This window comes from Colossoma macropomum, unplaced genomic scaffold (genome assembly GCF_904425465.1).
Source record: "Colossoma macropomum unplaced genomic scaffold, Colossoma_macropomum, whole genome shotgun sequence".
Taxonomy (NCBI): Eukaryota; Metazoa; Chordata; class Actinopteri; order Characiformes; family Serrasalmidae; genus Colossoma; species Colossoma macropomum.
The window spans coordinates 128,464-200,552 of record NW_023495275.1 but is presented as its reverse complement, the minus strand read 5'-3'; the positions used below and the strand labels follow the sequence as shown (position 1 = coordinate 200,552).

The following is a 72,089-nucleotide window of genomic DNA, read 5'->3' as shown; positions in this document are numbered from 1 at the left end:
GCGGTGCGGATCAAAAACAGACGCTGGGGGCTCGCTCTCTCGCCCGCCGCACTCACACACACGATCGCACCGTTGCCACAAACACATGCACTCATGATTGCGCTCGACCACGCAAACAAAAACATTCTGTTTAGTGTCCGTACTCGTACCCTATAGTGGTGTCAATACAATTCTATACAGCATGAAACGCTCCAATACGACTCGACACAGTTTGACACTCCGTGATACAGTTCAAAGCAATTCGATATGCTGTGATACAAAACAATGTTCTGTGATATAATTCGTTAAGTTACGATATGCTATCAATACAATACGATGCTCTGCAATACAACTTGATACAATTCGACAGCTGTGACAATTTGATGTCACCATGTGATACAATTCAACACAATTACACACGATACAACACAATCCTATTTAATAGAGTCTGATATGATATGTTGTAATATGATACATTGTGATATGTTGTGATACAATATGTTGATACAATTTAATAAACTGTGATACAGTTCGATACAATATAGTACGTTGCGATACAATACGTTATGATACGATATGTTGTGATACAATTAGATACAATATAATACGTTTGAATACCGTATGTTGTGTTATGATTCGATACAGTACGATACGTTGTGATACAATTCGATACATGATAATACGCTAGAATACACTGTTATGATACAATATGTTGCAATACGATACGTTGCGATTCAATACAATGATATACTGTGATAATTTAATTCTTTGCATTACGATATGCTGTAATACAATGTAATTAATCATACTCTTACATCCCCAACACACAACCTGCCAGTCTCACCATCATAAAACTCTCCCTGCAGTTTGTCACCTTAAACTCACACACACACACACACACACACACACACACACACACACACACACACACACTCCAGTGGGCCTCTCCGTCCTGCCCCTCTACTGGCCCAGACAAGAATGCTGCTTGTTGTGCCTCAGGCACACACACACACACGCATGCATCTCATGACACATGCATCCCATAATTCATGGCTACGTCAGCACCATGGCAACTCTCCACCAAAGTGGATCTCCATGGCAACATTGTTCCCTGCCGCCCGGATAGAGGGAGAGTTGGCGCGACCGCTCCGATGAAAAATGTCCACTAATAACCCAGAGAGAGCGAGAGAGAGAGAGAGCGCGAGAGAGAGAGAGAGAGAGAGAGAGAGAGAGAGAGAGAGCGCGAGAGAGAGAGGTGTCTGTTTTTGGAATGGTCTCCCAGTATAGGAAAATCGGGAGCACAGTCTAGAACACTATTACAGGGAACGGAATTCATGACTGGCCATTTTGGGGACACGGAGCAACACCGTCATTGGGGGGCTCCACATCCCACCCAAGAGCAGAACAGAAAAAGATGTAATACTTAATTGATTTTGATGAGAAAAAAAATGTAAGAAAGTCAGAAAAGATGCAAGGGGTCATCTGGTGGCTCCAGGGGGCCCAAAGCTATGGCTTATAGCGAGAGAGAGAGAGAGAGAGAGAGAGAGAGAGAGAGTATACACTATGTTTTCGATGAACAGAATTCTTTTGTGCCCGATACGGCTTGCACCACAAACACACACAACCCTCCGGGGCGCCCAGAAACTCTGCCAACATGCTCAGCTCGCTAAACACCCACCAACCTCACACATCCCAACACACACACACACACGTGCGTGCGGACAGACAGGAAACACCCCGGCCTCTGGGAAAGCCTGGAGGGAGACGGAGGTCACGAACACGAGTTATGTAAATCTGGAAATTTAAATGGTTCCATTAGCACACGAGGACAGCGGGAAAACAGGGGGACGGAGAAAAGACGACAAAAACAGCACAGAAAGAGAGAGAGAGAGAGAGAAAGAAAGATAGAGAGAGAGAGAGAGAGAGAGAGAGAGAGAGAAAGAGAGAGAAAGAGAGGGGAGGGGGGGCAGGATGAGAGACGTGCATGTGTGTGGCGGTGGAGGAAGTGCTGTATCCGCTGTGTTGGTTGGAGCTGCTGTGTGGAGCCGCAGAGAGCGGGACAGTCCCTACAGCAGGGGGGAGAGAGAGAGAGAGAGAGAGAGAGAGAGAGAGAGAGAGAGAGAGAGGAGAGACACGAGACAGAAAAAAAGAAAGGTGAGTGGAGGGAAAAAAAGAAATCAAAAGAAAAGACCAAAAGAGAGAAAGAGAAAAAAAAGATGAGAGAGTGAGAGAAAAGAGAAAGAAAGGTCAGTGGAGAAAAAAAGACAGAAGAGAAAAGCAGAAAGGGGGGAGAGAGAGAGAGAGAGAGACACGAGACAGAAAAAAAGAAAAAGAAATAAAAAAAAAAGTGAGTGGAGGGAAAAAAAAAGCAAAAAAAAGACCAAAAGAGAGAAAGAGGAAAAAAGACAGAAAAGAGAGTGAGAAAAAAAAAAACAGAGGAAAGAGAGGGTGAAAAGAGTGAGAAATCGAGTGAATGAGTAAGAGAGAGAGAAAGATGAAAGAGGCAAATGATGAGCCAGAGCGGCTGTGAATGATACGTGATGGAGAAGGAGCAACGACAAGAGAGAGAGAGTGTGAGGAGAAGTGGTGTGAGCGAGCGAGCTTGCACGCTTGAACAAGAGAGAGAGAGAGAGAGAGAGAGAGAGAGAGAGAGAGAGAGAGAGAGAGAGAGAGAGAGAGAGAGAACGCGTGGAGGACGGCAAGTCCGTACGTGTGTGTGTGTGTGTGGTGTCTCACCGCTGTGTGTGTCAGTCTGCTGCTCCGTCAGTGCTGTAGGAGTTTTAGAGCCGAGCTGGCTCTGCTCCCACTCCACTTCTCCGCGCTGGCTCTCCGCCAAACCCCTCTCTCGCTCCTTCTCCCTCTCTTTCTCCCTCTCTCTCGCTGGGCCGGGGCTCGGCACACACCCCTCCTTCTCCTTCAGCTCCAGCTCTGAGAAACGCATCATCGCACGCTGCACACACCCACACAAACACACACACACACACACACACCATGAAATGAGAGATTCTCCGCGATCGAGAGCGCTAGTCACCAACCGACCTCAGCACAACGTAAACATGACGTCCAAATAATAACAGTTCAGTTACTGCAAAACTGCATTTATGCGTAGAAAGCAATGTGGTTAAAAGCGCCATTTGGTGAAAAATCAAATTTACACAGTTTTACCCCAGATTTATGTAGCTGCTTAACCAAGACGCTACTGTTTTTAGCTATACTACGTACATTTTTGGGTCATACCGTATCAGAAACTAATCTATTTAAGATTACTTCCAGACATGTTTTGGCAAAAAATCTAATTTGCAGTTTTCCGCTTCAGCTGAGACGATTTTAGTGTCCAAATTTTGCTTCTTCATTTTAGAGTTGGAGCTATGAGGCTAATTCTGCCAACACTAGTCAATAGTCACCCAAACATTTTGCAAAAATACAGCCACAAAACTTCACTTGTGATGAAGAACACAGTATGACTTAACATGAACTGGTAAAACCACCAAACTTCACTGCACAGCTACACATAGCAGGTAACTGCTTTAGACTACGCAGATTGAAAAATGTTTTTTGGATGTAGTTACATAAGGTTTGGGTGACTATTGACTACTAGTGTGTGTTAGCAGCATTAGCCTTGTAGCTTCAGCGCTGAAATAAAAGAAGCTAAACTTGGACACCAAAACGGATCTAATCAGCTACATCTAGGACAAGTGGAAAACTGTAACTCGGTTTGAGGTATGTGACGAGTATGTGATGACTGATGCTGCGTTCACAAGTTTGCGGCAGATGGACGATGGCGAACCGGATATTCCATTAATTTCAATGAAGCCACAATGGAAAATGGTGCTAAAGCAAGCAACAACGGTATGCAGACTGCAATGGTAAGTGGAGCAATCTGTCCAATTTTCCCAAATTTGCCATTGAACCACAGATGCCAAGCGTCTCGTTGTTGAATCCCAGACGAACCCAGTATTGTCCAACACAAACAAGAGTACAGAGCGCCCCCTGCTTTTCTCTACCGTAAATCAACAATTGAGCTACACTGTTAAAGCTCTCTGCTGATAATCTTCCATTTTTGCCAACATTGCGACCACCATGTCAACGTCTGCGTAGCTTCATGCCCATCGGCCGCGTTTCCACTACGAGGTGTGGAATGCCAGTTTGTCCAATGCAAATATGTGAACGCAGCATTAGGCATGCAGTTTACATGAGGCTAATTGCTAATTAAAAGTTCCATTTCTTGTTAGCTATATTAGAATTGCAGTGCGAAAACCAAAGGACCAAATTCCCAACACCAAACGCATCTAGGCCAACAGTCAGCGTTTTTGCGCTGAAGGGGGAACTGTGAAGATCTGATTTTTCGCTGAATCATTTTTTTAAGAAAGACAAGTCATGCCGTGTGATTCTTTTTCCTTAAATGAGAGAGTGTGTGTGGCGACACATTGAGGAACAAACGTTCTGAGTCAATAGATGACCTTGTGCGGAGGGGGGGAAACACCAAGCGTTACTCATTTCAACTTTGATTAGTAATAAAAAAATAAAGAACTAACCTCACAGTTAGCGGCTGGTTGACTTAAATTACTGTCCTCTGGTGATACGACTTCCATCTAAGCAATTAGAACGTGTGCTCAATATCTTTATCTTTCCAGTCATTACATTCATTTAAAACACAGTCAACATGATCTCAACCCCCCTTTCAGACAATGACAACACATCGATTACTAAAATTGAAGAAAACAACAAAAATACAGCTCTTGATAAAATCAGCTTGACGGACTGTGGGTGCGCTGTAGCTAAGAAAGCAACATGAGCAACAAAAGCGTGCCATTTTACAGTTTATTAGCCTTTTTAAACAGGGTCACAATTCACTTTCTGGTCAAAAGTGCAAAACTAAGTGTTCTACCCAACATTAAAGAAGGAAGTGCTGGATATAAAAACAAAAAATAGCCCAGGAAAGAAGCTGAAACAGGGCTGCAGACCATGCTTTGGTGCTGGACTGAGGACTATTAAAAGAAAAGCAGCGGGGCTGGCCCGAAGAGCACTTTACAGGCTTCGAATAATTGCTGGTATTTCCGGATGGGTACCTGAACACTCACTCTCAAAATTGGCTTCAAGACCAATTTTACTTACGCTTGATAATTATCTATAATTAACAGTCATCTTAAGCATATTCTTTGTATTCAATGGGTGAAAATGACGTATTAATAGTGCTGATGATCAGAGATGATCGGAGATGATTCACCAAACTTGTCATAGCTCCATGATAAGTTTTGCAAGAAGCATTTCTTCTTATTGTCTGAAAATTTGCAGCGTTTCCATGTAATATATTTTCGGGCATCTCTGATCTTTTAGCTTCAGTGGCTACATGGAAACCGGTGCGGTTTGTCACACTCTGTGGGAGGGTGACCTGGATGCTTAGCATCCAGGCCAATGACCGTTTTATCCAAAGGCCTTTGCTCATAAAATCTATTGGAGTAAAAGGTTCAATTTTTGTGGCAAAGTTAAGAAATAATAACTAATAATACCAACGTAACAAATGGGTGCTCTGGTTTTCAAATTTTTGGGCCAGGCCTAGCAAGCTGCTGTGAGCAGCTAAACCTGCTATAAATTACTATTATATTCAAAACTATCCATGTATTAATGATAATCGCTCTATCTAAAGGCTTTTGCTGATAAAACATGTTGCATTAAAAGCTATAAACGTAAAGAACAAGTTGTCAAGTATTCAAATTATTTGGGCCAGATCTAGTAATTTGTTCATAAATATATGTTTGGGCCAGCCCTAAGAACACAATTAATAGTGTAATTTAGGCCAGGACCCTGCTGCACTGAGGAAAAGGTTTCCTTTAAAAGTCCTCAGCTCATCAGACAGTTACTGCAAATGCGGTAGAATACGAGGTCTGCCGAAACCCCCCTTTTGCTCTATCTCTCTGCACTCAGCGTGTGCGTATGTGTGTACACTAATGACTCTGCCAGGCAGAGCACTCGTCTCGCTGCTGCTGCTGAAGACCTCTAATCTTCCCCATCAGAAATGAATGGGCCGGATTTCACTTAAGCTGGGAGGGCTGCCACTGTGCGCCGAACGATCGGGGGCTTGGGGATGTGTGTGTGTGTGTGTGTGTTTGGGGAGGGAGGTAGAATAGAAGCTCTGTAGAAGTGGGTGTGTGGCTCTGGGCACGGTATTGCTCTCGCTCTCTGACACACACACACACAGACCCTGCCAGTCTCCAGGGCTCGCCTGCAGGTTAGCGGTTGCCTGAAGCATTATGTGCTAGCGAGGCCGTGGCGGGCGCAGACACACAGAGCAGCTGAGCTTCCGCTCGACTGGGCAAGCACAGCCACAGACGGCATGTTGTGTTAACTCTTTCTCCCGCTAACCCAGCCGCACGCCCTTACACGCAGACACACACACACACTCCGTGTTGTGTTAATTCCCTCTCTCACGGCTGCCGCCAGAGCCTGCCCGCTGTTCGACAGCCTCACAGCAGGGAGTGAAAAAACGAAGGGGGGGTGGCGGGGGGAGTAGTGCAAGGGTAACAGCCAACCATAATTACCGAGGCGCTCAATATGACTGAGTGTGGTGGTCTGACGCAAGAGCTGCCTCAGAGCGGAACTACGGCCGTTAGAGCCGGGTTTATAGAGAGGCTTTACCCTTCACAGGCCAGCCAGAGCCCTTCTAACGAAGAATGACAGTGATTGGCCTTTGATTTTCTCACTGACTAAGAACTGAACTGAGCACTTATACTGAAACAAAAATGTGTCAAGTGTCCCCAGAACCACTCATACCTAAACCTTAACCTGAAGTACGTTGAATCTGAATTTGAATAGTTTATGACTCTAGTGTGTGATTGCGAAACAAGTTTGAAAGCAAGCATAAAGTTAAACATGAACTAGCTCAGCCTCCGCATGCCTTGCTTACCTGCAGGGCGCGCTGTTCCCGACTTAGTTTGCTGGAGTCTGCGTAAAGCTCAGTGGTGACGCACTTGAAGCGGTCACCCACGTAGCCAGATGAGTTGGCTATCCTTTTGGCCAGGCTAGACCGCTTGTTTTTAGAGCAACCTTGTCCATCTTCCTCGCCCTCATGAGATTCTGCGTTTTCTGGTCTCTCCTTGCCCAGATCCATGTACTGCCGGATGGCATGGTGCCGATCAGGCTTGAAATTAGCGGCATCAGGTCGAACCCTGTCACCAGAGGTCCTGGCACAGCGCAGAGTCTGCTCCTCCAGAAGAGGAGGCAAAGGACTACGCTCGCTGGAGCTCTCCTCGCCCTGGCTTTGCCCAGGAGACTCGGGACGCTCCTGTGCCTCGGCGGGGCTACAGGGCTCTGGCTGCCGCTCAGCCTCAGCTGGCTTGGATTCCGCTGGCTGGCTGGAGCGCAGGATCTGCATGAGTTCTGGCTCCTTCCCTTCGGAATTACCAGCACTCCCAGTCCTCTCCCCTGTCCCGCTGCCGGCTGGCTTGGTAGGCTCTCTCTGCTTGGCAGGGCTGGCGCTGTACTTGTCTGGCTCAGGACTGCCATCTGTGTCGTCTTGGACTAGGTCGATGCAGACAATCTCCTCTTTGCTTGCTGCGTGGAGCTTACTCTGAAGCTTGGAGCCCAGAACTTCTGGCCCTTCTGACTCCCTCTCAGATTTGTAGCGCATGTCCATGTCAGAGGCACTCTGCTGCTTGTAAGAAGTCTCCTCATGTTGCCAAGTCTTTTCCTGAGGTCTAGACCTCAGCTCAACTCGCTCATTGACTTTGGGGTCAAGAGGCAAGTGGGGAGACATCAGGGGATGGACCATCTCTTGTGAGTCATGGTAGGTTAGATACTCTCCATGAGTGGGCGGTATTCCATAAGGAAGGCCAGGCTTATGAGGCAAACGTGCGGCATACAGACTGCTGCTGCTCAGCAGGACTGGGTGCGGGTACACTGGTCCTTTGCTCGGCAACTGCAAGTGTGAGAGAGACATACTCTCTGGAACGGAATATGGGAGGTATCTGTTAGCGTATGCTAAGCTAGTGGGCAAGTAGGTTTCACCCTGGCCCATGTAGAGGTGACTAGGTGGATGTCCATTTTCTATGTGGGGCTGCTGGGGTTTGAAGCTAATTTCAGGGGTCTCTGATTTTTTAGGGGTCTTTGTGGGCTTTGAGGCTGAGGGGTGGCTGCCTCCCCGGTTAGCCGTTGGTACCTTCTCTGGTGGAGTAGGGGCAGACTTGGGCCAATCACCATTAACCTTGGGAGAAGGGGAGGCAGATGATGGTCGACATGCTGATGTCACAACAGGAGCAGGGTTAGAGACGACACTATTGTTGGGTTCACCTATCCTTGGGCAAGAAGAGCTCCTTGGCTGCTGGGTTACATGCTCTAGATTCTTGCATTTGATTACTGTGGAAACTTTGCTGTGTTTGGATTCAGAGCTGAGTGTCTGGGCTGTGCTTGGCACCACCCAGGAAGAGTGTAAAGTGCTAATAATCTCAGGCCTTTCTGGAGTTTTAGATGAAGTGCTGACGGCAGAGGACGATGGGGACAGAGTCTCTTTTAGAAGCTCTCTGCTTGGGGGAAGTCCATAACGAGAGGTGGGAGAGTAGCCCAGTTTTGCCAAAGCCTCTAGCTTTGGAGGGAATCCATTAGGAGGTCCTTCAAAATCCATGATTTTGCCAGACAAGTCCAAAGGCTTGTCTGCTGGGTCTTTGGTAGGGGGACCCTCCTGTGCAGGTTTCTCAGTGGAGGTTTTCACAGGGGAACTACAACCTTTCCTCTCACTTCCTCCACTTCTGTGCTGCTCTGAACTCCCTTCTTTAGACTTGGACTTCTGATTGGCAGGCCTTACAGGAGAGCGATTCTCTTGTGACATGTAGAAGGGGTGGGAGACTGCCGGAGTGGACGAGGAGGACAACGAGGACGAAGGACTCCGAAATATGGGCTTCTGGAAGTCTAAAGTGCTGTCCACAAGTGGTGGGGGAGCACCAGGGGGCTGAGAGGATCGTGGAGCAGGACGGGGTGCTTGCATCACCAGCGAAGGGCTTGAGTCTACTGGGATGCTTGTAGTAGAGCTGCTTGTTATGCTAGCACTACTACCACTACTACTACTGATACTGGTGCTGCTACAGCTAATGGTAGTACTGCTGCTGCTTGAGGTCTTGCTCAAAGGGGTTCTTATGGGCTTGCTGCTGCTAATATTTCCAGTGTTGGAGTGTTGCCTCTCACTTTGTGCCTGGTGGTGTGACTGGGCCTGCTGCTGATGCAAGGACTGCTGCCCAAATGCAGAAGGCTCATGGTGAATCCTTGGCCCGATACTCTGTAAGGTTTTGTCTTGGTGGTGCACCAGTGGCGACAGTGCCGTGGGGGCTACAGTACCTGTAGGAATCCTTAAAGGAGGTGGAAGGGGTGATGAAATGGGGGCTGGGGTGTAAGGGGGCATGTAGAACAACCGCTCAGCACCGGCTGCACTCCCTCCTGCCCCAGCGCAAAGTGACTGGTAGGCCAGGTGTTGGGGCAGGTATGGTGAAGGCTGTGACATGAATGATGCTTTGTACATATTCAGAGCAGCGTACTTGCTGGAGTCCAGGAAGGGATATATTCCGGCTTCATGGTAAGGACTCACCCATGGGAGACGCAGGTAGCCACTTGCGCTACCACCACTTAAGGCCAACTCTGAGGGCTTATCCACAGGTCCAACATGCCTATCCAAGCCCAAAGTGTCCGCCCCAGTCCCTGGCACAACCAGTGGTTTCTGAATCCCAGGTGGGGGGCTTTTATAAAGTCCAACGTAACCATTTGTGGCTTTTCTACTGTCCAGTGACACATCAGGTTTATAGAGTAATTCTGGGATCCGGTCTCCAACGTAGCCCTTTTCTGTTGGCAGGGTTCGGATTCCTGGCGGATAAACTATTCCCCCGTGAACATGGAGGCTTTCCCGCATCAGGCTGCTCCGATCAATGCCAAGTGCTGTGAGAGGGTTCATTCTGCAGGCTGCACTTGCATCCACCTGGGAGGAAGACAGAAAAAAAAGAAATAAGGCTCAAGCTTCAGAGACACTTCTGAGAGCAAACAAAATGATTAAGCACACTCAGGTTAATTCAAAACTATCTGAAAAGTAAAAGTTTCTGTAAGAAACCTTAATGTGGGAGGAAGATAATGCAATAAGTGTATTTGGTGAAAGTTTGATTCTGCCAATAAACCTAAATTTCTAAGTTTCTTTTTTAACAATCTTCAAACTGTGCAATCAGTATAAAAGGGCCTTTTCATAACCGAACACAAATAATGTCACATAAATTTGGATTTAAATGCAGAGTTATGAACAGTGAATTTCTTTTGTTTCTCGCATAGAGAGCAAAAGCTAAAGGAAGCGGTGCGGAAGTCACAATGTATCGCGTCAGTCAAGGTCACAGAAGGGAGACGGCAAGATCGTTCTTAAATGTCAGCCTCGCCAAGGTTTCCGCAGGGGGAGACAGGGCTTTGATGTATGCTTTAGGAGACGCCCGGCAGACAGCTCAGATCCGTCTTCCCATCGGGCCCAGGAGAGACCGAGGCGCGTATCTACGCCAAGGAGATGGCGGGGATCTAAATTACACTGATCCTACTGGCATGTTCCCACTGCCTACACACGTAAACAAAGGAGAAAACGACTAGGAGGAAACAATTGTCAGATGAAGGACTGATGCACATCAGGAAGGGTAAGCAGGTGAACAGGTTTATTATGGCAAAATAATGCAAAAAAACAGTGGGACATGTGAGTGAAGAACAAATATCAGCTGCAAATCTATTGCTTTATGACACCATTTGATAAGCAGTACAGAGATAAGGCCTTACCATGCTTTGAATGATGCTTTAGAGTTTTCAAATCAATTCTTGCTGGATTCTCTGGTCGTCACCATCCCTTGTGAACAACTTCCTATGAACGGAAAGCAGGATTTAAGTTGATATCAAACTTGGACATCTTTATGACAATATCTGTACTATCACAGAGTGCATTCACGAAATCTTTCTACTTCTATTTCGGAGAAAACGAGCAAAAGATTTGCACACAAAATGGCTATTTTGTAGTCGTAAGTAATTAGACAAAATGTGTGCCCTGTATACCTTTCCATCAAACCGGCAAAACGGGAGCACCGGCTCAGCACAAAGGCTAGAAAAAAAACAAGCAAACAGTCTCTCCGGTCAGGCCACAGTCTGTCCTAAAACACGCCTGCTTTTGCATGGCCGGCATCCAGGCTGCGGAGCACGTGACTTTGTTATCAAGGAGCGAGGGCTCCGATAAGAAATGCCTCCGCGTGCTCGGCACCCCTCCCCCATCCTCTGCTCTCCTCCGCTCTCCTACCCCGAAAAAAGAGACCGGAGGGGGGGCGGATTCATCACAGCGCTGCGGAGGGAAAGATGCAAAAGATGCAATCGGCCTGCCGTGCAGCCACCCAGCCCGTGTTACTGACGCCCCGGATTTCAATAAGGCAGGCCAGGGGCTCTTATCTGCACCCTGCTGCCACTGATGGGAGGGGGTGGAGGGAGGGCTAGACTGCCCTGTCTCATCAATCACACGGAGGCCCACTCTAACCACCAACCCCCCCGTCTCGTTTTCGTCACTTCCATGGCAACCAGTATAGCAACAGGGGCTAATGTCTAAACAAGGAGAAGGAGGAGGGAGGAAAGTAGGGGAGTGGGTTGGTGGTGGGGGGGTGGTTTCATAGCTTGGAAATTACAGCCCACTGCGCGTGATCACAATAGAAAATAAGCAATTACAAGAAGCAAAACTAATTAAAGGATTTTCTTTTTTTTTTTACATGCAACTAGCATTTTAATTCGACAAGGTCGTTTCACAGCCAGGCTGCAGCTCGTCGCCCGTGCCAGGTGCTAATGGGCCGACACCTTTGGAAACACCTACATGCGCACGCACACACACGCACACACACACACCTTAGCCCTTATCAACATGTAAGCTTTTATTGCCACCCCATTATAACTTCCCCCATATTATTAACCCTCTTATTAAACATTGTAAATTCCAGCTTTCTTCCTGAGCCTCCGTCCATCTGTACATCCATCCGTTAAACACTAATCCGGACCTTGGCTCGCATGGGGTGTGTTTTTGGGTAGTGGTGGGGGTCTAGATGGCACCCTCACACCACCCCTCCCCTTCAGAGCTCAGAAGAGAAAAGGGCCTCTCAAAGGGGCCATCAATCAGAAAACCAAACAGGCCACTAAAAGCACATACGACTCGCACATGGACTTCTTTTTCCTGGCATTTTCCTTTTCAGTGTAAATGCCAACAACCATGCAGGGGTTAAACCGATATTAAATTGCTGCTCAAGGCACCGACAAAACTAATTTAATCGCCCAAACACAAAGTCTTAATAGTATTTGACACATTAAAAAAAAAAAAAATTAATAAGCTACACTGCAAAAAATATCTTGGCAAGTGAAATCATCTTAATTCTAATTCTAAATATTAGATATATTGATTATGTTATAAGATTATTTAACTTAGTTTTACTTATTTCTTTTAGGTTATTTCAAAGTTGTCTTACACCACTGGCAGATAATTCTGCTCATTTCAAGAAATAATACTTAAAAAAAATTTATCAGCCAACAAAATACAGTTTCTCGAGACAAAATGACTCGAAACTTCCAAAAAACAAAACAAACATTCTTACAACATCAAAATGAGAAACACTAGATATTTGACTAGATTTGAGATGGTTGCACATCGCAGGATCATTTTTCTGCAGCGTAAAAATCACGTCAAAAAAAATCAGACGGTATTTCAGTAAAAGCAGTATACACAGGAGTTATTCTAGAGTAAGCATGTAGAGTACACTTAGGCTAGTCTAATTCTAAGACAGGACCCAGTTAGCACCTTAGAATACAAGTTCAAGTAGAAAACAGCTACACAAGTAAAACTGAATAAAAATATAGAAATAAAAGAATGAATAAACATCAAAGTATGTACATTACTTATGATCATCATGATGCGAGATGGTGAAACGACAAACTTGGCAAAGGCTTTTAAGTCCTTAGTGAGATTGTTGTTTGCAATGTCGTGTAAAATAAAGTGAAACGCAGAGGGCACAGCGCACCAGAGAGACTGAGAAAAACGCCCACAGCACGAAAAAGAAAGACGAGAGTGTAAAAATGTGTTTTCGCTTTTCAGGTTGAGAGAGAGTGAGAGAGATTTAGACTCGGCTGGGTCTCGCGCAGGCCACCATTTCGCAGCACAGCGCGGCAGGGCGGGGGAGTGGGGGGGGGGCGTGTATCGCTCAGCTCACTTTAGCGCTGCTGGGTCTCCTGCGCGGCTACTGTGTGCATGTCGTTAGGCAGCCTTAGAAGAGCCCACGGCCCTCGGAGCCCTGACGGGATCATGTGGTCACACAGATAAGATCAGGATCAGCCTGGAGAGGGGTTTAAGGGGTTCAGGAGTTAAGGTCTACAGCGCTGCAAGCGACGGTTTGGCAGAAACACATCTGTACAATTTTCCTCCTTATCCTAAATGTAGCTGAGCCAAGTGTGGCTTGTTTTGTGCTGGAAGTAAGAAGGTCAATGTGGCCAACGTGAAAAGGAAGCTTATAGGTCACCAATTTGCCTAGTTGTATCTACTTGCTGAGTCCCCTCAAACAGACCTGCATGGGTTCTGACCCTGATAACTACTGATAGTGCAGTCTTAGAAATAAAGGTACTAAACTGTCTCTGGGTCAGCGCCCCTCTTGTCACTGGGGTGGTACCCTCAAGGGTTCATCTCAGTACCTTTGGTGAGGGAACATAATTGTACCATAAAGCATTAAAATGATATGTTCTAAGCTGTACTGACTCCACACACCCCGTCTCGTCTCCAGGCTTTTATTTTACTGTTCTGTTTTAAAACATTCGGTTATGAAAAGGTACAAATACGAACTTTTCACCTGGAAAAACTGATTTAAGGTTCACAATCAGACCTTAAAACCACTGTTGTGCCTTTGAGGGAACATTTACACTGTTTGTACCTTGATGAACGAAAAATGTACCTGAACAGAACCTTTATTTCTAACAGTGTACTATGATGGGCTATGGTTATAAGTTCGGAGATTTGGGTATTGGGTCTAGGTTCCATAGCTTTGGGGATTACTTATAGTATTAGTAGGACTGGACAAGTTTCATGATATTATTACGTTTAATGTTATATAGGTTATATAGGTTAGTTTCCCCACTCTAGTCCAGATCATGTGGGTCTGTATTGGTCTCATTTACTACTGGAGTTTCAACGTTTTAAACTTTTAGACTTAAAACTAAAACGCCACATCATTTCCGCAGCTTGCGCGACCCTGAATAAGAATGGTGGGAGTTTATATTTAATTGGCCTGAACGAGATGATGCAATGAAGGTGATAAAACGGTTGCGTTTGAGTGCTCTACTTGCACGCTGCGCAAGCTGCAATGCTCCGTGTTCAACGGCTTCACGCTCTCGAGTGAAAAAAGAAAGAAAAACAGCGTGGAGGCTCCTGCTGCACGCGGACACAAAAAGCGTGATGAAGCGGAGAAGCTCGCGCTCCCCCTCCCCCCCCCCTCTCTCTTTCTCTACCCCTCCCGTGAGAGCCTCTCTCAGAGACAGAGGGAGAGACTTCAATCACTCTGCGGCGTCTCCGGGCGCGAGCGCCTCTGTAACCGGATCCCCGCGCCTCTCCGCTCTCGCGCACCAAATTTCCACTCGCGCGCTGCACGCAGACCGGCGGCAGGATGAAAACATAAAGAAAGCAGACAGCGAGACAAAAAGACGACAACGAAACGAAGCGAGACAGAGATCCGAAAGACAGTTAATCCCAAACCCAGCTAATACCAGACCAGAACTCAGTTAATACGTAATCCCAAACCCAGCTAATACCAGACCAGAACTCCTTTAATACTTAATCCCAAACCCAGCTAATACCAGACCAGAACTCCTTTAATACTTAATCCCAAACCCAGCTAATACCAGACCAGAACTCCTTTAATACTTAATCCCAAACCCAGCTAATACCAGACCAGAACTCAGTTAATACATAATCCCAAACTCAGCTAATACCAGACCAGAACTCAGTTAATACATAATCCCAAACCCAGCTAATACCAGACCAGAACTCAGTTAATACGTAATCCCAAACCCAGCTAATACCAGACCAGAACTCCTTTAATACTTAATCCCAAACCCAGCTAATACCAGACCAGAACTCAGTTAATACATAATCCCAAACCCAGCTAATACCAGACCAGAACTCAGTTAATACATAATCCCAAACCCAGCTAATACCAGACCCAGAACTCCTTTAATACTTAATCCCAAACCCAGCTAATACCAGACCAGAACTCAGTTAATACATAATCCCAAACCCAGCTAATACCAGACCAGAACTCCTTTAATACTTAATCCCACACCCAGCTAATACCAGACCAGAACTCAGTTAATACATAATCCCAAACTCAGCTAATACCAGACCAGAACTCAGTTAATACATAATCCCAAACCCAGCTAATACCAGACCAGAACTCAGTTAATACATAATCCCAAACCCAGCTAATACCAGACCAGAACTCCTTTAATACTTAATCCCAAACCCAGCTAATACCAGACCAGAACTCAGTTAATACATAATCCCAAACCCAGCTAATACCAGACCAGAACTCAGTTAATACATAATCCCAAACCCAGCTAATACCAGACCAGAACTCAGTTAATACGTAATCCCAAACCCAGCTAATATCAGACCAGAACTCCTTTAATACTTAATCCCAAACCCAGCTAATATCAGACCAGAACTCAGTTAATCCATAATCAAACTGAGTTAGTACCAAACTCAAAACCCACTAATACCAAACCCAATTAATATCAAACTTACACAAAGTTAATACATACACTAAAACCCCACTAATACCAAACCCAGTTTAAACCAAACCCCAAATTCAAATAATACTTGACCCAGAATCCCACTAATATCAAACCCAACATCAGTTCATACCAAACCAAGCTAATAACAAACCTAAATTCAGTTAATATCAAACACAAAACCAGTTCATACTTAACCCAAAATGCTGCTAATACCAAACTCAAACCCAGCTAATACCAAACCAAGTTAATACTTAAATCCCAAAACCAGTTAACAGAAAACCAAGTTAATACCCAACCCAACCCCAGACCTAGCTAATACAAAACCCAACCTTAACATATCCCCAAAGCAGGCTAATGCTAAACCTATTTCCAACAACAAACCCTAACTCAACTCCAAACTCAGTAATTTTCAAACCTAACCTAAAACATTGTTAATACTCAACTTTCAAATCAGCTAATCCCAGGCTTTACCTAATGCTAATGCTGGTTATACCCAACACCCAAACCCAGCTAAAACCAAACTCATTACCACACCAAGTTGATATCAATCCCAACCTCAAATCCAGTTAATAGCCAACACCCAAACTCAACTAATACCACCAGTTAATACCAACTCCAACCCCAGTTAACTCCAAATCCAGTTAATACAAACTCAAACACAACCCTAAACCCAATTTAACTAATATTCACAGCCTCAAACTGATAAAGCAGAACTAATTAAACTGATCAATGTTCAGCAACACAGGGGAAACGCAGCAAATCAGTGCGATCATGAGAGCAAGCCCGTATGGGAGTCATGCCGACACTCCGGAGATGGACACGGCACGCAGGCGTGTTTATATATCTGTCTACCTGTTTATTTATTTATGAATCATATTGCGTCTTGACAAACAAAGCGTCCTGTACTGGTGCAGCTAGCACCAGCAGCTATCTGGAACCACTTCATATGTGTTTGGAATTAAAGCAACGTTTTCGCGCTTGAACAAGTTTACTAGAATCAGTTTTCCAGGAGGGACACGTTAATAATGCTAACTGGGATTAGGGTGTTCACCCCACTGCTTTTCCAGTGCGTTCGTTGCATTTGTGAAGCGTTCAGGATTTTGTGTCCCAGCGTACGTCCATTAACATTCAAACATGGCTCCTTCTCCTTTTCTCTGAAGCTGAAAGGCCCGAGTGTGTCCACCAGCCTGGCTCGCTGTTCGGAGCCTGTGCAAGGAGGCACGAGCTACCGCTATAAATAAACAAACCCTGAGAGCAGCACACACACACGGCCCTGTTTACAGCAACAGACGACCCGGTCAAAATGTGGAGTTTCACCTCACACAGACACACGCACACACAGGCTGTGCGCGACGCACAAAATCCGTCAAAGCCATAAATTGCGCTGCTGCGTTTCTGTGTTTTCTTTGGCAAGCCAGCTGAGACCAACTCTCAGCGAAGGGCTGTGGACAAAAAGTACCAGCTGAAACGGACATGCTGAAATTTTTAACTGCATCTCACAATATACTAAAAAACAAACCTGTAAATCCTTTGTGTGTCCTGGTTAAATACTGGCTTGGATTACTTTATTCACGTGAACGCCTCAGTCTATTAGAATCTCCAGTCTGTGATCGGTCGAGGCTCACAACACGTGACAAAACATTCAGTGATTAGTGGCTTGTATGCTTAAGGCTGCACTGCATGATATATCAATACTGCGAATTTCTCAAAGATGATTAACAAGCGATGTATCATACAGTTCCTGTACAGTTACAGAGAAATAATCAGCTACCGAGCAGCCAGTCTGGAGACTAATAGTGTAATAGTGTCAACGCAGCACTGGAAAAACTGAGTGTTCAAAACTGCAAATTGATAGTTTTAAATTTTGGTTTGAAGTGTTTTCTCTTCTCACCTTGTAGTAGACAAAAATGTTCCATTTTTCCTCTGAACCCAAACTCCAAACCCAGACTCAAACTACCAAACCCAATACCCAGTTAATACCAAACCCAACCTCCAAACCCAATCAACACCAAACCCAACCTCAAACCATCAAACCCAATCCAACACCAAACCCAACCTCAAACCATCAAACCCAATCCAACACCAAACCCAACCTCAAACCATCAAACCCAAATCAACACCAAACCCAACCTCAAACCATCAAACCCAAATCAACACCAAACCCAACCTCAAACCATCAAACCCAATCAACACCAAACCCAACCTCAAACCATCAAACCCAAATCAACACCAAACCCAACTTCAAACCACCAAACCCAACCTCAAACCATCAAACCCAATCAACACCAAACCCAACCTCAAACCATCAAACCCAAATCAACACCAAACCCAACTTCAAACCATCAAACTGAACCTCAAACCCAGGCAATACCAAACCAAACCATCAAACCCTGTTAATACCAAACCCAACTTCAAGCTACAAAACCCAACCCCAAACATAGTTCATGCCAAACCCAACCTTAAACTACCAAACCCAACCTCCAAATCCAGTTAATATCAAACACCAACCTCAAACCCTGGCAATACTAAACCCAACCTCAAACCATCAAACTCAACCTTAAACCCTGGCAAAACCAAACTCATCCACAAAGCAGGCTAATACTACACCCAATCCAAACAATAAACCCTGCCAAGACCAAATCTCGACCCCAAACCCAGTTTATACTTTACCTAACCTGAAAGCACCGAATCCTCTGAATAAACGGCAGTTTCAGGCTACATTTTTGTGGAGCTAATATTGTCATACAACAGTGTTGAAGTTTAATAGTAGACTTACTTTCATGCTATGTAACTTTCATGTGTGGGAGTGTTAGCTTGCTTGTAGCATAAATGTAGCTTAAGTCATATTTTGATTTCTATACGGCCCCTCAATTTAGAGGATCCGGGGACACCTGGGAACAAAATCACGTATCATGTTTGGAACACCAGAAATGATGAGGCTACTTGTACAAAAGTCTCATCAATTTTAAGGGGGTTGCAATTTTATTGGTAAACAAACTGCTATGTTTAACTCAAAACACCAAAACATTAAAAAAAGGTTCTTCAAAGGTTCTTTAGTAAAGAGGAATGGCTCTATATAGAACCATGACCACGCAAAGAACCACCTGATGAAAACTGTTCTTCACGTTGATGGAGAATGTGTTGTATATGGCCCTATATAGAACCTTTTTGAAAAGGGTTCTATATAGCACCCAAAAGGGTTCTTCTATTGTTATGGTGTCAAGCTTGTAACAGCAGCAGAACCCATTTTGGTTCTGTTTTCAAAAACAACACACTCTTGCTCAATCTGAAGAACCATTTGACCATGCAGATGGTTCGTTAAACGGTCATGGTTCTATACAGAACCGCTGTCTTTACCAAAGAGCCCTTGCAGAACCTTCTTTTTTTTACTAGTGAGAATCATAATTTCACCCTAGAATTGAAAACCATATCGAAACTGAAAAGGTGGATCACTGCACCCCTGCTCGAGACCGGAGAGGCACAAACAGCGCGTGCAGGGTCAGATTAACCGGAGCGCGTTGCTGATTGGCTGGCAGTGCGCAGGCATTACAGGACTACAGGAGCTGAAGACGGCGGGCCAGCTGGACTTGGTTCGCGGTCAGGCTGCAACGAGGACACGCGCAAGCCGGTTCTTCTCGCGCGTGTTGCGCTGGTGTTGTGTGCGTTTAAAAGGGTTAGTGTCAGAAATACGTACACGCGCGCGCGCGCACACACACAGTCCTCTTTTGTTTGGCAGCGCGCGCTGCGTGTCCGTGCCGGGGCGAATGTGGGACAAAGAGACTCAGAAACTCGCTTCACGACACAAACAGATTAACCAGCGGCGCTGCTGGGGCGGGCGGGGGGGGTGGGGTCCTCCATTAAAGGGGAACTCCACCGAGTTTTCAAAATTTCTGAAAAATTCATAATTCTTTAAGATGCAAACAGAGGCATTCAGGGAGGTTTGGTGTAAAACGCTCTGCTCTAGAGAAACTTACAGAGTCAGAATTGTTCACAGTGGTGGTGATAGGAACCAGACGAAACGGTCATGAATACACTGTCTGATCTCTGAGAAGTTGTTTGACGACAGTTTTGACCTAAAATATCCTATTAATCCATTCGTGGTGGAGGGATACATGCTGGGCGCTGTGCAGCAAAATAGTCCCTGAAGATTTATGACTATTTTCCCATCATCAACATTCCATATAAACTCAGAAGACTCGTGTAGGTTCACTGGTGGTTCTGGATAGTAAATAAAATGTCTATATTTATGTTGTAGTCATGGCGACCCCTGGTTCCTATCAGCACCACTGTAAAGACATCTGAACCATTTCACACCAAACCACTCTGAATCTCTGTTTACATCTCAAACTACTGAATCATTATAGTGAAATTTAAAAAATATTGGTGGAATCCCCCTTTAACTGGGCCTAGTACAGGAACCACAGCGCGAGCGAGCGTGTATGGTATGTGTGTGTGTGTGTGAGGCGGTAACGGTCACCGGAACGCCTGCGCGAGCTTTCCGCTCGCCCTCTTGCGCACACACATAGACACGCTCGCGCGCACACACATAGACACGGTACGATCGTCTCGCGCTGTATCGCACGCGGACACGGAGCGGAGCGCGAGGCCAGCTCCAAAGCAAACAAAAAAAGCATAAATACTTGAAATAATTTTTTAAAATAATTTTTAAGGTTTGTTAAGAATTATAATAACAACTGATTGAAACACAATAATAATAATAATAATAATAATAATAATAATAATAAAGTCCTGTAAATGTTTATGCAGCTAGATTTAAAAATATATATCTTGTATCTTGTTTTAGGAATAAACTAGACCATATATGATCCGCGCGCGACCTCCAAAGCTCCAAAACTCGCGGACGTTAAAAAGGGCGAGGCTCCCAAATCAACAGAGCCCCGCGTGCGCTCACTGACTGAGAGGAGGGGGGAAAATGGTCAAATAAAATAGCGCGCGAGGCTGAAAACAGCACGTGCATTTCTGAGAAATCAAACAAGAGGGACGCAAAAAACTACGATCCGCTCTCGCTCTGAATCAGCGGCGCGCGCGGAGGAAAGTCCCGCAGCTCAGCCTTTAAACAGCCGCGCGCGCACACACGCACGCACGCAGACAGATCGGGACAAAACAACACACACACACACACACAGGCGCAGGCATAAGTTCGCCCGCGACCTCCTGCCCTCCTTCAAACCTTCAAACGCGCGCGGCTCGACGCGGCAGAAGAAAGCAGACAAAACAACAACAACAAACACCGTGTTTACAAACAACTTCAGAACTTTGGCGTTTGAAGCGCGCGGTCCACTCTCACATACACTCTCTCTCTTTGTTTCTGGCTCTCGCGCAGCCTCGTGGGCGATTTTTTTTTATTGTTTAAAGCCCGCAGAGCCATCAAAGAGAGCGCGAGCGCACACACACACACGAAGAGAGAGAGAGAGAGAAAGAGGAGAGCGAGAGAGAGAGAGAGCGAGAGAGAGAGAGAGCGAGAGCGAGAGAAAGAGGAGAGCGAGAGAGAGATAGATAGAGAGAGAGAAAGAGGAGAGAGAGAGGTGAAGCTTCATTAAAGTGAGTTCACAGCTTTTCTTACCTGCTGGTCTCGCTGATTTTCTCCTCCTCGCGCTCCCAACTAACTCACAAAGGGGGGCGCGAGCGCACGCGAGAGTCCCCGCGGCTCGAGCTCCACGCCGAGAGACACAGAGAGAGAATAAAAGCCACAAAAGACGAGTTTAAAGTCCCAGTAGATCCGCTCTTCTCCTTCTCCTCCGCCTCCGCTGTTTGTTTGTTTGTTGCGGAGCTTCGCTCGCGCCCTTCTTCTCTTTCTTCGTCTTCTTCACCGGCTGAGAAGAGCACGCGACTCCGGCCGCGTCCACACAGCACACAGCGAAGAAGCACGGAGGCACACACACATGGCGCGCGCGAGCGAACGAGAGAGAGAGAGAGAGAGAGAGAGAGAGAGAGAGAAAGAGAGAGAGAGAGAGAGAGGAGTGTACAGGTGGTGTTTTCCCTCAGGTCCGTCTCGGCTGTTCAGTTCGTGCCGCGCGCCATGTTGAGAGTCTCCCGCGGACACACGCGCGCGCACACACGCACACTCACAGTGAGAGAGAGGGACTCACACTCCCCGAGAGCACGAGGCGGAGGAGCCGCGCTTCATGCGGGAGGCGGAGCGGCTCTGCCCGCCGGCGCGCGCATGGTTTATGGTTTCCGTTCGCTCGAGGCTTCCCAGCTTGCGCGCTCCACAGAAACACGAGGAAAAACCAACAAAGCTGTCGATAACGCGAACGATAAAGCGCCGCGTCCTCTGCTCTTCTGCCGCTGCTGCTGTTCTCGCGGCGCCCGGAGCGCGAGAGTCCGACACGAGACACGCCGGAGCTTCTGAACGAGGAGCGCGCGCCGCGGAGAATGAGAGCGGAGCGAGGGAGACACACACACACACACACACACACAGAGAGAGAAACCCAGACACACACACCCCTCCCTAATCGCGCGCGGCGCACACACACAAACTCTACCCAGAGGGAGGAGGAACCACAATTACCATAAAACCCCACAGAGAGAGAGAGAGAGAGAGAGAGAGAGAGAGAGAGGAGAGAACGGGGAGAGAGAGAAAGAACGGGGAGAGAGAGAGAGAGAGAACGGAGAGAGACAGACACAGAGAGAGAGAGAGAGAAAGAACGGAGAGAGAGACACACAGAGAGGGAGAGAGAGAACGGAGAGAGAGAGACAGAGAAAGTGAGAAAGAACGGAGAGAGAGAGAGAGAAAGAACGGAGAGAGAGAAAGAACAGACAGAGAGAGAGAGAAAGAACAGAAAGAGAGAGAAAGAACAGAGTGAGAGAGAGAAATAGAAAACGGGGAGAGAACAGAAAGAGAGTGAACGAAGAGAGAGAGAAAATGGAGGGAGAGAGAGAGAGTGAACAGAGAAAAAGAGAGAGAGACAGACAGACAGAGTGAGAGAATAAAGGCAGAACGTTCGAAAAGAGGAACGTATAAAAAGAAAGAAAAGGAAATGAAGACAGAAGCAGACGGAGAGAGAGAGAAAGAGAAAAAGGAGAGAAAGAAAGCGGTGTGACCCAGTAAATCAGCGCTTAGCGCTCGCGCTCACACCCCTATTAAACTCTGTAACTCGCATCCGGCGATCGAGACCGCAGCTGCGCGAGACACGAGGTCATTAGAGGCGGACTGTCTTTATCTCACAGTTTGAAAATATTCCGCAGACGTTCGTTCGTTTGTGAGCGCGCGTGCAGGAGAAACGGCGCCAGCTGCGAGTGCTCGGGAGAAGCACCACGAGCTGTCGGGACCGCGATCCTCTCCACACACACACACACACACACGATCGTCTCGCGCTGTAAGGACGCCTAGAAAGGCGATGCGCGAGCGCGTTTGCCGTGTAGAAACACGTATATACTGTACGTCCTTATAAAGCGATTCTTACGTAAAGGTGACATACTGAACTGAACCGCGACAAAGAACCCCGAGAACGTTTAAACGGTCCTAGAGAACCTGTTCTACCCGGTTCTTTAAAAAAAAGTGAACACAAAACACGTCCTCCACAGTAAACACGCTCCAGTGTGGCACTTCCTTCAGACCTAAATCACAGAGTCTTTATTTACTGAGTTTAACTGGTTTATTTATACATTTATACAAATGTATACATTTTAATGCACAATTAACTCGTATAAATAAACAAATAAACATGTGTAACATATTTGGGGGGAAATCTAAAATATAAAAAAGTTTCAATTTGATGCAAAAGTTTCTATTTGATGATTTTATGTTTTATGCTGTCCAATAAGTAATAAACAGACTCTGTGCTTTAAAGTTTGCAGCAAAAAGAACACACTTAAGTGTGTCTCTGTAAATGAGAAGTTCACTTAATTACACTTAGACCGCAGCACCACATGACTACAGAGCACCACCAGAAGTTGTACCATTGCAAGAACGTTTTTTTTGGTACTCACACATATAATCGCTGTTGTCAGAAGAAAACCTCGTATGTCCAAAATGATGACTTTACAGCAGAAGGAAAAAAACTACTTTACTTTTAATGTAAGTCTATGGAACCAGAATTTTTTCAAAGTCATCCGTTTCTTTTGGTCCATTCATCATGAAATTTACACACAATGTAAAGGACAACAAAAATTGACATACAACAGCTATATATACACACACATACACACACACACACATACATACAAGCACAGAGAAAATGATATGCAAAGTAATTCAATTGGGAAGTGTCTGAAATTAATACACACAAACAACCCACTGAGATTTAATGTTTACCATGTTTACCATTTACAGCTGTTCGTAAGGAAGACCTGTATTTACAGTTAATAGTTTATCTAATCAGTCTTTCACTAAATGAACTGTAAAAACTGGACACTGTTAAACTCGGATCCACCTGAGAGCAGCAGAGTAGCGAGAGGTCAAAAACCAGTATGTTTATAAATTACAACAAAACTTGTTTTATTTGAAGTTTTCTTTATATATATATATATATATATATATATATATATAATATATATATATATATATATATATACACGTATATGGCGGTGCTTTGTAACATTGGGTCAGGGACAACAGATGTAAATTACTACTGGTGTTTATTAATGACAAATAAATAAATATGCACCTATATAAATGCGCTCAAATACAGTTGTGTGCACAAGTTTGGGCAGCCCTGGTCAAACTGAAATTTTGTTGATGTTCTAAGTGAAAATAAGTGAAACTGGATTTGCTGAATTTAACAAACTGGGGTGATAAATATAAAATGTGGCCTATGCAAAAGTTATGGCACCTTATATGTGCCTTATATATGAAGATTATTCCCCCAAAAGGATGACACCTATATATATATATATATATATATATATATATATATATATATATATATATATATATATATATATATATTGTTTGATCATCACAGCATTTTTCACTGCCATGTGAAACTTTTCAGAAAGCTGAGAGCTAAACCAGCGCATCGTTCCTATCAAGTGCGTCACCGTTTTAAGCCGTTTAACCCCCGTGAGTTCGGTCCGCTGAGCGCGAGGAGGGGGTCATTACCTCCCTGCCCCTCCCCCTCTCCAGCAGTGTCCTATCGTGCCTCTGTGGGTTTAGATGCTCCGTCCATTCACTAAAATGCAAATAAATACCCAGAGTGAGGGGTGATTTGGCACTTAATCTGATCTGCCCCCCCTCCTTACTGACCCTCCTGCCCCCTTCCCTCCCCCTCACCATTGTGTCACACTCCGGGGGAAGTGTGTGTATGTGTGTGAGTGTGTGTGTGTGTGTGTAAGCTGTTGAACGTGCTCCATGAGTGCGAGCCTGCCGGCAGCATGCGCTGGAAAAAAATCTTATTTAACCTTAAAACGTATAAACTACTACCTGCTACTCCACGTCCCAGCAGTTCAACTGGTTTCTTTCCGTTCAAAAAAAGGCCTCGAGCGATATATCGTCAGTACTGGATAACAGTGATGATGCTGATTCGGTTTTAGTGACATAATTAGCACAAAGCATTTGATATCTGATAAAATTTCAGCTTTTCAATCCTTTAAATTCTGTTTAATTTCGGGAGCTTTACTCATCCACATCCTGCTATTTGCTTTAGACTGTTTAGGAAGAACAGTCAGTTTAAAAACCCATAAAAACCGAATTGAGCAAGGTTTCGTTATGGAAATGTGGTTTCTGTCCGTGTAAGATTCCCTCTGGTGTCATTTTAAGAGAAGAAAATGAATCAAAACTAGAGACACCACTTTTTCATTTCCAGTCGAAACCTCTGAGGGGAACTCCACGTATTTTTCAGAATTTCTGCATAGTTCAAAGGTCATTCAGAGTGGTTTGGTGTGAAATGCTTCGCGCTCTAGAGAAAGTCAGAATTGTTGACAGGAACCAGACATCCACCTCTAAAAGCTCCCTCACAGAAAGTTAGTATAGGAAACGGTTATGAATTCACTGCCTGATGACTGAGACGTTGCTGCATGATAGCTTTGAGAATTTAAATCCATTCATGGTGGAGGGATACATACTATGTAGGGTGCTATGAGGCAAAATAGTCCCCAATAAAACTTATTATTTCAGATTTTCCACTATTTTCCCATCATCAACATTCCATATAAACTCAGAAGACTCGTGTAGGTTCACTGGTGGTTTTGGATGGTAAATAAAATGTCTATATTTGTGTTGTAGTCATGGCGACGCCTGGTTCCTATCAGCACCACTGTAAAGACATCTGAACCATTTCACACCAAACCACTGATTTATGCAGAAAGAAATAAGATGAGCATCTAAAAAGCATCAATACTCACTTTACTATCATACTAATTACGACTGTATTGGTGGCGCCTCTAATCAAAACAGTCCAGTGAAAAGCTGATACTGTGCTATATCTGGAAAACATCCTGATATCATATTTTAATCTCTATCGTCCGGCCCTCAAACCAATCAATCCAAATCAAGCACTTCACATCAGCCACTGGCCTTTTAAACGTTATACAGTGCAGGTCCAAAGTGCAGAATGGAGGAGGGTGAGGCTTTAAAAGGGTTTTTTTTTTTTGTTTTGTTTTTTTTTTCGGGGACTGGGTGCAGCCCAAAGCAGATCCATTAGAGCCGGACTGGTCACAGGACTGGAAGGGGGGGGTTGTGGTCATCCATAATTAATTTTAAAGGCTAGAGAAAGATACCTTCTGCTCGTGGCCTGAGAAAGAAACGGGGCATTTTAGATACCGCCCCCCCACCTCCCTCTCCATGATCGGTGGGCTGCTGGGTCAGTCTAATTGTCTGCTATTAAATTACCCACTGGAATGTGAAAACCGGGGGAGCCTCCATCTCATCCAGACACGATGCAATAAAAAAAACGAGGCTACAAATTACAAAAACGCTTTCTAATTGCCTCGTCGAAATAATGGATCCTTTTTCGCGTGCAGAGCGTTATGGGTGATGTCGAAGATTCCCTCCATCCCTCCTCTGTACACGTTTAAGATGGGTTTTTATCTCCATCAGCATGTCCAGCTCTTTATGCATGCTTGTATAAAAAAATAAATAAATAAATAAGTTTTGAATATAAATATGTATATCGTGAAAGGATTAAAATAAATTGATTAAAATACATTTTAAGCCAAAACTTGATCACAAACAGTGTTTCAGGGATCAGGCAGTGAATTCACAACCATTTCATGTAGTAACTTTCTGTGAGGGAGCTTTTAGAGGTGGACGTCTGGTTCCTATCACCACCACTGTGAACAGTTCTCACTCGGTAAGTTTATCTAGAACAGAGCGTTTCACACCAAACCACTCTGAGTGACTCTGTTTACATCTCAAGCATTTAATTATGCAACATTGTAGAAAAATCGATGGCTTTCCCCTTTAACATAACACATATACACATATATATATATATATATATATATATATATATATATATATATATATATATATATATGCAAAGGGTCTTTAAAGGGTGAATTCTATTATTATTAAACGGTTAAGACGTAAGTCATCCACCGTGGTTTGATGTGATATATTCTGTTCTAGAGTCAGGACTCACAGTGGTTTTGATAGGAACCAGACGACAGAAAAGATTAATGCCTCTAAAAGCTCCCTCACAGAAAGCTATCAAATGAATTGGTTATAAATGTGCTGCCTGATACTTGAGACATTTTTCAATACCTCTGCGGTTTTGGCCTAAAATGTATTTTAAAATCCATTCATTGTGGAAAGGTACACTCAGGATGTTGTAACGCAAAACAGGGCCCAAAAAAATAATTACCAGATTTATCTATTTTATCATCATTACATGTCGCTGTTGTCGACAGAAAACCTCATAACTGCAAAATGGCAACTTTACAGGAGAAGGAAAAAACCTACGTTACTTTTAATGTAAGTCAATGGAACCAGAATCTTTTCCAAGTCGGTTTGAGCCGCTTCTTTTGGTCCATTCATTATGAAATTTACACACAGTGTAAAAGGCAATAGGCATTTTCAAATCATGTTAAAAACAGAAAAACGACAAAAATGGAGATACAAGGTTTTGTTACGACAGCAGCGCTAACGGAACAAAACCTCGTATCTCCATTTCTGTCGTTTTTCAGTCCCTATTTGCTTAGGAGAGGAAATAGAAGACTCAACAGCTCTGTACTAGGACGCATTTAAGAGAAAAAACAGCAGTGAAGCTTTTGAAGCTAATCGACGTATCTGATATAGGCTATTGGCTTCAGACTTAGCTTTATTGTGAAGCTTCAGGCCTGCATTTGGTCCCGAACCAAGAAAATATAGCACTCACGGCTACATAGAGTATTTCAGCCAATGTAGCACTGCCCCCTGCTGGTGAGACGTCATATTAGCCTTTTTGGGGAAAAAAAAAAAATAAAAAAAAAATAAAAACAGCACAGGCTTCCATGGTGGTCTGAGCTGGTTTGGTGCTAGTTTAGCCTGTCAGCCAGCATGGTTATGGTTGACCAGCTTACCAGCATCCAAAACACAGCCATGCTGGACTATGTTGTTGTGAATAAACATCAAGCTGGGAGTGAATGAGTCAAGCAGCCCACTAAGATTGTTAGCATATCACACCCATTTGCTGGCCATGAAGCTGCTGACTAGCTCAGTTCCGGCGCCACAGCGAACACTTAGCGCTAGAAGCCACCGAGATAACGTAAAACCGGAGACTGTTTACTTAATGCAGAGTTCAGTCCGTAGTCCAAACTTCAAAAGTCTGCTAACGCTTCTTTTCCTTCACCCATTACGACAGACGCTTCATTGCACAACCCCAGTGACACTTGGAAGGAGACTGAACTGGAACACCTGGCAGGAATTAATGGAATGGCCTTCAACATTCAGCAGTGAATTGTGGGAGGCTGATGGAGGACTTGGCACACGCTATCAAAAGCTTTGCAAAGAAAGACCCATTGGTGTAAAGATAAAGAGGAACTATATTTAGTCACATACAATCCAAACTACGTCCTACTCCTCCAGCATCTACTCATGCTCAAGGCTTCTAACGCAAACTAGCAACATAGGGAGGGAGGTAGCAAAGCTTCCACAAGCTCCATTTTTTCTAGAGATGCAACTTTAAGTTGATCACAAGCCAGAAATAGCAACTTCTTGTGGGGTCAGAATATGTTAAAGGAGCATTCTGGCCTAAAACGTGTATTTAATATGTTCTTTGTCATGTTATGTAGTGCAACACTGCGTCCCTCAGCCTCATTCCCTGCTAGAAATACCAGAAAAACCAGCATGCGCTGTGTTTTGGATGCCAGTATGCTGGTCAACCAGTAAGACCATGCACCAAACCAGCACTAGACCAGCATAAACCAGCTCAGAACAACGGAAGTTGAGATGCTGATCACCACCAAAACCAGCTTATGTTGTGTTCTGACACTGGTATGCTGGTCAACCAGAATGACCATGCTGGGGTGACCAGCTAAACCAGCACCAGAACAGCATAAACCAGCTCAGACCAATGGAAGCTGAAATGCTGATCACCACCAAAACCAGCATATGTTGTGTTTTGACGCTGGTGTGCTGGTCAATCAGTATGACCATGCTCGGGTGACCAGCTAAACCAGCTCTAGACCAGCTACACCAGCATGAAATGCATGCTGGTCTATGTTGTTTTTGTCCAGCAGGGCTGTTTTGACAACTTACAATTTTATATCCTTGATATCCATCAATATTCTCTCACTACAATCCAGCATGCATTGCACAAATATGACCACTGGGAACCACCCTCCCTTTCCTTCTTCTCCCAGATAAATAAACAAACAAACAAACAAACAAACAAACAAACAGCCCACCGTCACATATTCGCCCCGAAGCACTTGCAATTTCTCAAAAGCTCCTACGACCTTCAAGATACATCATCAGAAGCGGCTTCTCCGCACCTTCAAACCGGAAAATCTCACTCTTGGGACCCCGTGGGACCAACGTAAGAGGCGAGGGGGCATGTTTACGACAAATGCAGCAATGGTTAAAGTTTTCATTTTGGCTCGAGGACCCCCTTTAAGAGGAGCGCATTTCAGAGAACAGACAAACCGAGGCTTCTCTCCACGCCGAGCACTCCAGCTAAAAGAGGAACGCTCTCCATCCGAGGACGGAAAAAAGAAATAATCTCCTGAACGTCAGGCCTTATCGTGAGCACGGCCTGCTGCTGTATTCTGGAAGGACGTGTACAAACCTCGGGCGACCCCGGGGGACCTTGACCAGAATCAAGGAGGCCGCAGCGCCGCACAGCTCAGCGTTTTCCTCACACACTTGATAACCGTACGAAGCAGCTGAATCAGAGCTGCCGGAGAAAGTAGGAGAGCGAAGCGTGAGACAAAGTTCAAGACCCTGTGCAGCATGAAGCAATCCAACACATGAGAACCATTTCCTCCAGCTGCAGAACAGAAACACAGGGAGCTGAGATCAGTAGCAAGCGTGGTGCGCATTCTTTTGCGGCTGACAGGCCCAATAACATATCACTAATATTACTTCTGATAGCAGCAGGCCGAGGTCCAGCTACTGGTTAGCAGGCGGCCTCGCGTTACACTATAACTCTGGCAAATGAGCAGGTAAATGAAGTCACTGTTGTTGCTGTAGCTTTAGACTACGGGAAGGGTAACGTCAACAGATTCATTCAGAGGGGTTTGGTGTGAAACGCTCTGTTCTAGAGAAACTTAGAGTCAGAGCTGTTCACAGTGGTGGTGATAGGAACCAGACGTCCACCTCTAAAAAGCTCCCTCACAGAAAGTTACTACATGAAATGGTTATGAATTCACTGCCTGATGACTGAGAGTTAGTTTTATAATAGTTCTAAAATGTGAAGGGATACATTGAGGCAAAATAGTCCCCCAATAAAACTTATTATTTCAGATTTTCCACTATTTTCCCATCATCAACATTCCATATAAACGGCTATATTTTTGTTGTAGTCATGGCGACGCCTGGTTCCTATCACCACCACTGGACCATTCACACTAAACCACCCTGAGTGACTCATCTCAAGGACTGAATTATTCAGAAATTTGGGAAAAAACTGGTGGAATTCCCCTTTTCCGATCGCAACGAGGCTTCACGCCTTCTCTCCTGCGCTCTACTTAATGTGACAAGAGCTCCGCCATGTGGACAAAGGTGGTATTGCAGAACAAAGGCAAAAGGGAAGCAAACTAAAGTTTTTAAGTTTAAAATGACAAATTTAATGACCCAAAATGCACAGCTTTTCTTCCAAATTCAGAGATTAAACATGTTTAATTCAATATTTTTCTAGGAGCAGACGAAACTGGAGCAACACTACAGTGTCTAGACCAGCCCAGACATTTTGTAGGTACCTAAAAAAGGGACTGCTGAACATTTTAGAGTTCTGATTCATGATTACTTATGAAACGTTAAAGAGCCAGTTTGTAGTCTGTGTTAGGACACAGCTTTGGGGGGCTGCAGGCATATAAATGTACTTTTTAAAGCGCCTTTTATTTTCTCCATCTACCATCCAGAGCTGGTCCAAACAGAAACGAGCAGCAGAGCCCGAACCAGAGAAGCGGACTGGAGACTGAAACGAACCTGTTTTGCTGCTGAGGTGCATTAAGTCCTTCTCCACAGAGGAAGTCCAACTAATCCTTCACGCGCCATCTTCTTCGCGTGCGCACAGAGCTGACCTGCATTATCCCCGTTTGAGTGGTGAGGTCAGACAGCAGGAGTCCAGCAGGCCGGCAGCTCAGTCACCATCCAGGACAGCAGGGGGCGACATTGCCTAACATTATACTTCAGACTGCAGCGCGGAGCTCGACCGAGCGAGAGTGGGGCGTCGTGTGACGTCACGACGTACTGAATCAGAGTTTGCTTTTGTGATTTTTATTTTTATTTTGTTTGTTTATTGGCGAAATTCTACATACGCAAATCCAAATTTAACAATCCAGAATCCAGAATATGTCAAATTTGAAACTGAAACCAACCTGAAGACTAACTTTATACTTTTGCTATGAGTAAAATTATTTTATTTATTTATTTATTTGGCGAAATTTACAGATTAAAATCAAAATTTAATGATCCCAAGTCAGAATTTATCAAATTTGAAATTTAAACCAACCTGAAACTAACTTTATACTTTTGCTGTAAACAAAGTTTATTTATTTATTTATTTATTTGGTGAAATTTACCGATATAAATCCAAATTTAATAATTTCTGGTTAGAATTGATCAATTTTGAAATTGAAACCAACGGTAGGCTAACTTTATACTTTTGCTGTGAGTAAAGTTTCTTTATTCATTTATTTATTTATTTAAATATTTGGCGAAATTTACAGACATAAATCCAAATGTAATAATCCCAGTCAGAATTTATCAAATTTTAAATTGAAACCAACCAGAGACTAACTTTATATTTTTGCTATGAATGAAGTTTGTTTGTTTGTTGATATATTTATTTATTTATTTACATATTTGGGAACATTTACAGACATAAATCCAAATTTAATGATCTCAGATCAGAATTGATCAAATTAGAGATTGAAATCAAACTGAGACTGACTTTATACTTTTGTTATGAGTATTATTTATTTATTTATGTGTTTGTTTGATCAATTGTTTAATTATTCATTTATATATTTGGTGAAATTTACAGACATAAATCCAAATGTAGTAATTCCAAACCAGAGCTCATCGAATCTGAAACTGAAGCTGGCCAGTGTGTAAAATCCATCGCCTTCTCCAAAAACTTAAAACAACAAATTTCTGCACCTTTTTTTAAAATTTCTTTATCTGTGTGCCTCCCCCCTTCTTTTTTGAAATTATTGATGGGCGTTTTTTGTACTTGACCCATGTAAAGTATTTATCTATTTATTTGTTTGTTTGTTGAGTGATTGATTTACTTCTCTGATCAAGTTACATTATAGGAGAGCCATTTAAACCACTCAGTAAGATACAATAAACAAATAATAAACAAAGATGTAAAGAAATAAGGCAGGACAGGAGTCAAACAGTACTCACTAAACCCATAGCACAAAAATAAACACAACAAAGCACAATCAACACATTGAAACATCTTAAACCAACAAACAACAACGCTGTTCAACTTCTTGCCACATGGCAGCACTATCCCACTTCTGACATCACTGTAGCATCTGCGTAGAAAAAGACATAGTAAACATTGTGCTTACAGGTGAATGCTCTTTTATTGGGCAACCAGCAAGGGAACTGTCCAGCTCAGAGTTACGGAAGTCACGGAATGGTGGGAGAGGTCACCTCCAGCCATAGAGCTCTATGGTAGCCACACAACCCACACTCACTAAACCCACATACCAACACAATGAAGCACAGTCAATACATGCACACATCCTAAAATAACTGTCCTGGTCAACACAAGTGCCGCAGAGTGCGCTTTTCTTGGCAGTGGGCGCCCCCAGTCCTCTGTCGGGGCCACAGTTGTTTATCAACACACTAGTCCGAACTGCAGATCCATGGGTGTCCTCTCCACCAGGGTGGAGAGTCAAGAGAGCTCGGTATCCTCCTCCTGAGCACAGCGGGACTCTATACAGCTCGCCTCATCAAATCAAATCAAATCAAAACCGACAAGCCAGTGTCAATGAGGGCAGGGAGCTGCTTCCTGCCTATGCAGCATTTGACCCCAAGTCCACAGCAGCAACCAATCTTAACAGCTGGCCCACCAGCTCAGGTTTGCAGCGTTGTCTGGCATGGTGTCCCTCTTCTTGCAATGGCAGCACACCGGTCACTCTACCACCACCTGATCGGGGGATATCTCCTTCTTCCTCTTCAATCTCCTCAGCCGTGTAGCACCATGTTGCTCACCACAGCACTTCCATGTGGAGAATGAGTTTGACCCTTTCTGTCTTGGCGACAGCGGCTTGAGGGCTGACCAGTGTGGAGAGCTGCATGTGCTATCTCAGTTCCTCTGGCAGCAGTGCAGTCAGGAAGTGTTCCAATGGCAGCTTCACCTGCACAGCCTTCTCGAATGTTGGGTATGCCCGCCGAACCTTTGTGCTCAGCTCCGCTGCCAGCACACTTATCTGCTCCCCCTTTAGCCTCCATCCATCTGGGAGTAGCCTCTTGACTGAAAGTGGCACCACCGCCTGCCTTAACTGCTGCTGGATAGCCATGATCAACGTCGCTAGGTCATCATGTTTCTCCGCTGGCATATCCGCAACTACCTGTAGTGCTTTTCTTTCCAAGGCCGGGCATAGAGCATATTGTGGTGATGGCCACCGTTGAGCCATGATGCCGGGACGAAGTACAGCTCCCTCCACTGTAGTGCAATTCCTCCTCGATGAGCTCCAGCTGAGCTCCGCGGCTCAATACGAAAAAGTAACAAAGTAACTCAGTACTTAAGTAGTTTTTTCATTTACTCTTACTTGAGTAGTTTTATTTACTAATACTTTTACTTGTACTTGAGTAAGGATTTTACACCCCTGGTAGCCACACAACCCACGTTAACTAAACTCACATCCCAACACAATAAAGCACAATCAACACATTCACACATCTTGAACCAACGAATAACAACACAAACAATAGCATAACTGTTCAGAAATAGGCCTTCTCGCTTTTGACAAGCTGTAAACAGTTTAGCAAAAATAACCCCAACACATTTTACAAATATAAAAAATCAGAGTTGCCATCTTTAGCATAATAAATAGAAAAACTATTATTTATTTTTAAACAATCTGATAAAATTACGAACAAAATAGATTTGTTGTTGGAAATATATGAAATATAATAGTCTTAATAGTCCAGAAAGAAAAAAAGAAGGAGAGAAAGAAAAATGTTGAATTTAAGAAAACTGCGTAGGGGATTTGCGTACGACGTGACGTCATTGCGCAGCGTGCGTACAGCCTGTCAGGTGATCTGTGCTGGGTTTGCTGCGGAGCCTCGGCTGCTCGTCAAGGATGAATTTCTCACCGGTTTTCGTCGCTTTCGCTGCTGTTGTGAGCTCGTTATCGGGTAAACATTGCATGTTTGATTACTAGACAGTCTGAGTGTTTCACTGTGCTGAAGAATGAAGGTGTTAAAGCGGCAGAGCCGCTGTAATCCGGCCAGCTAACACAGAGCAGGATGCTAAGACGCTAACGACGCTAACGACGAGCTGCTGTGCTGATGTTTCTCTCCGGTTTAGTTCAGAGCGCTTATTTTCGGGCTGCATTACATTTAGAGAGTGATTTATCTGTGAGAAGAAGCGCTGATAGACACTTTAATACCAAATGAGACCAAAGGAGAGGCCAGTTTTCGGTTCCTCAGCTCAGAATAACGAAGATGACTGTCTGTCATGTGACTTCATCTCTCAGTCCCACCGTCGCTGCCGTGTTTCATATTCGTCAGGATTCGTGCCTCAATTTACACAGTAAACATGAATATTTCTGCTCTTTTTCACTGCATGTGCGCTGTTTGTCCAGAAGTTGGTGGAAACCAGCGTTTCTTTGTTGTTCAGATGGTTCTTCAAGGGTTCCTCAGTAAAGCCAATGGTTTTGCACCTATTGAACCATTTGCATGCTCGAAGCGCGCTTTGCATGGTGAAATGGTTCTTCAGGTTGATGGAGAATGTGTTCTATATGGTTCTGTGTAGAACCTTTTTTTTCTTTATAGCGCCAAAAAGGGTTCAGGATTGGTTCAAGATAGAGGGTCAAGATTGTAACAATAGCAGAACCCTTTTTGGTTCTATAGACACACTTATAAACCATTATTCGTGAATGTTTTTACTAAAGAAAACGGTTCTATATAAAACCATGAACACCAAGAACCCTTGACACGGTTAAAGAGTTCTTTGCATCGTGAAAGGGTTCTACGGATTGGTGGAGAAGGTTCTGTATGGGACCTTTTTGAAAATGGTTTTAAATAGCACCAAAAGGCTTCTTTGAGTGTTTGTGGTTCTATGTAGATCAGTTTTCTTTGCTAAAGGACCCTTGAAAAATGATCTGTATTAAGAGTGTAGAACCATTTTGGAAACAGTTCTATATAAAAGCATATATGACACGTTCTCCATTAATCGGAAGAAACATTTATGTTCATGGTTCAATATAGAACCATTGTCTTTACTAAAGAACCCTCGAGGAACCATCATAACAGTAGAAGAACCCTTTTCTTTGCTATACAGAACCATTTTCAAAAAGATTCTGCATAGAACCATCTACAGCACATTCTCCGTCAATCTAAAGAACGGGTTCACCATAGAAAGAACCACTTAAGCATGAAAAGCTTCTATATGGAGCTCATGGTTATAAATAGACTACTATGATTACTACTAAAGAACCCTTGAAGTACCATCCTTTTCAAGTATGTAGTTGGAACATAGCTGTGAGGATTTGATTGAGTATTAGTGAGGTCAGGTACTGATGTTAGATGATCAGTTGTGGATCCCGAAATCCTCCCAAAGGTACTGGATGGAGCTCTATCACTCCAGAGAATGCAGTTCCACTGCTGAACAGCCCAATGCTGGGGGGTTTTATACCCCTCTAGCTGGCACTTGACGTTGGGCATCGTATGACAAGAAACGTTGGCATCTAGTCATCCTTTTTAAACCTGTTCAGATTCTAATTAGGGGCTGCACAGTGCATCATATGTTATCTGCAGGAGTGGATTGATTTGCAAAATCCAAAATTTGATTCAGTTCAGTAAATGTAAAGATTATATGGAAACGTTTAATATATTATTGTTTTATTTTTAGTTTGTTACAGCATTCAACCTTATGAAAGAACAGTTCTGGGGTAAAAGCGGTGCCCAATCTAATGCTCCAGCCTATAGCCTATATATGTGAACCCCAAACCAACACACTGGCCACAAAAGTCATGATATGACAGTACAACATTGTATGATGCAATACGCTGCGGTGTACTATGGCTTTGTTCACACAGCAGGTAAAAGTGGCCCAAGTCTGATCTTTTTCTTCATATGTGACACAGATGTGTGTCTGTGTGTCAGTGTGAGCAGCAAAACACACTGAATCTGACATTTTCAATTCCGATTTGAGACGCTTTCATATGTGGTACTGAAATCTGATCCGTATCTGTGGCAATGCGACTGAACAGCCAGATCAGAATTCATGCGACTTTTATGTCAATCCAACTGGACATTTGTCATAATTTCGCGCTGCTGAGACTCATAAACATTTAGGCTGATGTTTCTGTGCCAAAAAATTAGAGGCGTATCCAAAACCCTCCGTGTTCGGAGAGGCCGCAGGAGAACGAGGCTGCAGCGTCAAAGAACAGTTAAAAGTCTCAAAGCAAATTTTAAAGAATCTGAAAAGACGAACCAAAGAAGTGACCGTGCCCTTTTTATGGCTCGAACACATTCTGGGTGATGAGCCCAGCTGTCAGTCAGTGAAGCTTCATGATGGCTCCTGTGATGCTGGCGAAAGATGAAGCTGATCCTCCGGGAGCGACTGGCGTTCGTTGGCAGTCGTGATTGTTTACCTCTGGATGAGCCGTGAAGTAGCGATCTGCTGAGCAGCGAACTGATCTTTTGCGCATGTGGGTCAGTTTAGGAGCTGATCTGTTCAGACAGCTCACATTTAAAAGATATTGCGAACAGCCAAACAAAAAAATCGGATTTGGTGAGGAAAATCAGACTTGGGCCACTTTTACCTGCTGTGTGAACGCAGCCCTAAATATTAAGAAAATAAAGGAACTGTTACTCCTGTTGCTTTGTTACATCTTTAGCTAATTGTTATTGGGACACTTTTTCTTACCCCCCCAGCCACTGATGGCTGTGGCATCACCGGAGACCATGTTTGCAGCGTTCAGGAGCTTTGTGCCACTTTTGCCGTATTAATATAACTCAGAAGATCCTGATCTTAGATACTGAGATCACATCGAAATGCTGAAGTGATGTTTTGTGTGTGGAATCCAGCGTGTCATCTGAAGTGTGTGTGTGTGTGTGTGTGTGTGTGTGTGTGTGTGCACTCTGTAGGTGTGTTTGGAGACCAGCTGACGGTGCTGCGCAGCCCGCAGTATGTGACCTTCAGGGAGGGCCAGTGGCCGCTGGCTGGAGAGAAGATTCCTGATCTGGTGGCGCTGACCATGGGCTTCTCTGTCCAGGAGGTAACGCAGATTTAGCTTTACTGGTTAATAATAAAACACTGGATTGGGATAGACCCCGTGTGACAAACACAAGTCGGGGCATTGGCACAATCCTGTTCGGCCCGCAGAATTATTTTATTTTCTATTACTATTGGCCAATTTCATTGTTAGCTGCACTACTGTTCCCAGCATGCACTGCAATGTAATGTGTGCTCCCACCCCCTCCCCAACAAATATCTGTGGGACAGCAGCAAAAAAACAAACAAAAAAAATGGTTTTAAAAACCTGCTGTACATTGGGGACATTTTCAGAGCTGTAACAGCGATCTGCAGCTAATGTAGTCTGTTTATATAAAACGGTTTTTATTTAAAATTATTTTTGAATTGTTTCTAATAATAGTGGCTGTTTTTGCTGTTGTAGTTTTGTCATAAATTTTATAAACACTCACGAGTTGTTTATTAAACAGTCATAGGAAAATGTTAAGTAAAAATAAGCCTAAAGGCCTCAGCGTACTTCTTGCGAAACAAAATTCTCGAGGGTTGCGCGAAGCCGAAATCGCCTTCGTGAGATTACAAGCTTGCATACTTTCTGCGGTTTCGTGTTGCCTGTTGCAGATGCTCCACGTGACGCTATGACATTTTATGATAAGTTTCATGATGGCTGGAAAATGATTCTATCACAGTTCTAACTATCGCGACGTTTGAGTTCAGAATGCTGCCATCATTTAAGGTGGAACGAGGAAATTCCAACAAGAAGCTGGAGAATAGAAAGCCAACTTCAGCCTCGTCCTCTTGTGCACCTGAATATAAGATAATCTATATGTTTTGGTGCTCAGTACTAGTTAGTACTACTGAATAACAGACTTAACATTTTACATTTAGGAGATATTCATTGTTAATTAACAAATGCATGTGTTTTACAGTGTGTCTGCCAAAGCCGGAGCTCCTCAAAGTTGTCCATCTTTGTTTAATGGCACGCCTCTTTTTTACCGACCAATCAGAGGCTCTGTTGCGTAGCGTCTTCGTCCACAGAGTTCGCCCAACTGCCGTTTGCACAGCACAGCGAACAAAGCCTCCTCACGACGTCTGCAGTTGTTTGTTTTCTCCGCAATTACGTCATATTGTTCGCTGAAGCCTGGCGAACGTCGTCTCCACAAGAAGTCCGCTGAGGCCTTTAGGGATTTGTTGAGATTTTTTAATATGGTCCTTTCAGTGGTTTAGTTTGACACCCCTGGAATTGACCAATGAAAAGTATGAGTTTAGCTTTTGCTGAATCCTGTACTCTCACATTTATTGGTTTGTAACTCTGTTTGAAGTCCATTTTGTGTGTTTGTTGTGTAGGATCTTGACTGGCCAGGCTTGGCCGCGGGCTCCCTGTTCCAGCGTCCTCGAGCTACTGCGCTAATCGCAGTGCGCGGCGTTGGCAGTTTGGATCTGCCCTCAAACACCTCCTCATACCCCCTGGAAAACGTAAGCATATCTCATTCTCAAATTCATTGTATTTGGCCATGACAAGCTTTTTACGTATAAGTAGAAGTGTTTATTAGGTGTGACTAAATCTCACATCTCTGAAATGCTAATTTTATAGGAGAAGCAAAAATATTCTTCACCTTAGTGAATGTTCAAGGTTTATTCCAAGCAATTTTGGTCAATTCTTGGTCAATAGTTGGCGCCATTTTGAGGAGCGAATCAGGGAGTGACTGCTCTGCGCGACACATTCAGTTTGCTGTGCTTTGTGAATGATTCACTTGCATGAAGCCGAGAGACGAGAGAGACACACACCTTTAATTCAGTGTTTTCACTCCAGGTTTGGAGCCGCTGCACTGTATAGTTTAGTGTTTCTCTCTGCTGTTCACCTCGTTCAGCTCAAGAAGGGATTAATTAGCTAATAATATCAGGTATTTTAACCAGGAAACCACAGTTATGCAGTGCAGGGGTTTCAGGACTGGAGCTGAACTCTGAACTAACTGCACTAGCAAACTTACAGAATCACGTCTGTCAAAACACGACGTCGTTTTCTGACCCACGACATTCAGCCTGATATTTTTACGTTAATGTTTCTCCATTCAAACCTCATTCAAATCTCCAGAAACAGAGAGTATATAAGTTATACCGGCGGTCTGCAGCTCCGTTAGGGGGACGACTGTTCATCTCTCGGCTGATAACGTTAGCTAAAGTTATCTGAAGGCTAGCATTGATCACATCTGTGTTAATTAGCTGATGTCGTTACCCTCCTATGATATCAGAGTGTTTCTCCTCTTTATGAACACCATGGGATCCTTTACCCACCCTGACGTGAAGAGCCGGTGGGCTTCTGTGCTTTTAAATGCTGTGAGAGACTCTCAGAATAGGGAGAGGGGCTGAGTATGAGATCAATATAAATGTCAGGAAAACACAAATTTGGTGTCTTTCCACCAGTTTAAGTGGGATCAGGAGTTCAGGGGGAAACTGTATTAAGGTCACAGACTATTTTATCAACTTTTTCAAGGTCACGTTTTTTCTCTTCCAGAGTAAGGAGAGTAATTTTAGCCATCTTTCACCTCTAGTTACGTTCGTGTGGAGCAGTGAAGCCAGAAATTCGGTTTCAAATATGTAACAGGAATATCATGTGACTGAGGGATTGGTTTGTGCGTCATTCATTAATTTGAAGGGTAGCTGCTGTTTTTAGTTGTGACAAAATATAGAAAAACATTAGAAGGAATTTGGTGAAGCAACTATCGTGTGATTTTTTGGTTGGGTTTCTTTGGTACTGATCAGAGAAGTTGGTTAAGCTGTGGGTGGAGCTGGAAAAGCCTGAAAGTGTTTGGTTTATGGTTAATATGTGGGCGGACAGACTTTCTGTCTGGTCGTTTTTTCTTTTTTCTTTTTAGTATTTTCGGTACAAAAACAGACAATCCAACAAACAGACAGACAGACATACACAAAGTCACACAGTTAATTATAATAAATTCAGACGAGGTCCTGTCCCAAACTTTATGTAAGAGTCAATCACTGCAAACCGGACGAGCTCTCTGGTCATTTCTTGAAGCAAAACCTCTCATTATTAGCGCCCATATCATATGAAAGCGACACCACTAACTCATTTTTTTGACCTAAGCCAATTGATTAATAAAAAAAGTTGATTCTCACCAATGTAATAAGTAATAATGTAATAAGATTTTATAGACTCAAGAAATTTTAGGACAAAGTATTGAAAGTTGAGTCATATGTTTTAAATCAAAAATTGTACCAAACTGAAAATGTTCATTGTTTAGAGATGAGTTTTAAGTATTTGAACATTACTAAATTTTTTAAACATTAATGAGTCAATGAAGATTTTGATATGCAAATTCATTTCTCTCTACTGCTGATTATCTCACTAGTATGTGTGATATTCTATATAACTTTACAAAAAAATACTAATAAACATAATTAATGTAAAGGAAAAGTAAAGGGACACGGACTTGGACTTCATCCATCAGCAACCCAGATTATTTATTTTAACAAAGGATTAATTAATCAAACCAGGTTTTGGATGATAAATACAAATAGTTCCAGATAGTTTTGAAACAAACACATTGACACATATGTGACACTTTTAAGCATATATATATATATATATATATATATATATATATATATATATATATATATGTATATACATATGTATGTATTTAAACATACATATATGTATATATGTGTCGGTGTGTGTGTATATATTTATATTTATATTTTATAATAAATTGATGTTAATATCAGTGTTTTTCTGAGCAAATAAATATGCACTGCCCAATTAAAAATGGCTTTTTCTCAAGTTTCAAACTTTTGTACAGCACTGCATGTATATAAATACTTTAGGACTTGTGGCTACAACATATTGTATTATGTTGTACCTGTATAGCTGCAACATCACCCACAGTTTAGTTTGCCTAGTGGCCAAGAAAAACCTTTAAGAGTAAAACAGGAAAATCCAAGTTATTGTAAACGTTGTAAAAGCGCTTTACATTAACCAGAATGATGTTAATTCTGCATTTTCAGGAATTAAGCAGACGCATGGTCAGGTGGTGTTCATGCTGGCTGGCTGATGTGAGTGAGCGATGTTAGTGTTGCGCAGTCATGGAGTTTCCATCTACTCAGCGGACAAAAATGAACTTCCCCCAATGCCACGAGACCTGTGGTCTGGTTTCCTGTGGCCTATTTCTCACTTATCACTCTTTATCTCTTTATCTCTCTCCAGCCTGTGCCCTTCACTCTGGACAGCGTGGCCAACACCATCCACACCCTGTTTGCCGAGAGCACCCCCGTGGTCCTGCAGCTCGCCCCCAGTGAGGAGGTAGGACTCAGTAAAGTCTACTCTGAAGCGCCAGCTGTGCATCGCCCATGTTATTCCACTTCATCTTTCCAATACAGCAAATCAGAATATTCAAATCAGTGCATGGAAATGGAAAACTGAGTCGCCAAAAAGCCCCCTGGCTTCTTCTGAACACGTCTCATTTAACATCTTTTGTGGAAACAACATTCAGAGATCAGATATAGCCATCTAGATGCGTCCTTTCAGGTCAGAGTGGGTGGGAAGGGGGCGGAGCTAATGCTGTGAAAGCACCTACACTGTTTTGGCTGGACTGTTTTTTCCAGACGTTGCTTGCAGACGCCATCATTTGTATTCATTCTTCATTATAAGAGCCTCACTCCTCCATTTTGCATGTTCGTGCCTGGGAGTGGAGTGTGCCGATTCTTATTGGCCCTTTAAACGGAGGTTTTTCAGAGACACATTCCAAACAGTGTTATGAGAAAAAAAGAAAAACAGGCAAGATGGCTGCGCGAGCGACTGAAGAAACCCACGAATGTGAAGATTTACTCCGTTAAGAAATTATGATTACCCCTATATTATCCTAGTTTAATGCTGTTTCAGTGTATTTTGGTCGTTTTCTTCATAACAAGCTTGAAAAATCGCTAGTATGCTGATGTTTCGGTAGCTAGCTAGCTAAATTTCTCATTCCACCTTAAATAGTCCAGCAGTTCTGACCCCTCAGGTGCCAGAATGTAACTGCTGCTTCATTTAAAGTGGAATGGGAAAATTTGAACCAGAAGCTGGTTGATAACTGACTTCAGCTTCATATCACTGAAGAATTAGCGGTGGGTGATAATAAATAATTGCCCCCCCGCTCTTTGAAGGAATATGATGCCCTAAATGTAACTAAAGCCCAGCAGTGAGGAGCTGAACTTTACCCTCCTCTGCTGTCACTGCAGACTGGCAGGGTCGCCTACAGAGCAGCGCTGGTAGCTGTTAATGAAGTGATGCTCATGCCCATTTCAGAGGGAAGATTTCAACCACTACCCTGTAACTCAGTTCCAAGGGGCAAGGAGACCCTCAAAATTAGGATTGGGCCAAAACATTGATGGAATCATAAACTTTGAATCAAAAATTGTGTCTGGAACCTGAAAACCTGAAAATGTGTCTGTTGTTTAGAGATGAGTCTTCATTTTTGAGTATGTGAACAGTCAGGAACGTTTAAAAAATCGAGTACTCAGAAGAGATTTTATATGTTTTATACATTATACGTTCCCATACTGAAGAACCAGTAGATATCCGGTTTATAATTCAAAGAAGGAAGCACAGAAATAGTACTGCAGCTGGCTAAAGAGGGTCTCTAGTGCAGGGTAAGCATATGGCTCAAAGCATATGACGCCTAGGAAGCATTTAGATTGACACTTGGTGTAAATTTCAAGCCACATGTGATGGACTATTGAACTGTGATCTAGGTCTTATATATAATATTAATAATAGTAATGGAAAGATGCTGTATGGTGTGATGGACGTGGTAGTCAGTAGGCTTAAACTGCTCATATCAGGGAAAACAGAATTCTCACTTTTTTGAATAAAGCAGTTTTATGTAACGCTTAAACACTGATACAGTTTCAAAATGCACCAGTCCATATATTCCGTATATGTAGACTAAGCTACAAAAACAGGCCGTTTTGGATTCATTGTTTCTTTGATGACATAAGAGCCAACTCGTTTACATATATCCGTAGCAGGTTAGCCCCGCCCACTTGCGCTGAAGTTCAGCTTGGACTGCTTTTTGAGTGAATCACAATACAGAAAAGCCAATCTGAACAGAAGTCATTTAGATGTTAGAAGTGGACATCAAGAAAAAAAGTAAATAATAAAATACAGCAGAAATGTCGGATGTGGCCCTTGAAGAGTCCTGTCTTTTTGTGGGGGTTGTTATTTTTGAATAGTGCCTTTCAGATTTATGTCCATTCCTAGTATCGATACGTTGCTAATATTCATAATAGTAATTTATAAACCAGAATTGTTTGGAATTAGTGTTAATTTACTCAGAAATCAGACACAATGCATCTCCACCAACAATGAACCTAAAGATACAGACACATGCTAAGGCTGTAGATCTCTCACTAACACCTCTGGGTGTAAGCTTTTTTTTCTGGAATTGCTTCAGAAAAAAAATTTTGCCACCCAGCAGGTTGTTTCCATCAGTTACTTTGAGCAATAAAAACACTTACATAATGTCTTTTTCTGTCACACAGGGTTTCTGTCTCTCACTTCCCTGACTTCCCTGTGACCTTTTGGTGTTACTTTTATTATCTTTCAGAGCAATAGTAGTATAATTAATATTTTGCTCTCACTTTATTTGGATGGTCTCCTATAGATTATCTACAGATGTTCAAATTGTTAACAGACTATCTGTTGAAACTCAGTTGATTCTAAACAGTGGTGAGGTTAGGGTTAGAATTTGGACTAAAATTGTGTATTTTAATATATTTTAAGTTGGCCGGCGTTTTATAACAGCAATAAGCCACTCGAGGCTGTGGTTTTATCACGGGGAAGGAAGTTTTACTCCGCTTCGCGCCGTGCCTAACCACACTCTTCCCCGTTGACCTGAGTTGAAGCAGATGTGTGATGATTTTGGCGTAGAGTTTGCACACTGCTTATTGGTGGAGCCTAAGCCTCTATTATTTATATTATTATCTATTATCTATAACTGCTACATTAGCCTCGTAGCTCCAGTGCAGAAGAAAAAAAGCAGACTTCAGACACCAAACATGTTTTGTCTGATCAGCTACTGGAACACGAGAAAAATTAGAGAACAAGGAAAAACAGTTTCCTCACACTCTTATTGACCTTGAACGACAAACACTAGAGTTTATGTCCTTTGAAAGTTTATTTATAATCAGTCTAATGTTGTAACCACAAAGTCAGCATGTTTTCACACCTTCACATCTGTGGTTTTTAAGCCTAGTCGCAGACGAGTGCTCATTCGGAAAGACTAAAAATGTGCACACGTCTCTGTAACGCTGACCTCAACAACAACCTCTGGTCTTCTTTCAAATGAATTGCAATTTCAAAGCAAATTAGAAATCTTTTGCTTAATTTTTCCAAGTAATGCGAGGTAGAGCCTGGCCGATATATCGTTTAGCCGTATGTATTTGCTAATCTTGACGACTCGCAGTTTTATTGGGATCAGAGAAAATATTGGAGATAATGTGGCAACAATTAAGAACTTTGTTTGGTCGAGGCCACATTGGCTTTCAAATGTGCGGGTGAGAAAAGATCAAAACCTTAGATCAGGGGTATCAAACTCAACCGCTAAAAGGGCCATATTAAAAGATCTCAACAAATCCGTGGACCAGAGAATGCCCTTCGCCACTTTTCTGTTGCCGCTGCTGTCTATCCAACTCTCCGGTGTTTTGTTTTGTAATGGTACCTAATGTGGTATACCTTCGTTATGGCCACACCATCTTCAAACAAGACAGATATTGGAAGTAAAAAGTAGTTGAGCTTCCATCTGTCTTGAAATCCCCATCTTTCACTGACCACCTCTCACTTTTGGCAAAGTAGGTCTTTTTTTAGCCAGCTGAGTGTTTATAGTGGTTAAACCGCTGCTGAAACACAGCTAGTGTGTCTGGTGATGTGATTGGTGCGGTAGGATTGAAGTGTAACTGCTGTCCCATATATTGCTGTTGAGAGGAGGGAGGTTGGAGTGCACTTCATGTTGCAGTGTATGCTGGGGATTGTAATGCAGCACACTGTGAAATGGGCTAATATTTAATAGAAAATGAGATTAATGTCGTTGGCCGGACAGGATCGTGCTATGGGTTTTGTGTTTGACACATGGGCCTTAGATGGTTGAGCCACCAAGGAGCCCAATTTGAGACACTCCTGTCCAGGCTGTGGTGCTGTCTGTGGTTCTGTATGGATGTGGAAGCTGGACTATAAGCAAGACAGGAGAAATATTGATGCCTTTGAATTTTGGTTCTGGGAAAAACCAATTCAGTGGAAAAAACCTTAATGCTTAGAACAGTTGAAGGTGGAAGACGATCAGCCACAAGATGGATTAATACCATCAGAGGAATCATGAACCAGCCATTCAAAAGCCTGGAAACCCAAACAGATAGAGAAACACTTTGGCCACCAGGAGTCAGAATCAACTTCTCTGCCCTTAATAATACTGTCTTAGGTTTTAGGCTAAAACCTTACTCAAAACTATCGTATAAAACAGCGTCTCGGACATCAGGCAGTGAATTCATAACCATTTCATATAATATCTTTGTGAGGGAGCTTTTAGAGGTGGATGTCTGGTTCCTATCACCACCACTGTGAACAGCTCTGACTCTGTAAGTTTCTCTAGAACAGAGCGTTTCACACCAAACCACTCTGAATGACTCTGTTTACATCTTAACCGTTTAATTCTACGAAATGAAATGAAATGTCAGAAAATCAGCTTAGTTTGCCCTAACTCTGCTTTTTCTGTGTCATGATTGGTGGATGACTTTTTATCTTGTTATATCAGCGTAGCAATGAATGCTGTATGGCTGCGCATTCATAGATGCTACATAGGCTTTGTTCACACTGCAGCTAAAAGTGGCCCAAATCCGATCTTTTTCTTCATATGTGACGCAGATGTTTGTGTGTCAGTGTGAACAGATAAACACACTGAATCAGACATTTTCAATTCCAGTTTGAGACGCTTTCATATGTGGTACTGAAATCCGATCTGTATCCGATATGCGGCAATGCGACTCAGTCTGAACAGCCAGATCGGAATTTATGCGGATTTTACGTCAGTCCATCTTAGGGTGATGTTCCTGTATCAAAAAAAAAGAAGAGACTGATCCAAACCCCATTCTGAAAGAGACGGCCAGACGCGGCCGTAGGAGAACGAGGCTGCAGCGTCAAAGAACAGTTAGTCTGAAAGCAAAGTTTAAGGAATCCGAGAATACGAACCAAAGAAGTGACCGCGCCCTTTTTACGGCTCTAACACATTCTGTTGTCTGTCAGTGAATCTTCATAATAGCTCCTGTGATGCTGGCGAAGGTGAAGCTGAACCTCCAGGAGCGACTGGCGTTCGTTGGCAGTTGTGATTGTTTACCTCTGGATGAGCCGCGTGAAGCAACGTGAAGCTCTGTTCTTGTGCGCATGCGGGTCAGTTTAGGAGCTGATCCATTCAGACTGATGTCGCATTTAGGTCACATTTAAACAGAAGTTGTGAACAGCCAAACAAAAAAATTGGTGAGAAAATCAGATTTGGGCCACTTTTACCTGCTGTGTGAACGTAGCCTTAGATATTAAGAATATAAAGCAACTGTTACTCCAGTTAGCACCACCACAGTCACCATGGTGTTGTTTTTGTAACATGAGAAAAGCTTCACTTGATGCATATTTACATAGATTTCTTTGTCCTTCTTTGAAAAATAAGCCACTTGACAACTCCTTGTGTTTAATGTGATTGGCTGTTCGCCATTAATGTCGCACTATCACGAGGCGTTTTTATTGGCTGAGGATCTAAACCTGAGTTAACAGATAACTGCCGTCATAAAACAAGTTCAGTTTGTTAGGCTTTGTGGAATTTTAGCTACGTGAAACAGACCCCTGACAACACCATCACCATCATTGTTAAACAGAACCATATCAAACCTCACACAAAAACTATGAAAATTGAAAGGTAATAAACAGAAACCAAAAGAAATTCTGCATTAATGTAATAATGGATTTACATTATTTAAGAATGTACGTTTGTGCTGTTTCTTGAAGGTTGAGAAATGTGACTATTGAGAACTGAGATAAATCAGCCAGCATCGTTTAACTGAAACTGCTAGAGTATAAACATTCAAATCTGAAATATATATTAAAAACAAAATGATCAACCTTTTGAACAAAGTGACCTGGGTATCATCACTTTAAACCTTCTATATGGAAGCCCAACACCAGCCATATGGTCATCATATATAAAGACTGCCTGTGATCTCCAAATAATACAAATGCTAATCCTTTCTTATATACAAAAACATTTATGCAGTTGTAGCTGCACTATGTACATCATTTTTGTTAAAATTGAAATTAAGTAGAATAATTATTTTAAATAATTCAGAAATGTCTGGTCGGGGCTTTTTCACACCAAATTTCACACCACTTTACTTATTAATGTCATACACACAGACTTAAAAGGAAGGTGATTAGGTCTCAGATGCAAAGTCAACATTATACTGATGAAGATAGTAGATGGTTGCCTTTGAATACTCTTTTAAACTTGCTCGCCAACATCAGATTCATCCACTCGGGGAAGGTTTCCGAAGCACAGTCCACCTTACAAAATGTTCTTCCGCACACAGCTTGCAGTTACACATTTCCACCAGAGAGGCCAAATCACTAAAACGCTGGTTTAAATAGTTCATTATACAATGAGATATTAAGATTAAGAGACCCTTATTAGTCTCAGAACCGGGAAATTTCACCTCCACATTTAACTCATCCATGCAGTGAAACACCATATACACACTGGTGAACACACACACACTAGGGGGCAGTGAGCACACTTGCCCAGAGCGGTGGGCAGCCCTATCCACAGCGCCTGGGGAGCAGTTGGGGGTTAGGTGCTCAAGGGCACTGCAGTCACGTACTGTCGGCTCAGGGGACTGAACCGGCGACCTTTCGGTCACGAGGCTGATTCCCTAACCTCCAGCCCAGTCTCCAGTATCACTCCACTGAGACGCCGTTGTTAAGCAACGACTTTGACAGCTGTAGGAGACGCTCAAGCCATTTGAACGTTTTTACTTCTTACTTTGCGCAAAAACAGAAAATGGACACTTTTTAAGATCAGATTTGACCGTCAGCCGATTTGGTCAGACTCTGAAGATGAGACTACACTAAATTCCCAAACTGTCATCACCACTGAGCAGCTTTTCAGTCGGCAGCTGTGACAGAAGAACAGCTAAACAACCTGGAATCAGCCAGAAATGAACCCAACACCATTCGCCAAACTAAACGGGCTGTAAGATGCTTTACAGACTGACTGGAACAAAACAACATTAATATTGATCAGGCAAAAACTGACAAAACTGAGCTGAACTTGATATTGCAGTAGTTTTATGGCTCAGTCTGATTTGGTCAGACTCTGAAGATCAGACTACACGTTTGGCGAATGGCATTAGGTTAATTCCTGGCTAATTCCAGGTTGTTTAGCTGTTCTTCTGTCACAGCTGCCGACTGAAAAGCTGCTCAGTGGTGATGACAGTTTGGGAATTTAGTGTAAGGAGCTGGAGAACGAACTGCCGGCTGTGCAGCGAGTGGGCGGAGTTCGTTACTGTGACGTAGCAACAAGCTGCTCGTTAAGGAACTATAATTTGGTGAAGGAACTGCGAACATTAAAACATATTAAACGCCGCGTTCACGGCCCAGTTTATTAATTTATTACTGTATTTATTTAACTATTGTATAAAAGCAATAGAACTCGAGGTCCTTCTCGTGTTCTATTGCTTAAGTATATCTATTGGTAGATTGTGTACAGAGTTTTTATTTCTACAAAACTATTCAAATTCAAATCTTAAGAAAATATCTCCTACTTGGAAACACAAATGTGGAACAGATTGTTGAGAATCTGCACTTTCCACACAACTTTTGTTTATTTCAATAAGCTGCGAGAGACAAATAATGAAAGGAAAAGTATCCAATGTATGTGTGTCTGTTTATTGATCTGGCTAACGCTGTTTTGTTTTTTTGTGTGCAGAGGCTGTATATGATGGGGATGGCGAACACAGTGTTTGAGGATCTGCCCGTCACTCTGCAGCAGATCAGAGCACGTCTGTCTCAGGACGGATCAGTGCTGCACTCTCTTCCACTCCATTCACTCAGCCGAAACAGCGAGGTAACACACGCACACACACGCGCGCACACACACACACATACACACACACACACATACACACACACACACACACACACACACACACACACACACACACACTGTCTGGCTGAATCTGGAGTGGCTCTCTGCTCCATTTATAGCAGTGGCGGAGGAAAACCTTTACACTTTTATTACAGTATTAGCGATACGAGCCCAGAGTTTGGAGCCAGTAAATATCAACAGCTAGGAAGTAAGAGAGCTAATCAGCCAGTTTGGCTATTTTAGTCCTGTCCTTCAGTAGTTACATACAGCAAGATACAAAAAGACAAACTGTCAATCTTAATTTGTTTGGCAATTAATTGTCATTGAATAAAATGTCATGATCAGGTCGGTAGAACCAAATATTGTAGCAACACCCAGAAATATAATAATATTTTGCCCTTAATAAACACCAATAATCTAATAACTGTGTAATAATGTTATACGTAATTATTTTTATTGGGAATTTATTACATTCTGAGGTTGATCATATGAAACACTATTATATTATTGGGATTCTGTCATATTTACAACTTGATCATCATTGATTTATTCTCAGTGTGTGATGTAATACTTTAAAAAGTCGTTGCTAAAGGTCTCTTACAGTTCATTCATGCATTAAAATATGGACTAGAAATGAACATTGTGATATAAAACAAAGTATTATATTATTTGAGAAAAAAAATATGATATTCTCAATAATTTAACAAAATATTACAAATTATTAACCTGAAAATGTAATACATTTCCAATAATGTAAAAAGATATTTCATTATCATGTACTCATGGGCAAGTTATTGGATTATTGGCATTTATTACATTTTTGACCAAGTTAAGTACAAAATATTGTCACATTTCTAGACAATATTATTGGGAAATCATTACAGTTTGTCTATTAAACATATTCTTCTATAAATCAGTGCTTTTAAATATATAGTAACATTGGCTTTCTTTCCCGATGCTGATGGGAGGTTTGCAGAGGTTGTTGTGGCAGATTGTATAACTCTATCAACAGGGCTGAGCTCTGTTGGTCTGTATGGGTAATTTTGTTGACAGTTATGTTTTTTCAGCTTTGGCAGTTTGTCTGTCCTCAAAACACAGTTGTTTTCCCCCAACCTGCGATACTCGTAATAGTTTATTTCTCTACAACCATTTTTCAGACCTGCTTTTTTCTTCAGTCATCGCAGTTGATTAATGACCAAAACAAAAAAATAGGCAACAAAGGAAAGCTTGATGTGGGAGAATGGCAGTTTTGACGTAGCTGTGCGCAAAGAATCCATCAGTATTACTTATTAATTTGCCCCAGTGTTTGTTCTGATTCTAAGTTGGGGAACAGAACACAAAAAGAGCTGTTATTCAAAAATGACAATTGTCCTCTGAAGCATCCCGAATAGAAGAAGAGACATTCTGTATTTGTCTTGTGTCCATCTCTTCTTATTTCTTTAAACATGCTGGACTATATTGTCACTGTGGGAACAAAAACCCAGATCTCCAAGACAGTAACTTTAGAGGAGAAACATACATATGTATATATATGTATGTTTCTCTGCATGCTTAGTTAGCCCCCTTTTACCCTGTTCTTCAGTGGTCAGGACCCCCATGGACCCTCACAGAGCAGGTACTATTTGGGTGGTGGATCATTGTCAGCACTGCAGTAACACTGACGTGGTGGTGGTGTGTTAGTGTGTGTTGCGCTGGTCTGAGTGGATCAGACACAGCAGTGCTGCTGGAGTTTTAAACTCCGTGTCACTGCTGGACTGAGAATAGTCCACCAACCAAAAATATCCAGCCAACAGCGTCCTGTGGGCAGCGTCCTTTGACCACTGATGAAGGACTAGAGGATGACCAACACAAACTGTGCAGCAGCAGATGAGCTATCGTTTCTGACTTTACATCTACAAGGTGGACTGACAAGGTAGGAGTGTCTAATAGAGTGGACAGTGAGTGGACACAGTGTTTAAAAACTCCAGCACCACTGCTGTGACTGATCCACTCGTACCAGCACAACACTCACTAACACACCACCACCACATCAGTGTTACTGCAGTGCTGAGAATGATCCACCACCCAAATAGTACCTGCTCTGTGAGGGTCCCTGGGGTCCTGACCACTGAAGAACAGGGTAAAAGGGGGCTAACAAAGTATCAGAGAAACAGATGGACTACAGTCTGTAACAGTAGAACTACAAAGTGCACCTATATAGTAAGTGGAGCTGATAAACTGGACAATGAGTGTAGAAACAAGGAGGTGGTCATAATGTTATGCCTGATCAGTGTATGTGTGTATGAGAGAATTACATAGTCAAGAATCACATAAGTAATACATTTTATATATATATATATATATATATATATATATATATATATATATATATATAATATATATAGTGGTAGTGGAGGAAAATCTTTATACTTGATATAATGTTTAATATAATGGTGTACCATGATAATTTAGGTGAAATATATTACTCATACAAGCCCAGGCCCAGAGTTTGGAGCTACTATTAATGGACAGCTAGGAATTCCTTCAGTAGTTACATACAACAACATACAAAAAGACAAACTGTCAATCACACTTTGTTTGGCAATTACAACCCCATTACCACTGTGTTTCATCACCTCTTCTTTTAACAACTCTGTAAGTGTTTGGGAACTGAGGAGACACTGCTGTAGTTTTGAAAGTGAAATGTTTTTCCGTTCTTGTTTGATACAGAATTTCAGCTGCTCATCAGTTCAGAGTCTCCTTTGTTGTATTTTTCATTTTATAATGTGCCAAATGTTTTCAGTGGTGACAGGTCTGGACTGCAGGCAGGTCAGTTTAGCACCCAGACTCTTTAATAAGGAGCAATGCTGTTGTAATACATGCAGAATGTGGTTTGACATTGTCTTGCTGAAATAATCAAGGCCTTCCCTGAAAAAGACGTCGTCTGGATGGCAGCATATGTTGCCAAAACATGTATATACTGTTCAGCATTAATGGTGCCTTCACAGATGTGCATGTCACCCATGCCGTGTGCACTAATGCGCCCTTATACCATCATGAATACTGGCTATTGAACTGTGCACTGATAACAAGCTGAGTGGTCTTTAGCCCGGAGTGTCCATGATTTCCAAAAAGAATTTCAAATGCTGATTCGTCGGACCACAGGACACTTTTCCACTTCCCCTCAGTCCATTTTAAATGAGCTCAGGCCCAGAGAAGGTGGCGTTTCTGGATGCTGTTAATATGTGGTTTGCTTCTGTAGTTTGAGTTTTAACTGTTTTCACAGACACTGGTTTTCAGAAGTGTTTCTGAGCCCATGCAGTGATTTCCACTACATGTCTGTTTTTAATGCAGTGCTGCCTGAGGGCCCAAAGATCACGACCAGCAAATACTGGTTTTTGGCCTTGTCCCTTGCATGCAGAGATTTCTCCAGATTCTCTGAATCTCTTAATGCAGTTATGTACCATAGATGATGAAAAGCAAATGTTATTCTTGAATTGTTGAACTATTTCATCGTGCAGTCTTTCACAGAGTGGTGAACCACTTCCCATCTTTACTTCTGAAAGACTTCACCTCTCTGAGATGCTTTTTTAGACCCAGTCATGTAACTGACCTGTTGCCAATCAACCACAAGGTGTTTTTTTAGCATTACATAGCTTTACCAGCCTTTTGTTGCCCTCGTCCCAACTTTTTTTAGAACCAGTTGTTGCCATCAAATTCACAATGGGCAAATATTTTTCAAAAAACAATAAAATTTCTCAGTTTCAACCTCTGATATGTTGTCTTTTACTATTTTCAATGAAATATGGGGTTTAAATGATTTGCGTTTTGTTTTTATTTACATTTTGCACAGCATCCCTACTTTTCTGTAAATGGGGTTGTAATTGTCATTCATTAAAATTTCATGATCAGGTCTGTAGGACCAAGTATTGAAGTAACACCCAGAAATGTGATGATATTTTGCCTATAATAAACACCAATAATCTAATAACTGTCCAATAATGTAATACAGAATCTAAATGATTTCTAAAAAAAAATTTGTAATGATAATGTAATACCTAATTTCATTATTTGGAATTTATTACATTTTGAGGTTAATCATATGCAAAATTATTTTGCTATTGGGAATTTATCATTTTTACCAGTTGATCATTTTATTCTTATTCTTAGTGAATGATGTAATACCAATGTAATTATACAGATTGCTTAACAACTCAGAGGCAAATGAGTGGTGGTTTAGGGATGCAGTTTGCACAGTGCTAATTGGTGCTTATAAGCACATATTACTAGTCAATTGCATTACCCTTGTAGTTCCAGTGTAAAATTAAAGAAGCAAACTTCAGACACCAAACCAATCTTGGCTGACTAACTAGATTTGGGGTTATGGGGACAACTGTGTAAATTTTGCTAAACTATTCTATTTAAGATTGATACGAACTCCTAGACCATTCTCCTATTCTAAACATAAACACAAAGCCAACACCTGCCCCTACTGTGTCGTTTAATACTCACTAAACAGCTCTGCGTGTACTGATTTAAAAGCTTATTTAATGTTAGATCGGAATCATTCACGGTTTGACAGCAGACCAAGGTGGTAATCCTGTAAATGTGCTTGGTAGCACGCATGCGGTTGTTTGCAGATGTGCTCACTTGTGGTAATTTGTTTTTCTCTCTTATCCAGGCTGATCTGCTGTTCCTGTCTGAGGTTCAAGTGTTGCATGACATCTCCGCTCTGGTAAGTCTCTTCACTCTCTGTTCTACAATATAAAACCAAGACAGCACTGATGTGTTTGAGACCACTGAAGGGTTACACAATGCACCTATACATACCCTGAGTTGTCAACTAATTAGGTACACCTACCTTGTACCTACACTCATTGGCCATTTTGTTATATAAATGCACTTTGTAGCTTTTATGTTGCTAAACAATTTATAAACTTTCAAAATTGACTTTATGTGAAATGCTTATAAAAACAGAAAGTGGTGATTTAGTATATTTTGTTTAATCTGTATTAAATTGAATTCAGGGTAACACTTCATTTGGATAGTCCAGTTTAGATGTTTTGTAGATACTTTACTTTCAAGTTACATTCAACTAAATATCTACTAAATGGACCATCATTGTCTTAAACACTTTAACCCTAACCTTAACCACAACCCAAAACCTAAACCCAACCCTGGTCCAAATCCTAACGCTAAACCCCACCACTGTTTAGAACTAAGTTTCAACAGATAGTTTAACAGTTTGAACATCAGTAGATTATTTATAACTACCCAAATAAAGTGAGACTGAATCCAGTGCACACACACAATATTTTACATTTTGTCTTTTGTTAATATTCATTTTTTTGTGAATTTTTATTTGTAGGAGGTAACATTTTTGCAAATGAATTCCTGATTTGATGCCTGCAGCACCTTTTCAAAATAGTTGGGACAGGTGCATGTTTACCACCATGTTACATCACTTAGTGCTTCCTTTTAATCATTTAGGGACTCCAGTTGATCCAGTTTTGAAAGGGAAATTTTTGACATTCTTCGGTTATACAAGTTGCACATCCTGTTTGTTACACGTGCAGAATGTTTTTTTCCCCATTGTCATGATGAAATAAGGATTCGTTGCAAACACTCATTGAGGAATGTTTTTCTTTGATTATTCGTGATGCATTTTTTTGTGGCGAGACTCGACTCATCTCAATAGATCAGCTACTGTCACTGTGTTGTCCACCTATATAGTGAACCGCTATGGCAGGTGTTTCTGACGTAAATAAGGACACAGTTGCATGTTGTGAAGGAATTTTAAGGATGTAGCTTATTTCACATCCACGTTTTGTCAATGTAGCAGTGTTTTTCTGGGCTGATAAGGTCGTTTCAGTAGTGATTAAGGCCATGACTCTCTTTGTTTCAGTCCCTCTCACTTCTTTTCTCTCTCGGTATGTCTGTATATAACATTATCTCTGTCTCTTGATTCTTTATAATGGTCTTTCTTACTCTCTTCCTATCTCTCCAGCTGCAGAGGCATAAGCACTTGGCCAAGGACCAGGCTCCTGACCTGTTCTCCTTGGAGCTGGCCGGTTTGGAGGAAATTGCTCGTCGCTACGGCAACGATTCACCCCAATTCCAGGATGCCACCAAGATTCTGGCATCTGTGCTACAGAAGGTAAACACTAGAGGGTGTTTTGTCAAACATCTCAGAAGAAATGGTAATCTAGAACCCATTTGGCCTTGAGTAGACACAAGATCAGCACTGCTGCTCTGAGGTACTGATGCATATGTGCCATGTTCCAAATGAATCACTTTCCTTTTCCTTTTGGAAAGTATCCAAAGGGGAATCAAACTCTTTGGCCCTCCAGGTCTGGAATCTAGCATTCTACCTCAGTAAGAACACCTCATTGGACTGTTCATATTGAACTTGGCACGTTAGAAGAGGGAAAATAGGAACTTCCTGCAGGGCGGTGGAGGCCAGGACTCGAATTTCACACCCCTGCTAAAAAAGATTGAAAACTTTCGGCCCAAGCAGCTTTAGGCCCAGTCCCATCTCTTATTTTTACCGCTACCCCTTGTTTTCGTGTTTTGTCTTGTCCCTTGAAACTGCATTACAGGGTAGTGGTTGAAATCTTCCGTCTGAAATGGGACCCTCAAATAAAAGAGCATCACTTCATTAACAGCTACTAGCGCTGCTCTGTAGGCGACGCTGCCAGTCTGCAGTGACAGCAGAGGAGGGTAAAGTTCAGCTCCTCGCTGCTGGGCTTTAGTTACATTTAGGGACACATATGCCATCAAAGAGGGGGGCAATTATTTATTATTACCCACCCCTAATTCTTCAGTGATATGAAGCTGAGGTCAGATATTCACCAGCTTCTTGTTCTAAATTTCTTGTTCCACCTTAAATGGAAATTTAGCTACCTACCAAGACATCATCAAACTACTAGCGACTTTTATGCTTGTTGAATATTGGTTCCAATTAGAGATGGAGGAATGTTGGAGGTACTTTTGCTGCAAATAGACGGTGATCGCAAAGACCAAACACTGTTTTCTTCACACACTGACTGCACAGCCAATAGTGTGCTATGCAGGGATTAAATATATAGACAAGCTGTTTCTCTTCACATGCACAGCTCAAAAAATTACAAAGGCTGGAAAATTTATCGTTTTTATATTGAAAACTCAATTTAAAAGCTGTGTTGAAATCACAATTTTTAGGGGGGTTTTTTTTGTTTTAGATTTTAAGTAAAGAAAAATTTACCTAAATAGTGTGGAGTTTTCGAACTGCCTGTGGAGGAGTTTGACCAATCAGAAGCAACCAAACACAAAAAGTCCAAAGGTTCAAGCCTCAAGCCAGAAAAAAAGTGCATATTCTGATTTTCTTGGGAAAATAACTAATTAGAAAATAATTACAGTTTCATTCGCAGCCTGAACAATCATAGACATCACCCCAGATTGTTTGATTACAAACCTTTAAAAATTTTTAAAACATGATCACTACTCTCACTCCTAGAGTTGTGTCTAAAGCTTGTGGAGCAGTAATCGACATTAGGGGCATTTTTTAAATAATTAAATATGTATATTTGTTTTGTAGCCTTTATAGAAAAGCTGTTCAGGGAATACCGACTGTTTTTCAGCCTTACAGTACACAAAATATGTGGTTGCAGTTCTTATGTAAGTAGATATTAGTACTTCTGTATTTGTTTTTTCGAATTTTATGTCCATATCGTGCAGCCCTGCTCCGCACTCAACTCTGCAGTTAGTCCCTGGATTTAGTTGGTGTGTTTGAACAAGAAAATCACAAAACAGTGTTGGACCCTGTTCTACTAGGACTGGAAATGGACACCCTTGGTATATGACAGAAGAGCTTGTTATTTATCTGATTAGTTGAGTTAAGTGTGTTAGGAGCTGGGAAATGTGCACGGTGGGGGTCTTCCAGGACCAGGCATGGGAACCACTCGTATATGAGAAGTTTTTCTACAGCGCTTCACTCTCCACAGTACTACTGAAAAGTTCTGACCACAGGCGTAATCCCTTCAGTCGTAACCGCCATTGTCGTTCTGCCTTTTGCTTTCTAGTTTGCTGACGACGTTTACAGTGTCTATGGCAACAACGCAGTGGTGGAGGTGGTGACCGTGAAGACTTTCGAGGCTCCACTCACCAGGAAGTCTCGCTCCATCCTGGAGACCAAGCAGATTGTGAGTATATCTACATGGTCAATCATGGGTTTGTTCCCTGCTGATCTCTGCTGCCACACAACTGAAACTATCAGTGAGCGCGTTCACATGCACTTAATAATCTGATAACTGCAGAAAATCAGATTTTGTCAGTAATCCGATCAACACATTTACACGCACGTGAGTAGTCAGATAATGGGGAAACTCCGGGTCTACATGAGTCAGACAGTAATCAGATTTCTGCTTTGCAACCGGCCAATAAACTCAGAAGAAGACGTGACGTAAACGTAACGTAAAACTTAAACTTCATACCACAGCTTAACATTGCGCCACTTTACCTGAAAATATGAACATACATCATCTAGAAGATGAAGATTATTCAAATCCTTCATTTCGTGTTTGGTTTCAACGTCGCTTCAAAAGTGTTTTGCTCTCGCGCGACACTGCTTGCTTATTTCTGGTACCGCTGTCCGTTTCGCGCATATGCAGATGGAAAAATCTGAAAGAAATCAGAGTAAGAGTTCACATGTGCTGAGAAATCTGATTACTGAGCTAAAATCCAGCATCTTTATTGGATTTCTGAATCGGATTTCCAGATCGGAGTATGGTGTTTACGTGACCATTTGAATAATCAGATAACTGCAGAAATCAGATTATGATGCAAAAGCACTCAGTGTGATGTAGTATATTAAAGCAGTAGTTTAATTTACACAAATTTACCCCAGTTAAAGTCATTCAGCCAAGACCTGTTTGCTTTAGTTTTGTACTGGAGCCACGACACACTTAATGAATCAGTTAGCATCTTGCAGAATTGCATATCCTTGCGTCAAAGCACATTGTTATCTCTAATCGTCTCGCTTATGTGCTTTCTGACACTGTATAAGATTGGCTAATTGGCTGCATTTCAAATAAGAGCAAAACTGTAAATTTTAGTGTTCACTTTAAGACAATAACACACTGATTATGAATGAACTTCAAGCACCATATTCTATAGTGCAGCGTTTTTTTGTTTGTTTTTTTTTGTTTGTTTTTAAATGAAAGCTGTGAAACACTTTCCAGTCTCCTCTTTCATTACGTTTCAACTTCTCATTTGTTTAAGACAAACTCTGGCCATACCAGAGCATTATTTTTAGCATCACATGCTGCACTGAAAGCACATTACAAACAGACGTCTGCCCAGACGCACATGTTGTTTAGTTATTATTATATCAAAACCACAGAGGCCCTTACAGGAAAATATGCAGTTGACCTACTTTTGGTCTGCTACATGGTAGCTAATGAGCTAATGAACGCACATTCTCAACAGCCCACAGTCTTAACAACTTCTTTGATTCTTCTGAAATCGAGGAACTGTAACCTCACCACGAACTCTCACCAAAACTCTTACCTTTCCCCTTAATGTGAGCGTCAGTATAACAGCCAAAGACTGGCTTTGCATGCATGCTTTCAGACAGCTTTGTGTAGAGCAGAGGTATTCAAACCATAGGCCCCCTATTGGGTCGTGAAGGAATTGCAGGGGAGGCGTGGGTGAGAGTTGAGAGAGAAAATTGCAAAAAATAAATATTAAAACAACTCGATAAAACTGTTGTTACAAAGCTCTTATTGTCATGTGCTGCTTTTTATTTACCTTTATTTTGTTAGCCAGTTAGTGGACAAATGGGATGATTTGACCAGATTTTCTTCGTACATATGCGGTAGTAGTTTGTTTATTGACAAGTTTGTTTTGGTTGAGCATGGCCTCAAGTTCTCTAAAAATTAGAAAGGGGACCCAAGTGGCGCAACCGTCTAAACGTTTTTACTGAGTTCTCTTAGTCATCAGATTCATCCACTTGGGGAAGTGGGCGAAAAGGCAGTGTTGCATGCAGTTACACATTTCAACCAGAGAGGTCTCTAAATCCCCAAATATTACATACCGCTTTAAATAAAAAATTTACAGACTTTTATTTTATACTTCCAGTAACTCGCTAGGGTCCTCAGCATACCGTCCTATCCCTGAGATTACTTTAATGACACAAGCCAAAAGGAGTAAGAATATCTACTCTAGTAGACTGGAACAGAGGCAATTCTGAGCTTTCTCTTTATTGGAGAGGCAGATTAACTGGCTCTAGTAGAGCTTCTTGTTCAACAGCCCAAGCTTTTTTCAATAGCCGATTGGCCTTAAAGTTGCAGTTAGTAGGATTCTTACATTCAGAAAGCATTGCGAGGTAATAAACAATAGGGTAGAGTGTCATTATATGGAAGCTTTACAGGGTAGCTTTTCCTGCTAAGACTAAGTCCTAGAAGTACAAATCAAATTAATCCAAATTTATTTTTAGTTACAATTTTGGTTCCCTGGATTTATGAAAACAAGATAACGGAGATAAAACAATTATTGTGCCTCATTCCGTTCTGCAATGTTGCTCTCATATTGTTTTGTGTTATAAATCCAGTGCACATCTTTCCTTTACTGCGCTTTCACCCCTTCCTAAAAGCCCAAACTCATCTAATTTATTTTGTTTAGTATTTTTATATATGGTTAGGAGTGTGTGTGTGTGTGTGTGTGTGTGTGTGTGTGTGTGTGTGAAAAAAAAATGTATATATAAAACTTGTATCTCCATTTTGGTCGGTTTTCAGTTTTTGACATAATTTGAAGATACCTGTTGTCCTTTACATTGTGTGTAAATTTAATGATGAATGGACCAAAAGAAAAAACCCAAAATTACTTGTCAAAAAAAAGGCTGGTTCCATTGACTTACATTGAAAATTAAGTAGGTTTATTTCTTGTCCTGTAAAGTTACCATTTTGGAGATGCGAGGTTTTGTGCCGACAGCAGCAAATTTAAATTATATGTATATCATTCATTGGAAATCCACTGTAAAAATGACAAGTTTTTTGAAGTTTAATAAATGCATGATGTTTCCAAAGTCATTGAGTAATCGCATTAAATAATCGTGATTCCAATATTAATCCAAATAATCGAGCAGCCCTATACAGAACATGACGAGCAGCTTGCAAGTGGGTTTTTAAAATATATTAAAGTGGCTTGATGAAGAATAAACAGACGTTTATAGAATGAAATGAAACCGTAGCCCCAGCGCAGAGAAACGCAAATCTCAAACATCAAGACAGACATTCTGACCACATCATGTTTAGCCGTGTCTCTCTGGTTGCTCAGAATAGAACTGAGAGCTTGAGAAAGCAGTTCTTGTAAAACCTGCTGCAGTCTGATCTTATAATCTTCAGTCTGTCTTTTATACCTGCCGCCGCATTAAACACACGCAGCTCAGAAACAGCAGCACATGCCACTAACCTACTTTCTGTTTTCTAAAACGTACCAGTCACCTGAATGTGTTCTTTTATCGTTTGTTGCAGAGCAACCCAGGAAGCCCCTACAACCTGGCCTACAAGTACAACTATGAGTATGCGGTGATCTTCAACATCGTGCTGTGGCTGATGATCGTGTTGGCTTTGGCCGTCGTCGTCATTGCTTATAACCTTTGGAACATGGACCCCGGCTACGACAGCATCATCTACAGGATGACCAATCAGAAGATCCGGATGGACTAATTGTCGCGCTCCCCCTTGCATTCCATTCCATGTTGTTGAGTGTGTGTATATGTGTGTTTCTCACTTAAATAAGATTCCATTTGAACCTTCAGTGTATGTATGCTTCTGAAATGCGTTGTACAAAGACACGTCACATTGAACTGTAAATGTTAAATGAATATTTGAAGAATATTTATTGATGCCTGCTGTTTGGTAGAATCTAGAGACCAGCTGAGTAAAGTTTAAGTTCAGATTTCACCCCTAAAAATGCTAATGTGGCTAGAAATTTAATGGAAGGTTGTAGGAGGTACATAAAGTTCAAAATTTTGGATGACTTATTTATATATTTTAGAAAATATAAACCAGTTTTTTTGAAGATATGAGCAAGCTGATAAGCCGCTAGAGTCCAGAATGATGAACAGAGCTGTAGATGATTCCATAATAATTGAGAAAGCTGTACAACATTGAAAATTATCATCATAAATTTAGTGAGGTGATCAAATGATCATCATAAAATCATAATAACAATATATTATTAATCAATTCTTTGAGTTTCCAAACGTTTCCTGAAACTTTGAATTAAACATTTTAAAAGTTCAGTTTGTGTATTAAATAAAATGACAGTAATTGTTAATTTTACACGATAACAAACTGTTATGCTAATTTCTGTCCACTAACTTTTATTCACTATTAGCCACATTAGCATTGCCTGTAAGATGAACTGGCCGATACAGGATGTAAATAAGTTCACTGTCATTGCATTTCTTGGTAAGTGGAAAATGTACAGGCTTAATTTGTCATGCTACACTCGTGATTGTGTGCTGTGCTGTTTTCTTGTGTTCCTGAATTGTCTTCAAATTGAAACCCAGCTTTATTTATTGTGTTATTGATTTGAAAGATCTCTTTTTATTCCTGATACACTGGACATGCAATATAATGCTCATCACATCACATCCATGTGCATTTGTACAGCTTATGGTACAGATACAAATGTGTAAAATTGATGTGCCGAACGTAGAAAACGAGTGTTTGATTATTTCTGGCGTGACCAGAGTTTGTCTGCAATATTGTATTTGTGTCTTAAACAAATGAGAAGTTGAACCGTAATAAAAGAGGAGATTCGAAAGTGTTTCACAGCTTTAGTCGTCATTTTTAAGCCTGTGCAAGCGGGTTTAGCGCTGAAGCCACAGACGCTACAGGTGCTGTGTGTGAACTCATGGCTGAAAGTGTTCTTGGTTGCATGGCTGTTCACACGAAGTTCTCCTTTATTGCATCTACAGCGCAAATGCACAACATTATTTCTGAGCAAGCTTGTCTTCACTGTTATTTCAGTCACAAGGCCACAGCATTTGTTTTTATTCAGAAGAAGGAACCAAGTTTGTTCACCGTTAGCATGACTTCAGTCACCCAGACAAAATGTCATGCAGCGCGTTATTGCATAACATCCGACCATCTGGAAATTAGCCTAGTCACCAAACCTGGGAAATGCAGTTTCCAATCAGTCAGCACACTTTCTATATTCGTGCATTATCAGGCTGCTATCACAGACCCATTAGGCCAAAAGCTAATGTGCTCAAGTGTCAGTTTGAGGTTAGGTCATGTGGAATGTCTCATGATGGTCATGCAAGTGTCCAAGGTCCTTCAGCTTTCTGCTGGGCAATGTTTGTATGTAAACCATGTATCTCCATTTTTCAGTTTTTGACATAATTTGAAAATGTCTGTTGTCCTTTATATTGTGTGTAAATTTCATGATGAATGGACCAAAAGAAACGGCCCAAAATAACTTGGAAAAAGTCTGGTTCTATTGACTTACATTAAAAGTAAAGTATGTTTTTTCCTTCTCATGTAATGTTACCATTTTGGAGATACGAGGTTTTCTTCCGACAACAGCGAAACTACTGAAGTTAGAAAGGCCATAAAGTTACTCCAAAATGGCCGTCATGAGGTGGGGAAATCAGTGAAATGTGTCCTTACAGCATGCGGGGGGGCATGTTTATGACCAAACGTATAAGAAGTACGAAGGAAGAGACACGTGATGTTTCACCCACATGGCAGACCCGCCATCACACTCCCTCCAACACTTATCAACCCTCAGGGTAAATCTCACCTCCGTCTTAAGTGTTGATGGAGGTGTCAAAACTATTGTTGCACAGCTCTGCCAGGTCAACTCCAACCAGTACTGATCTTTGCATGTCAATTCAGTGTTGAATCGACAGAAATCAAACGTCTTTTGCTGCATAGCCAACATGTCTGTGAAACAAGATGAGTGCAGATCTTCAGGCTCCTTGCCGAGGTTTCGGGAACTGTAGCAGAGCGTACGTGCTGTTGGCTTGACTCTGCCTCACACCGCTGGTTGACGTGGGTAGTTCGATCTCTTCATACTGAAAGAATAATGGCATGATCGAAATTTTAGTTAATAAAGGCAACTCTCACATTTCTTCCCACTTATCAGATGTAGTTTGGAAGAACTGCACAGATTTCCACAGTGGTTTACTGTGAAATCTGCATTGTAGAGAAACTGACTGACTGATTTCTTTACAGTGGTAGTGATAGGAACCAGACGCCTGCTGCACCAGCCATACGTAAGTTCCAACGTAAGCTAGTTATAGCGTAAGTGTTTACTTCAGTTCAGGTTTATTAGTTAATAAATCTAAATGATTTGCAACACACAAACTAGAGGTGGGCGATACTTTTTAAATTTTCACGATACACAGTATATCACAACATTTGTTTTTCAGACATCTAGTCAGTTGGAACTGACAGTAGCGCTACATCTTTAAAAAATACTGTCCAAAACTGTGAACAACAATGATTTTTTTTTGGTCATATTTGGCACCAAATCTAGTTAAACTGGACTAATTTTACAAAGAAACATGAACTACTCATGATATCTTTGATATTGCTGATGTCAGAAGAAAACCATGTATCTCCAAAATATTACCTTAACAGGAGAAGGAAAAAACACACTTTACTTTTAATGTAAGTCAATGGAACCAGACAAACGACAAAAAATGGAGATACAAGGTTTTGTTCTGACAGCAGTGATATGCTCAGAAAAGCGCACTGTGTTGTGAAGTAATTCATCATGATAATCATATATATTGTTATATTACCCAGCCCTAGCATTTTTTAGCATTGCTCAGAAGGGAAAATCAATGGAAACATAATAGATTGCACAAAAAAAGACAAAATATGTCATTTTTGGTTGAATAAGTTAAAACCTATATGCTATATGTTGTGATTTTACTCACAGCTCTAATTAACGCCCCAGCTTTGGCTCAATTAGACTCTGCAGCTGCAGAAATGTTGGATCACCAGAACACGCCGTTTAAAATAGCTGCACATTCGCTTGTTGCAAGGAAATATTAAAGGATAAACAGACAGTGGCTATAAGAATGAATTTTTATTCTTTTTAACTTGTTTACATTATTCTATACTAGGTAATTATCCACTGCATGCAAAGAGTCAGCACAAGCTGCCATCACATTTCATGAAAGCGGGTTTTGTGATTGAGCATGTTATCTTCATGTTAAAGCGATGTACGCATTAGTTAGTTGTTACTAGTTAAGGCATGACTTACAGATTGACGGGGTAACCAAATTTAACAAATGGTTAGTCTGAAAATAACGAGTGGTAACTACTTAGGACTTTATGCACAAACCTAAGAACAAACTCACACAAAACCAGTGCGACCCATGTCTACAACACAAATATTGCAGATTTATTACCTATTCAGTACAACCTATGAATGTACCTTCTTTATTTATATGTAATATTGATGTTTATAAAATAAGTTGTTTTGAGTACTATTTTGCCTTACAACATCCGGCATGCACCTCTCCGCCACAAAAAATACATTTTAGGCCAAAACATTTCTAAAAACTATCATAAAACAGTGTCTCAGTCATCAGGCAGTGCATTCAAAACCATTTCATGTAGTAACTTTCTGTGAGGGAGCTTTAGAAGTGGACGTCTGGTTCCTATCAGCACCACTGTGAACAGCTCTGACTTGGAAAGTCTTTTTAGGACTTTCTGTTTTCCATCAAATCATTCTCAAAAACTTACATCGACTGTTTAACTGTGCAGCAATTTTGTAAAATTGGTGGGAGTTTTAGCACTGGAGCTACGAGGCTAATGCAGCTAACAAGTAATGGAAGCTTATGAGCACTGGCTATATATAAACTGTACACTGTGACACACTTTGCTTAGACAACTGTGCTAAGTAATCTCAGTTGACTTGTCTGTGTGGTGTCTGACTGTATGTCATACTGCTAGCGCCAAAACATTCACCCACATTAGCCTCGTAGGTCCGGTGCAAATCTCATGCAGCAAAGTGTGGACAACTCCATTTTCTTTTATGGCTGAAAACTGTATATTTGATCTTTCACTGCTTTAATGCACTGCTTGTATGAACACATTGCTTTTCAACTATAATAATGACCCATATTATGTATTAGTGATTACCACATGCTAATGCAGATAAAATAGTGGTTAGCATAGCTGCCTTGACTCTTGGCTGACCCTTACGGGACTTTCGATTTCAGCAGCAGCAAACAGCGCACACGCCAACACAGACAACAAAGCTAAAGTCATCATATTAACTTCAAATAAATATATATATATATATATATATATAAAATTGATTTTCTAAATAAAAGCCAACACACATCCTGTACAGAGAACACAATGCACAATTACTGTTCATTGGCTGAATTTAACAGATCAAAAAAAAATGTGGTGTGTACAAAGTTTAGGGAATGTTTATTATAGTGTTTTATTTTTTTCAATGTGTTAAACTCAACAAATAAATAGAAACCGCTTTAAAATTTGCTGAAAGTTACCATATTTAAGTGTTTTCTCTGTAGACTATTTGTTTGTTAGGGGTCTTTCAGCTTTTGCGTACAACTGTAGCTTTGATAATAGCAGAAAAGCTAAATGCAGTATGCTCACCTGTACATTGAGGTCTTGATGCCGCTGGACATTAGACTCTTGAGGTTGTGGTTGGAGTTTTGGCCTTTTGCAGCATTGAACTGTCAGACCTGAAATATAAAGGGATAGTTTACACAAAAATTTGAACACCCCCAGCAAAATTACACTTTGTTACACTTTGTTGATCTTGAAAATAAGTTAACGCTTTAAATGATCAGGGCCCAAAGTTTTATTACACACTTTTATAATCTAAGAATAGCTCAGCCAGTTTGCACTGGAGTCCCTGTAGTTACTGAATAATAAGGCTTGGTATGTAATAAGCCTAGGATTTTAATGGGTTAACACATCCTCTACAGAGAACACGCTTTAATGTGAATTTTGCTGCCAGTTTTAGTGCTCAATTTTAGTTTAACATATTGGGGGAAAATATAAAATGAGCCATAATTTTTGCACAAGCCACAATTTATGTATTTTTTCTTACAATATGTAAAATTCAGCAAATAAGCAGTAATTGTGCATTAAAATGTGTTCTCTGTAGAGGGTGTGTTCACTTATTTACACTTAGAAAATAAACTAAACATTGAACATTTGACCAGCGGTGCCCAAACTTTTCATACGACTGTACATTGATATTACACTACATGAACCCATCGGAGGTCATTTTTACTTTAATATACAGCACTACGCAAATATGCAAAAAAACTAAAATTACAAAGGTATTTATTTGTGGAATAAGCATTTATTTACTCAAAAAAAACATTAATTTTTTTTTATATTGGAATAAATACTAATAATCTTCATTCTTGTGACTTTACATATGTCAGCGTGTTTGCATTTCCTCTCCTCATGGCAGCCCGGTATTATTCCCAATTCTGGATTGGCTAATCAATGCTATCAATAATATGTTAACTTAAGAGCGCTTAACAAATCCATGCAATAGCTGGAGACATTCAGGACAAATCTGGAACCAAACTTCAAACTAGCTCACAAAGAAATTCTTGTTACTTTAATTTGCATTATATTAGGCAATATATATTATATAAAGGTAAATGTATAATAAATAAAGATATATTGTGTTTTACTGGCAAAAACGCACTTATCGCCAAGATAAGTGGTTTTAAACAATAAGCTTAAGTGTCTAAGCCTGTACAGAACTGTACATAGAACCTCAGTATGGACGTGATTTCAATCTCACACAGATCACCTGTATAAACAGCTATGAAATAAATATTGTAGTAGGTACGTCTTTAAGAATCTCCTTCAAGATCAGTAGCTCAGCTTTCGGTAGCAGTAAAACAGATTTAAAGTATGTTTATTTGCTCTGTGCTGGACTCTACACAGCAAATATAACCTACCTATTACTCCAAAGAGCAGAACACAGTTCATCAGGCCGGAAATAATGAGAGGGGTTTGCTGATGTCTTGTGACCTCTTTGTGGCCTTCTGTGTGATTCCGTAACTGCTGATGCTCCTCCGTCTTGTGATGATCCGAACACGATTCTGCAAAGAGAAGTTAACTTGCGTCAGTTTGTTGTTATAAAGGCAGTTTTTCTAGTTTTATCATGTATCAAGTTATCAAACATGTCAAACATACATATGGCTGTCAGAACAAAACCTGGTATGTCCAAAATGGTGACTTTACAGGAGAAGGAAAAAAACCTACTTTACTTTTAATGTAAGTCAAAGGAACCAGATTTTTTCCAGGTCATTTTATGCCGTTTCTTTTGGTCCGTTCATCATGAAATTTAAAGAACAACAGGCATTTTCAAATTATGTCAAAAACTGAAAAAAACATTTTCTTCCGACAACAGCGATATCAAACAAGTCAAACATATATATATTGCTGCTGTCAGAACAAAACGTTGTATCTCCATTTTTGTTGTTTTTCAGTTTTTGAAATTAACTAAAAAAAAATTTGAAAATGCCTGTGGTCTTTACATTGTATGTAAATTTCATGATGAATAGACTAAAAGAAATGACCCAAAATTACTTGGAAAAAAATTTGGTTGCATCGACTTACATTAAAAGTAAAGTATGTTTTTTCCTTCTCCTGTAAAGTTTCCATTTTGTAGATACAAGCTTTTCTTCCAACAACAGCGATATGATGCAAAGATAATAAGTCTCTATTTATCTTAGTTTTTAAAAACACATTGTGATCTTAGAAGAACAAAATACTGATCAACTGTCTTGCTTTGCTTTAAATCTGAAAGATGATTGGAAATGTGAGACATTTTATATTCATACTTCACTTTATCATTAAAATGACGGCTCAGCGTATCCAACATGTTCAAGATACAGATGATGCTGTTTTATGTACGGACAAAATAGGCTATATATTTTGATGGCAAACTCAGATGTTTAAACGGTTTAGAAGAACAACACTAACAAAACATATTTATTTACTATAAATCTGAAGAAAGTAGATATGACATCTATAATAATCATAACCCAGAGCTTTAGACACAAACACTCAGTAACGCAATTAAAAACAATTTGATCCAATTATTTTTTACATACTAATGTTAGTGAACTAAAACTGTAACTGGATGAAATGTACAAAGTTCCAATGTACTCACCATTGGTGTGCAGTATCCTGATGCCAGTGCTAATTTTAGGTGGTGTGTCATTGTACATGCAATAATAAATTCCTAATTCATTCAAAGTGATATTGTGTATAACTAAACTACTATTTATCTGCAGTGAGAATCTTTTGCTGAAGCTACTGTTGCTGTACACAGGCACTGTGGATGCTTTTGCAAAAGATCGTAATATATACAGTGGAGGCTGTGAGGGCTTCATCAGGAACCAGTATACGTCTTTTGTGGAAATGTCACAGTTTAAAGTCACATTCTGTCCCAAATCCACCAGCTTATCTGTGAAACACTCTGCAGCTCCACACAACAGCAGCAGACCTGGCAAGAGAAACAGCAGAAACACACCAAAGTGAATAATCCTGTGTTTCAACTAGAATTAAGGTCAGGAAATCTGTAACCTATGAATTTATGTCAAAGCCAAAAGTCAGTAAACTCACTAAAGTGAAGATGTAGGATCTTCATGTTGCAGCTCGAACGTTCTTCATAAGGTTCACTGAGGTCGCCGTCACTCTGCTCACTGCTGAGCTTCAGACACAAACACAAGAAATTGAGCCAAAGAACTGAGAGGAAGTGGGAGTTCAACTTGCTCTGACCACAGTTTTTTTTTCTTTTCTTTTTTTCAGAAGTTGCCTCGCGCGTGTAGAAACACACACTCACACCATTCAGGTGATGTTTCCATAGACGTTAAAGCCCTTTGACCATTCGTTTAGTTTGATTAACACTCATTTGTACAAACTGGAACCCACTTTTACTAAAAATGTCTCACACTGAAACAGAGGTTCTGTAAATGGAGCTCAGCTGCTTCACACTCCAGTCTCAACCTGAAATAAACCTGTGCTGATTTTGAGATAACAAGTGTAGCAGGCTTTGAGTTTCATAACAGTTGTGTTCAAAGCTCTAAGCCTATAGATCCAAAAGCTGACCGAAAAAAGTGCCAAGAGATTTAAAAGAGGAAATGTTACCACCCACAAACGTCGCGTAGGTGGGTGGATCTCACTGATAAGAGTTGAGGTGAAACCCCATCACATGCAGAAAAGACAATGCAAATTCAAAGTTGAGGCCTGTTTATTCACCTAAACTACTTTACATAGGTTTGTGATTTGATGTAAAGTGAGCTGTGTAAGCTGATGAGGCCTAAAATAAATAAGAATGAAAATGATTATAAAATCAAAAAATTAGACAAATACTCAAAATTTTCTGATCTTAATGCACCCAAAACTTCATATTCTACACCAAACTATATAATTTAGTGAAAAGAATGTTACAAACAGCTATACTGAAATGAATAAGTGAACAAAAAGTGAAATCAGGAACAATAATTTTGTGCTACCAAAATTTAAGGCCTTCAAATTTTTGTACTAAGGTCTAAAAGCCCACACTGTCCAGTAACCTCTGACCAGCAGGGGGCAGCATTTACTTATATATTGTATAGGAATAATATAGGATTATAGCAGCAGGTTCCTGATTACCCGGCTTGTACTTTTTAGATAAAGACTTATGTGACTGTAGACTGTATTGACCATTTTACCGAATTTGTTCTGTGGTCCCACAGCAAAAAACACTATTTTAAAAAGCAGTGAAGTTTTCAAATCTTAGATATTTACAAGGATTATATGATCTGTTTAAACCCAAAACATCAACCAGAGATGGTAATAAGCATTTCTTATTATTGTTGTTTTTTAAAAGATCTCTTAAAATTCTTTTAAAGCGAGACTGAAAGATTTAGATTGAGTTTAATTTAAAAACAAATGCTGTTTTCATGTCACTACTGAAACATAGTTTTATTCTGTAGGTGGAGCCTGATTTTAGCCACACCCCTGATGTAAATATGTCCCAAAGTCTGGAAATCAGTGTGAATCAATAAGAACTGTCATTTACAACACATATTTTTGCAATTAAGTAAATGTTTTTGTGTTTTAATGAAAAGTTTTACGAAAGCTGTGTTTGCTAGTCATGTATTAGCTATTGTTTTAGAGTTACGCTCAAAATGAGCTCAAATTGTCACTACCGAAACCAGATTTATGAGGAGTCTGACCACTTCCTATTTCCCCCGTTGTATCAAAAACAGATCTGCAAAACAGCAGAGGGCGCCCTCGAACGAGTCCTCAATGAATAGGAGTAAATAGAAAGTAAAAGGATGTATTTCACTAAAAAGCAAAGAAAACTCACCTGTATGTTTCCCTTTTTCTACAGCAAATGGATTTTGGGCAGCAGGACACTAACATTACTGCTACTGAGTGCTGATTGGCTGGCGAGCGGAGCAGCTCATTGGCTGTTTGTGCTCACTGACGTCATGAACGTACATGAGGTGCCATTTTAAACTCCTATAACTCGAGTTTAAAAGCTCTTAAACATATAACAACGGTGTTAAAATGTTTTATGCTGTTCTGTGTTCAGGAAATTATTGTATTATTTTATATTAAAAATATTTAAGCATTTATAAACTATGATTTTGCTCAAATGCTCCATGTTAACCCATTCATTTTGGACTCGCTCGGCGTTTGAGAAACCCAAAAGACATTACAGAGTGGACATTCTCCTCTCTACAAGTTCTCTGACTGAGACATTCACTACTTACACATTTGGTAAAGTTTCAGCACTGTTATGATTGTTTTGGTAGTGACAAAATGAAATGTTCAATCATGTTTTACTAAAATAAAAATAACTGAGGTTTAGAGTCTCTCTAAGCAAAAGGATTTTAGTCTAAAGTCCAGGTCAGTTAAAAGTCCCAGCAGAATGATCCACCACACTCTGTTATAACTGTAAAGCCAGAAATGATGAAGTGAAATAGTGAGGGCGACAGCTTTTTAAATTAGAGGTTTTGGTCAGCTAGTATCGCTTAAACCACAGAATAGGGCTGAGCACATTCTGGCTTTAACAGCCTTTTATATGCTTTATATGAAGCTTCCAGAGTGAGAGTCAGTATAAAGCAAACAGAAAAGACTTTTGTGAGTTTCAGGTTTATTTATGCCAGAAA

General features: G+C 41.5%; 3 protein-coding genes across 5 annotated transcripts in view; 1 reads left to right on the top strand and 2 right to left on the bottom strand.

Moving 5' to 3' along the window:
* The window catches only part of bcor (BCL6 corepressor), a 62,541-nt gene extending 40,232 nt beyond the window's left edge, over window positions 1-22,309 (bottom strand). Inside the window, exons 1-5 of one of the 3 annotated variants that reach the window (XM_036561815.1) lie at window positions 21,356-22,309; window positions 10,759-10,840; window positions 6,884-9,934; window positions 4,515-4,571; window positions 2,716-2,929 (exon numbers count right to left, since the gene is read on the bottom strand). In XM_036561815.1, coding sequence (XP_036417708.1) covers window positions 2,716-2,929; window positions 4,515-4,571; window positions 6,884-9,934; window positions 10,759-10,761 — 3,325 coding nt within the window. In that variant the 5' untranslated portion in view covers window positions 10,762-10,840; window positions 21,356-22,309. The remainder of the gene's footprint in view (window positions 1-2,715; window positions 2,930-4,514; window positions 4,572-6,883; window positions 9,935-10,758; window positions 10,841-21,355) is intronic. The other 2 variants (XM_036561816.1, XM_036561817.1) reach the window with 2 other exon arrangements.
* Window positions 22,310-34,581: 12,272 nt separating this feature from the next.
* Window positions 34,582-62,719, top strand: atp6ap2 (ATPase H+ transporting accessory protein 2). Its single transcript, XM_036561826.1, has 9 exons — window positions 34,582-34,693; window positions 37,652-37,782; window positions 39,102-39,230; window positions 41,977-42,072; window positions 49,769-49,906; window positions 54,588-54,641; window positions 55,914-56,063; window positions 57,967-58,086; window positions 61,417-62,719. Exons 1-9 carry the CDS (start codon window positions 34,639-34,641, stop codon window positions 61,609-61,611), a joined length of 1,068 nt encoding a protein of 355 aa, XP_036417719.1. The 5' UTR covers window positions 34,582-34,638; the 3' UTR covers window positions 61,612-62,719.
* Window positions 62,720-63,399: 680 nt separating this feature from the next.
* Window positions 63,400-69,794, bottom strand: LOC118801523. Its single transcript, XM_036561830.1, has 5 exons — window positions 69,550-69,794; window positions 69,095-69,430; window positions 67,875-68,018; window positions 66,541-66,629; window positions 63,400-63,971 (listed from the first exon to the last, which is right to left on the bottom strand). The coding sequence occupies exons 1-5, from the start codon at window positions 69,572-69,574 to the stop codon at window positions 63,867-63,869; spliced, it is 699 nt and encodes a 232-aa protein (XP_036417723.1). The 5' UTR covers window positions 69,575-69,794; the 3' UTR covers window positions 63,400-63,866.
* Window positions 69,795-72,089: the final 2,295 nt, after the last annotated feature.

Excerpts from the sequence above, each read along its gene's own strand:
- atp6ap2 (XM_036561826.1), top strand. The coding sequence starts at position 34,639 with ATGAATTTCTCACCGGTTTTCGTCGCTTTCGCTGCTGTTGTGAGCTCG. Across the intron at positions 34,694-37,651 it reads TGTTGTGAGCTCGTTATCGG|GTGTGTTTGGAGACCAGCTG; the intron begins GTAAACATTGCA and ends TGCACTCTGTAG. Across the intron at positions 42,073-49,768 it reads AGCTCGCCCCCAGTGAGGAG|AGGCTGTATATGATGGGGAT; the intron begins GTAGGACTCAGT and ends TTTTGTGTGCAG.
- LOC118801523 (XM_036561830.1), bottom strand. The coding sequence starts at position 69,574 with ATGAAGATCCTACATCTTCACTTTA. Across the intron at positions 69,431-69,549 it reads GATCCTACATCTTCACTTTA|GTCTGCTGCTGTTGTGTGGA; the intron begins GTGAGTTTACTG and ends TTCTCTTGCCAG. Across the intron at positions 63,972-66,540 it reads ATCAAGACCTCAATGTACAG|TATGAAGAGATCGAACTACC; the intron begins GTGAGCATACTG and ends TTATTCTTTCAG.